General features: G+C 42.7%; 2 protein-coding genes across 3 annotated transcripts in view; both read left to right on the top strand.

Moving 5' to 3' along the window:
* Nucleotides 1-14,590: 14,590 nt before the first annotated feature.
* Nucleotides 14,591-57,886, top strand: DGKD (diacylglycerol kinase delta). Of its 2 annotated transcripts, XM_085315286.1 has the most exons (29): nt 14,591-14,698; nt 15,367-15,447; nt 31,962-32,066; nt 32,932-33,064; nt 34,195-34,301; nt 34,874-34,999; nt 36,102-36,204; nt 36,702-36,864; nt 38,888-38,996; nt 39,721-39,860; nt 40,575-40,659; nt 41,250-41,344; nt 41,445-41,544; nt 41,696-41,969; nt 43,799-43,963; nt 44,751-44,879; nt 46,007-46,103; nt 47,022-47,132; nt 47,941-48,037; nt 48,798-48,905; nt 49,490-49,603; nt 49,993-50,127; nt 53,021-53,172; nt 53,947-54,058; nt 54,225-54,317; nt 54,632-54,751; nt 55,094-55,211; nt 56,486-56,616; nt 57,760-57,886. In XM_085315286.1, exons 1-29 carry the CDS (start codon nt 14,606-14,608, stop codon nt 57,847-57,849), a joined length of 3,486 nt encoding a protein of 1,161 aa, XP_085171412.1. In that variant the 5' UTR covers nt 14,591-14,605; the 3' UTR covers nt 57,850-57,886. The 2 variants fall into 2 exon arrangements, with proteins under 2 accessions (XP_085171412.1, XP_085171413.1); XM_085315287.1 differs by lacking the exons at nt 53,947-54,058; nt 54,632-54,751; nt 55,094-55,211; nt 56,486-56,616; nt 57,760-57,886 and having other exon boundaries at nt 54,225-54,311.
* Nucleotides 57,887-66,177: 8,291 nt separating this feature from the next.
* Nucleotides 66,178-68,460, top strand: part of LOC146589987 (vitamin K-dependent protein C-like) — an 11,220-nt gene continuing 8,937 nt past the window's right edge. Inside the window, exons 1-2 of the mRNA XM_085315288.1 lie at nt 66,178-66,283; nt 67,587-67,747. Coding sequence (XP_085171414.1) covers nt 66,178-66,283; nt 67,587-67,747 — 267 coding nt within the window. The remainder of the gene's footprint in view (nt 66,284-67,586; nt 67,748-68,460) is intronic.

Genomic DNA, 68,460 nt, shown 5'->3' with positions numbered 1-68,460 from the left:
CTGTGACCCTCCTCCTCCCCACCCCAACCCGCCCCTCAGGGACTTGCTTGCAGTCTCCCCTAGCTGCTCCTGGATGTGCCAGCAGCTCCTGCCAGCTGCCCCTCAGGGATCTGCTAACAAGCTCTCTCCAACCCCTCCCCCCAGAATGCTGCTCGGGGATCTGCAGATCCCCCCCCACCTAGACATGCTCTGCAGGAACCACATTAACAAACTACTACTTAGTGGCCTGTGAACAGCTACACCCCAAATGCCCTTCATAGGGTGCCAATGATACCCCCCCCCCCAAACTGCTCATAAGAGGTTCTGACAGATCCCGGAAATGGAGCCTCCACCACTTGGCAGGTTTCTCCCCCAAACTGCCTTTCTGTGACCCAGTGGGAATCTTCCCAGATCGCTGTCTCCATAACGCAGTTATCCCCTCCTCACTGCCCTGCTGTTCGGGAGGGCCCCTGCATGGCCTCATCTCCCTGTTACTTGTGTCCTCCTCCATTATCACTTTCCTAAACCTCATTTCTTTGGTTCTTTTAGACATTGTACAAAACATTTGTCTCAGGTTCACAGCTCCTGTGCTCTGAAAGGTGCAGCCCTTGCTGTTATCCCCTGCAGTCCTTGTGTGCTTCCCTTGACATACTCTCTTTAATGGCTGCGTCCCCATTTTCTTCATTTCATCCCTTGCTGTTGTTCCTTTCTGAAGCCACATAGCGATGTTGTTTAGCCTTGTGCCTGGTCTAGCACTGGTCTGATGGCTGGTTAGTCTTTGTTCCCAGCTCCTATTTCTGCCCTACTTCACCTCCCTGGTTGGGTAGCAGGCCTTTCCACCCTGACTCCCTTGGCCTAGTCAGGCAGTACCCCTTTTGGGCTTGTTCTGGGCTGGTTATGCCATTGTGAGGGGCACTGACAGCATTCTGCTCCCCAGGAGGAACTGGAGTTCCTCTGTATTGTTACCGTAAGAGAAGATGTGAAGATTTCCCTTAGCCTGAGGCTAGGAACCACCCATAGGGAGTTGCCCTCTTCTGTACTATTTTTACTATAGCTGCTTGATTTTTCTTTGTAGCTGTTGAAATCCTCTATAACCCTTGGGTTGTTGTGTGACATGTCTTAGAAATAACAGCTAGTTGTTCTTCTGCCATCAACTTACTGTTGTCTCTGAGGCACAGGGAGACACAGTTGCTGCTGTGTGGATGCAGAAGGTTTGTTCAGTGCTGATGACTTCTAGCTCAGTAATGCTTATCTTGTATTTATAGCAAAGGAGAGAAAACGTCTCTCTGCATGATGCAGTGTCTTAAGCGTTATTCATAGTGGGTTTTTTCCTGCTGGCTAGTCTGCTTTACTTTCAAATATGTACACATCATCATTCTGCTGCTTGTGATCGTTTTGTTATGTTGGTCCCAGTACTAAAAGCCCCTCGAAAAAAAGTAGTCATGTATGAAAATTGTTTACTCACTTCATTACACATGGCGGATTTACTTCCTTCATCTGCTACGTGTTGCTGACCTTGTAATTTACTTTTTGAATTGAGACATTGAGGATCTTCGCTGTGTGGGTGAGGTGGTTCTTTTGGCTACAACAGGGAACAGCGAAGCCCTCCGAAGGAGTTAATGCTCACTGAATCGAGCACATCTCAGCCGTGCTGTAGCACCAGGTTACCTGATGTAATTGGTTCATCTGCTTTAAAAAAGAAGTCTTTTGAGGTCTCTTCCTGCTCACAAGTGCTAAATATCAGAAATGCTTCTGCAGGAGACTGGATGAACCTTGTGGTTTCTTAATACCATTTATGGCAGAGGTCCCATGTGAGTAAGAAGGAAGGATGCAGTAGTCTACTTTAATATCTATGTATTGTTGTCAGTGATGAGAGCAAGGACAAAGACTTTTTCAGTGATAGAATGGGAATTCTTGCTTAAAACAGGATGTTGGGATGCTAAGGTAAAAGGTGTACTGGATTTTACTTTTGTTTGAATGCGGTTGAACACATCCCTACATCTCTACTTAATCATTTGCTATGTTTTACATCATTTCCTGCGTCAGCATGGCTGGAAAAAGCTTAAACCAGCCATTTGTACTATGCGAACATAAACACGTTAAGAACAAGGATTATAAACAGATATTGTCCACTGCTATTAAGCCTCCTGTGTGTTAATCTGCAGAAGACCTTCAGCTAAACAGTGTCAAATTTTCCAAGTAAAACCAGGTATTACAGTATCAAGGACTGATTTGTTTTGTTACTGTTGACTTCTTTCTATTTCATCATCTTCTCTGCATGCTGCTGCATGTGTGCTTTTTCTTGCCCTTAAGGCAGGGAGCAAGACAACACTGCGGGTAATTATAGTTCTGATGAGGCATGGAGAAGCTTGCTTCCTCTATAAAGACAGACGTAGTTTTAAATTTAGCTATTGAATGACAGAGAGCAGACTACTCAAAGTTGTCAAAGCTGTTGGACAGGTCTGTCAGAGTGACAGTAAAGAGATGCAGGGAGGCTTTTACTTCACCTGAGGATGTAAATCTCTTCTAACCACATCTTTTGCTGCAGTTAGCTTGAAACCACGCCTGTAAGTACGGTTAAATCACTGTAGAGCTTACTGTCATCACAGCTTGAGTACAGTATCTGCTATAACCATGCAGTTCCTTTGAATTTACTTGTTTGTCGTGGTCAGTCTTGCACACTTTGAAGATAAGTTTTATTTCCTCTGATCTTGTCATCTGCTTTCCTAAGAAAAACTATGAAATAAAACTTCTTGCTTGCAAGACCATAAAACTTCAACTGACTTCTTTCTGAGCCACCAGTTGCCCAGCTGCATTTGACTGCAATGTGTTGGTAATACTGCGAGGCAAACAGAATTGTTTGAGGGTATAGATAAAGGAACGTCGACATGCAATGTCTGAAGGCAAATCACGGTTAACATCTGTTTAACTGGAAAATTCATCCCTTGTGAAGATGCAGGGGATAGGGGCAAGACAAGTTTCGGAAAAGTAAAATACTGTGTTTAGTGTACTTGTCTTTCTACCTTATTACTATTTTGTGAAAATTTTTCCTAAAAAACAAGTATTTTTAGCAGTCTCTTAGTGATTCTTATTCTAGGGAAAGAAGAAATCCTAGTATGACAGAAAAGCTGTTAGTGTCACTGCTGTTGTTGGAGTCTGAGCTGGGAAAGAAGTAAAAACTGCATATAGTGCTTGATCAGCTGTTTTGAGACCTGTCGGACTTGTACCAGTATCAAGATACTTGGAAAAATGCTTTTAGCCCCTTTTCTGGTCTCAGGCTGGCATTGGTGTAGCAAGAGAAACTCGTGGTCAACTAAGCTAAATTATTTTTGAACAGATGGGTAAAAGGGAGTTAGGAGGGAAGAAATGAAATAGAGAGGGATGAAGATGTGTGTGAGGAGGTAGCACACAAGGAGCCACGCTTGCAACTTCTGGGCAGTGTTTGGGACTCAGCTGGAATCAGCTGAGTGCTAATATCATCTTAATTGTGGCCTGGCTTGGATGAAGACACAGTAACATCAAAAGTGGGCTTGGGAGGCAAGGATGTGGAATGCAAAAGCCCTGCTTGTCATCCAGGCCTTGGCAGTAAAGCTCACTTCTTTCTGTGCACGTGGCCCTTCGTTCTAAGTGTCACATTATAAGCCTCAGAAGCCAGGAGACTGAATGGACTCGGCAGTCCTCTCGTTTCATTCATCGGATAGGTCTCATTTCCAGCATGCCGTTTTTGGCATGTTGAGATCTCGTTTTGTTTACCAGACAGGATTTCAGCAGTGTCCTTGGGTGGCATCAAGAGAGCTTTTTGTTTAGACTAATTCAGTCTCAAACTTCTGTTTACGTTTATGAGCAATTTTTCTGTAGTGTTTTGGTTTTTATAACCATTTGTCATTACCTTGAACTGTTTTAAGACAAACTTACAGTATGTATTCCAAGAGAATTGCAAACAGAGTGAACGGCTTTACAAGCTTTAACGTAACTCTGGGATACTGGAAGCTGTCTAGCTCCAGTAGCAGAGTGATGTCAGGTTACCTTATACTACGAAAACCAGGGATACATTAACAGGTACTAAGCTATATGCTGTGATGAATATATATATTTTTTTGGAATCTGAATGACCAAGTTTTCGATTTTCTTGCTGTGTAGCTGTCTGTGATGTTGCTGGACTTTTGCACTCTGGAAGGTTGTGGTTCTCTTCCTGATTAGTAGCTTTGAGATCTAGTAGACATCCTGAGGAGCCCAAACAAGAAAAAAACAAGTACTACCTGTTTTTCATTCACTTCTGAGCAAAAAAAAAAAAAAAAAAAAAAAGTTGTTTGTATAAGTCTGCTAACACTAGAAGCCTTGCTGCAGCCCTACTACCCATTCATCTGATACAGTAGTTAATACTGAGGTCTTTGAAGAAGATAAATAGGCTCTTTGAGGGTTAAAAAGTAACATAAGAAATACAAACTTGTTGCTTCTGTGGTGGTGTCCAGTGAGGTGATGGGGGGGCGGAAGTGGGATGTTTCTCCTCACCTTTGTGTGAGTTTCCCAAGCAGATTAAATTGATTGCTCCAACATATGGTAGGCAGCATGAGTGACTGCAGAAAGCTCATTTTATTTCTCCTTTTATACCTAATAAATAGAAGTGTTTATAGATAGAAAAGTGTTATTTTTATTTCTGGAGGGCAAATCTTTCAAGGCTTTCAGATGAGGTTAGAGTGAGGAAACTGAGCAATTTATTGGTTTGATATAAATACTGAAGCAAGAATTATGATAAGAAGTGATGCATTTCAGTAAAGAAGCAGTGTAGAAGAAATGTGCCACAAATGAGGAGGGAATTTTCAGGAATTTATGGTTTATTTCACATTCTGTCTGTGGTTTCCTCCACTAAGGCGTACTAAAATGACTATCTGTTTTTGTTGGGCTATCATCTAACAGAATGTTTAAAAGAGGAGCTTTTAGGAGCTTCACATATTGTAAAGTGTAGTGGCTCATGCTTTATCTAGGTAGAAACTAGGAACTCTTCACTTAAACCAGAGGGGGCTGTTCAGTTTGGATTCAATCAGAAAAGCTGCTCTTTCACAACATTTTGAGAACAGGTTTAAGACTATCAGCTTTCTTGGATTAACACCGCAATCAGACTAGTTCTTTCTCTGAGCACTGAGGAAAAGATGGGGTTTTAGCCTGTGTTAAATTGCAGTAAGAACGTTTCTGTTGCTTAACTCAAGTCTATGTTATATTTTACATGCTCTTTAAGACTCATCTGTTAAGACAAAATTTGGGAAGCCTCCCATTGCTGTATTACTATTGGTGTACTGTGAGTTTGCCTCGCTGCTGGAGATTTTTGGATGTTATGTGAAAGCAACAGCTGTTACTTCCTTTTGAAAAAAAACAAAACAAAACACAAAACCACACACACTTGTAGCTTTTCTCATTCCTTCTAACTATAGTTCAGGTTCCAGGAACTAAAGAGCTAACATTAAACCTTTGCATGTTTTGAGAAACATGGATTTACTTAGACCACATTGCCAAAAAGTACATTGTTGGGCTAGTAATTGTTCCTTCAAATAAAAATAGATATAAAATAAAATGAGTATTAAAGTATGCCTAAATGTACATTATTACTCTTCTCTTTCTCTCTCCCCCCTTCTGTCTCTTTCTCTATTTAATAAAACTAACTGAGATATTTAGAGCACTTCCACCTGGTCAAAACCTGTAGTTATAAAAAAAAAAAATCATTAATATTTTACTTTGGAAGAATACTGGATTATAAGTGAAAACTGTAAAATAGCTATCTGCAGATTACCATTTTAGAAAATCTAGTATGCCATTTAAGGCACTGCTTCTTTAGCTACAAATCCAATATTGTTGTTTCTAAAATAGTGGATATACCTACACATTTAAGAGAAAGCAGAAAAAACCATCTTTCTCGCAGTATGGGGCTCAGTATCTGTGCAGTTCCTGGGCTACATGTGGGCAATAAAGCAGCAATGCGGAAAAGGAGGACCAAAGCCTGCTGCCCTGCTTTCATCCAGAAAGGAGGTAGGTGACTCGCCTGGCCAGAAGACGAGTGCTGCTGAATTAGATAATTGATTAACTCTCTATTACTCCACTTAGTGGTATAGGAAATCTTACTGCCTCACAGTCTCGTTGCTAAATTAGAAAATTTTACATCTGATAGCTCTTTTGATGTTGCAGTTTGCTTTTCTGAAAAAGAAAGACTTTTTGGATTGCCTAAGAATCCGCGTAGAAACTAGGAACTCTTCATTAGAACAGAGGTCATTGTTCAGTTTGGATATCAATCGATACATTGTGTCAATCTCATTATAGTCGAGTCTTGCAAGTTACTTACTCCCAGAATCTAGTGCGGAGAGATGATACCATCTCAATTTCCCATAAAAGGAACTGAGGTATATAGCTATTGTCTGAAATGCACAAAATCACATAATGTATCCCCAACAGAGCTGGGAATGAGACAGGTGTTTCAAGCGCCAGGGAAACGTCTGGACCTCTGAGACAGCTGCCTTTACAGTTTCTTGAAAGACAGGAGCGTGGCTGATGCCACAGGAAGAGCACGTTACCTGCTTTTCAAGCTGATCTGTACTGAGGAAGGTCAGAGCGCTCTTTTAGAGCGTGCAGCTCTGTTGCTGAAATTTTATTAAAAAGCAGCGTTCTGGAAACTCATGCCAAGCCCTTCTGTTCTGGTTTGCTGGTTCTGCAGCTGAAAGTTAGCAGAACGGTGTTCCCCAGGCTGCACTAATTTCCCTTGTCGTTGCTGGTGCTGATCAAGATGTCCTGATGTGGTAAAAGGTATCTGCAGAACAGTAAAATAGGTATAATGGAAAACAAACTTAAAAACATTGGAGTTTCCTTTAAGAGCTATGCTAAATGTATGAGGAAAAAGCAACTTAAAAGCCTATGTTGTCTAGTACATAAATAAGGAAAATCTGATAACAATTGTTACAGATGAGATAAAAGAAATAAATCTTAAGATACCTTAGGTATTAATCAAATGGCTGAAGGCCAAAAGCTACTTTCTGCTCTCGATAGTGTAATCCCATTGGAATACCAGTTGAAGTAAAAGGATCAGGATTTCGCCCTGCATCTACCAGCTGCTACCAAATAAGGCTCCCTGCAGAATTCAGTAGCAGAGTTGATGGGAATCCAGACACAGTGGGGGGAAGCTGTGTTCTTCTCTGAGCTGTCTCGACACGAGGGCAGAGGATTCAGTTCGCCTCCTCGAGGTATAACTTTCACTTTCCTGTGTCCTGAGGTCTCCATACCAGGACTTTTTTGCTGGCTTTCCCATCCTGCTTGGCCAAGATCTCCATGACATTTAGCAGTATGGGAAGGATGGGGTCGTTACGATTCTGAGGATGAGATCCCCAGCTGTATTCTGGATGTACCTTCCTTTATTACGCTCTCTGTTCTTGTAATAGCACTGATTGCTCCTTCCCAGCCTGATACTGTTATTTCAGATGGCCCTGAAATGTCGTAATGGTAAGTGCCTGGCTCAGTAGAGCTGCCGGTGGAGTGGGTGGGTGGGCTTGGATGGACAAGGGTAATAATTTGGCTCTTTTGGGGTGAGGGAGATCATTATTTAAGTTCTGATGATACCTGCTATAGCATTACAGGGTTCCATGTTCAGTGCTGTGATTCAAAATAAAGTTATATTGCCAGCTTTTAGTGGCAGAGGCAGAGCGATTCTAAATTAATACTAGAGATTTTGCAGTGCTCCTCTGTAAGTGTGTTTGACAGACATATCTCAGATACCTCATAGGAGGTAATGTGTTTTGAATTTTTTTGTGTGAGATATTAATCTAATGCTCTAAGGAAAGGACATCGTTTTGTATGTAATTTAAGGTGGAAGAAAAAATAACAGTATATTTCTCATGCTTGTCCTTAAAAAAAGTTCATGTTTAGTTAGTACCCTATAAAATCTCTATTCCATTCTTAAAGTCTTCAGGTAACTTTAAAAGTGCTACTTTTTGGTTAGCTTTCTGGATGGATTTGAGCCCTTATCTTTTGGTCTTGTTCTAGGTTACTGGGATGATTTGAGCATCATGCTCGATTGCCATCTTTTGATAAATGTGTTTGGGAAGGCTGCCTGAAGCCTATGGAAAGCATACTGAGGGTTTAAGCAGTTACCATGCCAGGAGTTGTCCACCTACTAACTCATCCTAATTCAGCCTGTACTAGTGTATTTTTTTATCTTCTGTTGTAAGTAGCTGACCGGAGTATTCCTCTGTTTTAAGTGCTTTGCTTGGAGCTCTCTGACTGAGCTTGTTTTCCCAGGGAGCTGCATGCTGATATGCTGGTATGTTATATTTCCTTTCCTATATATCTTTCTGCATGCTTTCAGAGTAGTTTTCATACATTAATTTGTTCACTTTAGGTCTATGAGTGCTCATTTGTTTTAAAACAGAATCATTCACAATACTAGCATCTGAATAGTGTATTGACAAGATGCTCTTTCAATGACCTATTCTTCATTTACTTGCTGCAGTATTAAATAATGAGGAATGAACTTGTTTCAGCCTTTTGTTTATCTGTAGCAAGGCAGGTTCTAACTCAAGATTGATTTCAGGATTTTATTTGATAGAAACTCCTGTTTTTCACCACCAATTCAGGGAATAAATTTGCATTTCCTGTTTCAGTGACATCTCAGCTATGCTGTCTCCAGATTGCTGCACACTCTGCTGAATTCTGCTTGCCTGCATACTTATCGAGAGGCTGTGCTGAGAAGTGCCCAGATAGCTGGCAGAGCTCTCCTCTGGCCTCTCAACTGGGTACACAGAGTGCAAATAACGAAGCAGAGCTGGAGATTATAAGAGAGAGAGAGAATTGGGAAGATGACTGTTAGGGGAGACTTTGCAGACCTTCTCATGTAGTGGTCTAGAGGTCCATGCTGTAACGTGACATGGGTACTTCCCAGTTTATAACACGCTGATTATTATAATTTTGTTTTAATAGCCTGTGTATACTAGAAGCCTAGGCAATACCCCCTTTATCAGTGGAGAACTTGGCTTATGTTTTGGATCACTGATCTGCAGCCCTAGCTTCTATTTTGACATTTGATTCCTGAGACTGACCTCTGATTTTCTTTTCTTTTTTCCCCCTCTTTCTACAGTCCTTTTGTTGTAATGAGTTCACATAATGTCTTAGCCTTTTCATACCCTTTCAAAAGACTGAGAGAAAGAAAAAGACTGAGTTGCTGGATTTTTTCACTTTTCCAAGGCTCAAGTGTATGCAATGTAGAATTCCCAGTCAAGACTAAGACTAGCAAATGCCGTGTTCTCTCTTATATATCTGTATAGCTCTCCGTGCGTCCCATTCTCAGAATTGCTTTACTGATCCAGATTCCCCCCCTCTGAGCTTCCTGGAGTTGATTTCCAGGGTGTGGCCACTGTCTGGTGGAAGGATGTTGCTGTTGGATTAGCTTGTTAACCCCTAGCCTTTTGACCTGTCGTGTCTTATTCTACATGATTCGTTAGATTTATTCCCTTAGTTTCTTTATTTACTGTATTTCATTTGATTTGTAAATAATTATTAATTCTGTGTTTATGACCACAAAGAAGTTATATAGAACCAACTACTGAAACAGTTTTACCCACAACGAGGTACAGCACTCCTAATTTGTACCTGCCCTAGCTTGGCAACCTGACCATGTTTAAAGTGACTGCAGAGCTACTCATATCTTTTCGCAGCATCTCACCTGGAGTCAGGGACTAGATGAAGTTGCTTGATTCCTGGGGATCATCTGCCTGCCTTATAGAAATGCCTTAGCTGACATAACTAAAGATAGCTGATCAGTTTTGCATACAGTTGTCTTTTTGCTCTTTTTCTATGCATTTGGCTCTTTCTTTAGTTATTTATTTGTTGTTTGGCATCAACACCCTACTTAACATTTTATAGTACATAAAAATAAAAACAGTCTGTGCCCTGGAGTCTTTACATTCTAAAGACACATGGAATATAGAGAAATACAGATGTTGAGGACTTTAGTATCTGAGCTTCTTTAGTTGCTGTTTGGATAGTTTTGAATGAGTTTGCTTTTACATTTTTTGCAGTTATTTTCTATAGAACTTTGGAAGGAAGTGTCACTGGAGCAAAATTCTTGTCTCGGATATGCCAAACTGAATAACTACCCCTAAGAATATGTTACAAGCTGTAAAAGAGACTTTCTATATTGAACACAATTTGGAGCCTCCCTATGCCAAAGGACACTTGCCAGCCTGACAGCTGGGTACAGTTGATAGTTGCCTTTAGTCTGGCTAGCAGGAGCTTGTTTTCCAGATTAGGAATTTAGTTATCTGAAGAGTCCTAAAAGGTGGGACTACTACTGTGCTTCAGATAGTGAATATTGCTATGCACAAGAGAAAAAGGGAGCAGTTGAAATGTGATGGGATCATTCTTACCTTTTTACTTGAATCATTCGTGCTATCAGTAAGAAAGCAATTCGTCAGCACAGGCTGGTTCTGTCATCTCCTGATATGACTTACTGGATACTGGGACACCTCAGACATGTAATGCTATAAGAAATACTGCTATGTGTTGCTAGTTTTAGGGATGACTGCTCTTAATCGTTTGACTTTTTGTTCTTATGTGCTGGGACTGCACAGTGGGGAAGCACTGAAGCACTAGGCTCTCCCAGCTGAAGTCCTTGATGCAAGTCCTCTGAGCTGTTTGAAACCGTTCCCATTGAGATCAATGGCAAAACTCTTCCTTTTGTCACTTCGTGATTAGGCCTGACTCTTGCATCCATTTTGACACGAGAAATCTGAGAACAGGTTGTTTCTCCTCCTAAGTGGCAAAGTTTTAAATGGGGTTGAGCAATGGGGAAGGGAAAGTTGTGTATTGCTAGCTGTGAAATGATTTTTTTTCTGCAGGAAGTCACTTCTCTTCAGGGACAAAGATAAATAGTGAAATACTAAAAATTTCTCAGACGCTGCCTTTCGGCTGTCTAATCTTGTTCTTTGCGGTGATGTTAAGGCTTGTTTTGAATTTCCAGTTTGTTAGTAACCATTTTATGCTGTCTTGTAATATGATAAAATAGGTCACTGTTGAAGCAATCGGTGAATCGTTGTAGGATACTTTTCTTTTCGAAGTGCTGCAAGCCTATGGAGTGGTATGGCATGTCAAGCTGGATAGAAAATAGTGTGGATAATTCCATCATAAACAATAATGTTTATTTGAGATAGGATACACCTAATCAAACCTCATGGTATGTCAAATGTCGTGGGAAAAGGATTAGCTCTTCCTATAGGATCCACTATACAACACCAAAAAAGCAAATACAAGACGATTTCATTTTTGTCTTGAAGAATTGCATGGCTAATAATCCGGTCACAGGAGGTCTTGAATTAAAAATGCTACAGAGGCTGAGGAGAAGAAGCAACTATTCTGCTCCCCCCATTTATTTCATTCAGTGTCACTTTGCTGCCAGGTTGAGGTCCTTTCCCCAGTTAATTTTCCTCAGTTGCATTCCTCTGCAAGTAGCAAGTCCTTTGGCTGTAAAATTAAAATAGAGGAGGAGAAAGGCAGCAGCGATGTCTGAATCATTTTATAAAGTCATCTTGATCTTATCTCTAGTCCTTTCCGCCCAAACCCACCAAACTCTTTACTGAGCTGTGTGTCTATAAATAGCACAGCAGCTCTCGTGCAGAGATGGGCAGCTCTGAACCAGAGGCTTGTTTTCTCTGAGCACTGCGTGCACACGAGAGCACAAGAGCTCGCTTCTTACTGGCCTTTCATGTCCGAGTTATGTAGCTGTGAGGTTTTCTGTAGACAGAGACTGGCAAGTGACATAAACTGCTGCTTAGGGAGGGGCAAGGTGACCACTGGGTTGTTGCCTTTTGGTTTGAAAAAAGAGGGGAGGGGGGAAAAAAAAGAAAGTGCTGTTGGAAGGAGGAATGGAGGCATGCAGGTCCTGTGCAAAGGTGAGTGACCCCTGGTGAGGCGGAGGGAGCAGGCCGGCGCGCGGCTCCGCCGGGAGCGGAGCGTGGCAGGTGGGAGCTGTGGGAACCGAGGCAAAGCGGAGGCAGTGTTTCGCTGTGAGTTACTGTGCTGGTGGGCTGGGCAAGAGCTCGAGCAGCCGGAGCGCCGCTGCTGGAGCGTGGGGAGTGCGGGGCTCTGGCTGACCCCAGCTGAAGTCTGTCTTTGAATAAGCATAGCAACAGAGCTCTGAAACATCCTCCTGAAATGCTTTTGTGCAAGTTGCTATTTTTTGATCAGGCTCCTGGCTGACTTGGTATTTCTGGGCTTTGCATCCTGGGAGCCTTCCTCGGGATTTTTAATTCCTCGGTTCAGGGCTTTTCAGAATTCAGTAGCTAGTTTCTCTGTCTCACTTTTTAATTATATGTGTGTTTGTCCAAGGAATGCAGAGAGATCTCTCCATGTCTCTGTCTTCATCTGGAAAATCTCTTGCCACTTTCCCACTTCCTTCCCTTCGGGCTAAAGCGAACTGCAGAAACGCGTGATTTCTTTAGCAGAGCAATTCATAGGCTGCTGCTTTACCGGTATCTTAGATACACAGGTGCTGCAGCCTAAAGGACCTCATCAGATAGGCCGTATATATGCTCGTAGGACTCCACAGAGTTAGGCAGTACAGTTTGTTCCATTTGGCAGTTGGGAAATGGAGACATAGAGAGTGAAAATGACTTTTGGAGATCTTGGAAAAAGTCTGTGGAAGAGCGAATGCACGTTTCCTCGCCCTGCATGAGTGCCTTTAACCTTGGCCTAGCCTTGGGGGGTGGTTCAGCAGAGGATGCTGTTGGCTCAGTCTGGGAACTCCATCTTCCCTTACTGGGAAGCTTCAGGTTGAGATCAGAGCTGAGTTTCAGATCTTTGCATGGCAGCATATAGCACCAGCTCTAAATTACCTTGCAAACTTGTTTCTAAACATCTCTGAAGCATGTTTACCTTAGTCGAGGTAGCTCTATAACAGCTGCAGAGGCCTGCATCTTTCATTCAGGGCTCAACTTATGTGGGACCCCACCTTTTTCCACCTGATGTGTGAGTGCTAGCATCACTGTGGTGGTCCAGGCCCTGATATCCGTCAGGCCAGTTTGAAGATGGCTCAGTCGAGCAAGAGAGAGGCATGGGCTGTCAGACGGATGGTTCTTCTTATAGTCAGCACTTTTTTTCCAAGTGCTTTTTGAGGAAACTTTGAGCTTGGCAAGGAGTGGTGTGTGTGGAAAGTATCAAAATCTGCAGCTGTCTCAAAAAGGAAAGGCCCGCATTAGAAATATATATAGCATTTTAAAAGCAAGTTTAGTGCCCTGGAAAGGATTTCTAAAACAACCTAAAGCCTTTGGATCAGTAAGAGCATTTATTTCGTGCTCTGCAGTAGCCTGGCACTGTACATGTAATGCTGTGTTTCTGAATTAACTGATACTCATCAGTTGACCTGACTCTGTTCTGAACCTGAGCTGCACTGAAACCTCTGGTATGTTAAAGCTGTGTCATTTTCCTGGCATCAAGATACGGACTAACCTGTCTTACAAGATTGTCGGACTGTTTGTTTCCTGTGTTTTAACTGTGTGTTAAACATGGGGCTCCATCAGTGAGAAATGAGTTTCTAGAGACTACGTTTGTTGGGAGGAAAGTGGTTTTCTTGAAACACTGGGGCATCATATAACATCATTTGCTATTCTTAGCAATACGTTCAATCAGTAATTTGGGGCTGAAGCCTCAGCTCTGAATTCTCTGCTCTTTGTCCTTCTGAGCTGCAATTTTTTGAGATTATTCTGCTCTAGCTGTTGGTGTTCAGTCTCTGTCGTAAGCAAAGGTATTAATAAAATGTATTTGACAAAGCAGGATGAAGTGCATGTGGATTAAATATATACCCCTATCTATGCATAGTATGTGAGCGAGCATATAGGACCGCATAATGCTGGTGTGTCCGTCTAGTTCTAAAGCAGTTANAAAAAAAAAAAAAAAAAAAAAAAGGAAAAGAAAAAGAAAAAGAAAAGAAAAGGAAAAAAAAAAGAAAAAAAGGCAGTGTGTGTAGACAGTTTTGGCACTCCAGCCCTGGGAAATGGCAGCTAGCCAGAGAGTACTGAGGCAGGGCCAAGACTATCTGAAGAATACCAAATGCTGAAGTTGCATATAGTTCCTTCCTCGCTCTAGTTTCACTCTTCACCCTGTGTGCCTGGTGCTCACTAGTTTTGTGCCAGGTAGATACTGCTAATTTCACAAAGCAGAACTGGAGAGATAGGGCTGATGTACTGTGGTGTGTATGTGCTTCTAATCCAATGCTAATTAACTGAAAGGCATGATTACCTGCGACTGAAATCCGACCTCAGTGAGTTTAACTGTTATGCTTCCTGCATCATTGTTAAACTTTGAGAAGCTCATTCAAACAGTCATAAGTTATTATCTTCTTTTCATATCAGGATAGCAGTGGAGATGAGGATAAAACCCTACCCCAGTGTGGGTTATGTGTTGCGGTAGTTTAATCTTGATAAGCTAGCCTGCTTATTTGAATGAATTTGTTAAGTATTTCCAGCAGAGGGCACTCGGATTATAGTTCTCCAGCGCCAGTCTTTTTTGATGTACAGTGGGAGAGAGTAAAAGATGCCTGAAAACAGAATTCCTACTTCACCCTTCTCCCTTCCTTGTTTTGCAGACGATCATAAAAGAGGGGATGCTGATGAAACAGACCAGCTCCTTCCAGCGCTGGAAGAGACGCTATTTTAAGCTGCGTGGACGAACGCTCTACTATGCAAAAACTGCAAAGGTGAGGTCATGACAACGCATAGGAGCCGAAGGGAAAAACATCAGTATTGGGTCATTAGAGGCAGGATGGTCTCTGTGAGAAGGCAGAGCTCAGTCCAGAAAAAAGTAACTGCTCTGGAAGCTTTTGTCTTCAGGTTTTATCATGACTAGAGGTTCTCTGTGTTTTGCCTCACACTTTGAAATCCTTGTTCTTTGAGTAAAACATCATGTGGACCTGTGATACTAATTGTTCTGTCCTTTTTTTCCCTCCTCTCTAATTTGTTTTCTTAGGGAGTGGGCTCTGAATCAGTAGAAACTAAAATAGAAGGAGAAAGTATGAATGAAAAGAGGACATGGTGAGGAGAAGGCAAGGATTTATAAGTCAGAGCTACTCTACATCTAGGCTAGTGCCTTGATAGACAGTCCGCTAGATATTAGTCTGGCTCCTTTCACAAGAGCCAAGCCTACAAAATTATTTTTAAAAACTATCCCATAGTAAATGTAAAATCGTTGTGTTCCCCAACTGAAGACAGAGGTAAATTTGAGTACCAGTGTATGGAACTGAACTCTTGAGTCCTTCACGTTAGTGCTGAGCCTTGCTCCACAGACATACTGACGTGTCCCTTTAGGTCTGCTGCTTATACACTGGTTTCACTAGTTCATTAGAATTTTGATTTTTTTTCCTTCCAGTCCATTATTTTCGATGAGGTGGATCTGACAGATGCCAGCGTGGCAGAATCCAGCACTAAGAATGTCAACAACAGCTTCACGGTAGGATTTATTGCATGGTTTCCCACACTTCTTGTGTCTTTCTCGTAATTTCCTTCTCCTTAGCACGGTTTAAAAACATCTAAGCAATCTTCATTGCCTCTCTCACTTGAGAAAACCCATTTCAATGTGTTTATTGTAAAAGACATTTACAGTTGTGATTGAATACACAAAGACAGTGACAGTAACTAGTAGCAAGTCATGCATGCTTTGGTTTCTGGCAGGAGGAAATGAAATCAAAGAATTCTCCCATTTTGTCCTGCTGTAGGCTTGCTAAGGTCTTTGGAAGGACCAGCAAAGATGAAGCTTCCAGTTTTAATCTACAAGTATGAGGAGTGCAACATTTTGACCAAGCTTCCAAAAATCAGCAAAATCTTAAACATATGTTTCCCTAGAGCAATCATAACTGATCTCCATGCACATGGAAAACATGTTGTATTGCTATATGTGGTGCTAAAGCTTTGCCTTCAGGGGTGTTCTTACCTATAAGCTGGTAGAATTTGACAGAATCCATTTACGTAGTGGTAGAGAAAAAATTGTTCTGTTGAGGGAATTAGGAGTGATGTTTGTGACTATGGTGGAGGTCTGGCTACAAAAATTTAGTGTTCCCTTCAGGCCTTAAAATATGTGAACTTCTTTGTCTGATTTTATTTACATGTGGATGTGTGTGTGTTTGTATATGTACGCTGTTCTATATGTGGGGGTAAAGCAAAAGCAGTAACTGAAATGAGTTGCACAGAAGTAACTGTCAAATGGTTTATGGTATTTGTTAGATAAGGAAAATGTATTTAAATATTTGCAGTCTGGAGAGGTGGTGGTGTCACTCCTTCTTTTTCTCCAGTCTTAGTAACTGGGAGAAAAGGTGCTCATGTTCCTGGGGTACAGGTGTTCCCTAAACTCCATTTGGGGAGAAGCCCCATGTGCAGGAAAGCACTTGGAGCCTGGCTGTTTTTGGCCCCAGCACGCTACCGGTGCTGCAGCCAGGGTTGCACAAAATCTGCAACAAGTGGCTGTGCTGGGCAATGTCAAGTGTCAGTGTGAGCTCTGGACTTAACTAACAGCGGTAGCCTCTCTGCAGCTTCACAGAGTCAAGAGGAAGGGCAGAGGAGTGTGAGGAGAAAGGAGACAGTGTTGGTTTAAGGCCAGGTGAAGGAAGAAGCATTCCGGGGGAGAGGGGAAGCTGATCCTGCAGGAGTCAGCTGGTGACTAAGACTAAGCAGTGCGGCTTCTAGTGACCCACTGCTTTAAACAAGCAAATCTAGCAAAGGATATTTCCCTTGTGTAGCTATAGCTTTTGCTTAGCAGTATCTGGACAAAGTAGCTATGGCGCAAACCCTATGTCCAGGTTAAGCCTCGACGTTTTCTCTAAGTTTGAAAATACTCTCTGGATCAATACTTGGACAAGCAAGAGGCCCAACTGGTTCCAACAGTAAATACTGATATCAGTTATCAGTGTATGTGCATAGAGAGGAAGATTGTACAGTGATTTCTGCAAGGGATACATTTTCAAGAATATGAAGTTGTGATCCTGTCATTAATGTATTTTTATCTTGGATCTTGCTTCAGTTCTTACATATGGAAAATAAGACTGATTTTACATGTAAGCCAGTCTGAAGTATGACAGAAAAGTATTGTGGAAGTAAGTGTTATGTTTTGTTTATTGTTGTAGTTGAGAAATATCTAATCTTTGTCAGAGATGTTAGGTGCATGTTAGAGACAGGAGGAAATACTTAATCTGCTTGCTGCTCAGATTGGCCCATCTGAGCCCAGCAGTGAAGAGTTACTTCCATGATGATGATACCAGGTTCTGCCTCTCCCCAGCCTTCCCTAGGGGTAAAGAGTATAGGATAACTTTGACAGTCAAGTGGCAGATATCCAGCTAGCCCTGGCTCATAGCTGTATCATGGGTGCTCAGGTAAACTTCAGGAAGAATGTCTGTTCTCTCCTAATTTGTCTGTTCTGCCTGTTATGGCTCATAGAGGGGTTTGACTGTGGTTTACCATGAGCTATAAAAATACTTTGCAAATCAGAAGGTTGGCTAGTTTTGCTGCTGTTTGGTCTGCCACATCATTGCCGTCAGTGCTTTGCATTCCTTGCAGTCTTGCAGTTTTCTTTTGGTTTCCTTTGTGAGCACTGTGTTTTCCCCCTTATCTTCTCAGCTCAGTTCCTCTCTAAAAATCCAAGTTCTTTGATGCACTTTTTTTTCCGTGTTTCATATCAGTGGGATTCACTATTGAGTTTTCATCCTAAATCTGAAACATCAAATATTTGTTATTTGTAACAGATAGAGTTATTTTCATGTTTCAGATGTTCTTTTTTTTTCTTTCTGTGTTTTCTCATGTTAATTTTTGATGTAGGAAAGATTGGGTTTTTTTCAGAAGAAACTTCTCTACTGCATCTGTATTGTATACTGCAGGACAGAGATTTTAGACTTGGTTCAAGAGGTGGAACAAATTCACACTTAGTATTGTCATCCTCTGGATGGCTGTCCAGGTCACCTATCCTTTACAGTAATACAGTCTGCTTTAGGATATGCTTTTGCTTGTTGAAATCTCATCACTATGAGTAATTCCTTTTCAGTCCCCAGGAGTTTCCTTGGTCAGTTCTTGATTCTACTTTGCAACTCTGTGAGAACTGCATGAACACACCTCTTATGTGCTAACAAAGAGGTAGGGAACAAAAACACTAGAAAAAAGCACTTCAAAACAATGTGGATCCAAAGCAAAAAGGCAATTTGGGGTGATTAGACTGAGGAAAGTTGGGGAAAGGGCGGTGAGGAGAGGGAAGGGATTGTGCTGTGAGTGAAGAAAACTGAAAAAAAGTAAAAGAAGGTAACAAGAGAGGTAAGAACAGCTGCCCAGAGTGACAAGAAGCTCTAGCGTAAGAAGGCTGTAGAGTCGGGAAGAGAACCAAAAACTACAACAGCTAGCATAGCTGATCTTGCTTCTCGTTTGGGAGGGAGACATTTCTGAGAGAAAAACAGAACTTACTTTGATTTAAGGAGAGAGGAGAGGGAGCACCATTCTTTAATCACAGCAAATGAGCAGAGAAATAGAAGATGTGTTTTAATGTGCTCGTAATCATAGAGAAATCTAGAGAATAGAACATGGAATGCTTGTGTGACTAGGTTGGGATTAGAAGAGATAGGAATGAAGTTTAGTATTACAATAGAGGCAGGCTTTCAGTATACAGCAGTAGCACAAAGCCAACAAATGTCATGTTGCATATATAGAGGAATAGGGTTCAAAAATATGAATGCCAGTAAGTCAGAAGAAGCCTGACAGCTAATTGTTTGCTCTCAGCGGGTAGGAGGAGAGAAGAGTGTATTAAGACGCAGACCTCTTCGTCTCAAGAGTATGTAATATGGGTTCCTCTATTGTTTAGTGTCAGTCTTGCATAGGCTTCTTACGTGAGTGTATCCTGTTTGCACTGGGGATAGTCAGGACAATTTTTAGGACTGCTGCTCAAAGTTGAGGCATGCATTACCATAGGATGGGCTGGAAAAATGTGACTGGGGCATCTCTGAGCTTACAATGTTGTGCAGCTGCGTCCCATGAGAGGTATAAGGAAAAGCTTTATATTTAGCTGTTGTTCCTTTTAGGTCAGGCACTGTGGCTGCAGACTTATTTAGTGTTAACAGGAAGCCTTTAGGAACAAATCACAGCAGCTGAGTGATAGGCCTCTTTTCTCTCAGGAGAAACTGATTTGTAACGTTTGCTACTTCTATTACTTTTCTGCCATCTCTATCCTTCGAAGGCATCTGTCTACAAGGTTAATCTTCTTTAGAAGTCTGGGCTGTAAGTGATTTTTTTTTCCTCCCATGTAAAATCCCTTAGTATCTGTTTTACAGATCTCTCACCAGTGGATTTTCCTAGGGCTGCTGTCTTTCACAGGGCCTTTGAGGGGATCTGCTGTGCTGTAAACCAGATGATAACTACCTTAGTCATCTCAATTCTTGTACTTGAACCAGAGGAGTCTTCCTAATGGATTTTGTAAGGTATAGTCCCTTGTAGCTAGTACCTTCTGTGTACCAGGGGTAGTTTTGTTGTCTTTGTGTAATGTTGGCTAGAATGGTTATGGTGCTCTCCAGCCTCTAAAGAGCAGTTACCATTTCTCAGATTTGAGAATCAGTGTAGTGAATTATTTTGCATTGCCAGACTCACCTACTAGTTTATCCAGACCTTGGACACCACTTTTTTGTCCTAAGTGAGAACAAAGGTTACCAGCATTCTAGAACTTGTTCACTTACTGTGGAGACCTTCAGTAATTACCAGATCCAGCAGGGCTGGGAGTTACCGATTCCCTTACCTTTCTGTGGAGACAGGGCAGTTTCTGTCATCTGCAGTCCTAGTTTGGTTGGACATGCTGATGTAAAATTTCTGCATTGTTTGTATGGATTTCATTTTGTTTTGAGAGTGTAGTGTGAAGATTGGATGGTTTAAGCCCCAAATGGTACATAGCTCCCTCAGGTGATGTGGTATTGGATTGGTCCTCTGGTTGAGAAAGGATCCTTGGCATAGCTCTCTGCTGCAAAGTTAAATAACTTTTGTCTGAACTTTTCTTGTTCAGTATTTTACAGCTATTTTGGAGCGGGTAGCTGAAGCACTTCTCTAGGTGTTGAAGCAGATATTTGACCCATGATCTTGGCCAGTCTCCTCTGTATGGCCTAACATGAGCCAAGTGTAGCACTGGCAGCTGGGTCCACACTTGCGCTATGTGACAGTTCTGTAGATGAGCATTTTGCTTTGCTTAGATTTCGTTGCAGAGGTGTTGCTAGCTGGGGTTCTCTTCATCATGGTCGTTGGTCACAGTATGAGTTCAGGGTCATCTTTCTGTATACTAAGTGTAGGATAAGCAAAATAGTTTATGTATCCCAAAAGCACACTGGTCACTTCTGTGCCTGGTTTGGGAACCTGTAGAAAACTCATGATTTCCTGAGCTTCCCTCTAGTAGTAAGTCTTTCATAAATTTTTGGACCATATTAGTTATCTGGTCTGTCTTCACTTCAGCAATCTAGATCAGGACAGTGGTCTGGGGAGAAGATCTCCAAATTCTCTGGTGTCTCCACAAAGTGCTGACAAAAGTGATCCACATTTATCAATAAACCAGGGTGTGGAGAAAGTTCCTCTTTTTTTGCCTATTCTTTACCACTGAGCTGGACCAGCCCACTTGCATAGGTCTTCATACTGTGGGTGCACTGTAAAAAGGTGGTCTTCTGAGGGAGCCTAGAGCGTTCAGTACATAATGCCAGATGAGAATTCAACTACATGCTGCCCTACTACCCAGACACATTTTTCCTTAAAAGACAATGGTGAACTTTTTGCCTGGATTTTTGCCATCACTGTTTGCGTTCACTCCTTGTGAAACGCAACTCATCAGTTTTGCCTGGGTGAGATCAAAGCCTGACCTTACCTTCTGAGCAGATCCTTCCCAGCCATGCCCTCCAAAACCCCCACAGTATTTAAAAAGCAGAAGCTCTATGTTCACACTGGACATGTTGAGTCTTCCCAGTCAGACTTCAGCTCTGTCCTTGAACAGTTGTTCTTGGACAGTGTCATTTCTCAGTAACTTGAAGTTTTGTGGATGTGCCTGCCTGACATATTAGCTTGGCACATTAGAACAAACCCCCCAGGAGGATGACTTCCATTTTTTGCATCAGGAATTGTTTGGCCACTCTGGGTGCCACAGAGATCCCACAGGGCCTAGATCATGGTGGCAGGCCTGGCTTTTGGGGAGTACTTTTCCCCAAATGACTGCTTTATCTGTGTTGTAGACCTGAACAAGCCAACATGCCCACTGTCTCTTACAGAGCCCATGCTGAACTGGTGCAGCAGGGCACCTATTGCTCTGCTGGTCTGTTGCTCATGCAGGTGTTTGGCCACCGTAGCTGTTCGCTCAAGAGCCCTCGAAATGACTAGGGGTCAGCTCCTTAGGCGCACTTTTGTAAACCTTTGTCTGGCAAACAAATTCTTACTCCTCAGGCTGGTATGTTGGCTAAACATCTGTTCCTTCCAAAAATCTGCCAGCTGAATTAAGCCTGCTGCTTTCAATTTAATAGGCACAGCTGATGAAGTCCTTGCTAGTTCATTGACCCTGTCCTGACCTGTGCGGGATTTGTATACAGCTAAAGGGGGAAAAAAAGATCTGTGTTTTCTTTAATAATAATGAAGTACCTGCCATAAACAGGAGAGGACCCAGAAAGTCCATCTGCTCTTTCCGGGTGCAAAATCTGTTTCCATATGATTTTCACATGGCATTTTTGGAAATGTGTTCCAGTTATTTCTAATGAAGGGCAGAGTGGACTTTGACCCCCATTCACGTAACTTTTTACATGGATTTCTACATTCACTTCCTGTCCCATCTTATTCAGAACTTTGAGATTCTGTAGAAGAAAGTTCCTCTCTGAGGAGCTGTGAGTGGTTTGACTTCTTTCCAATACTTTTGTGAAAGTGAAGCTCAGTCACAGCGCATTATTAGGCTGCCAGTAGCCATGCTGTTATCCCTCCTCTGCAGTTAAAGTCTCTTCAGTGGAAGAGGTGGAGCTTGAACTCCTGTGCTCCTGTAAACCCTTTTCTATTGGGAAGTACCTCTCGGCTGTACTGCAGACAGGAAACAGCATATTATTACAGTCAGCGCCTGCCTCTCGACTTCACTGCCGGCAGAAGGAAATCTGTCCCAGCTCCTCCTCAAGCAGACAGCTAATCAGCTTGTGGCAAGTGGAACATAGCTCCGAAAAACTGACCACAGAGGGGAATAATCCTATTAATCGCGTGTCAGTCTGTTTAGTTTTTTTCTGAGGCAGTAGGCTGCTCTGGACACTAGTTTAGAGGAAGACTGAACACGAATGGTAAGAACAGAAATCTTAGTTTTCTAGACTGGGCATTGAGAAAAACAGCACCTGTTCCAGCAAAACAGATCATCAGGATACAGATTCTTTGCAGTAAGTGTGCTACAGGCTCTCATTGTTCAGGTGATAATCTCTGCTGATCTCCGTGGATTTGTGTAGATAAGTTCTACAGAACTGGAGTAAAGGGAGACATGCCTGCAGTGCTGTCAGAAGTGCTGCACCCATCAGTTAAGAAATATTATTTACTGACTGATGATTCACCCTAAGCAATGTCACAGGAGAGATGGAGGTTCAGATTAGAGAAATATTCCTCTCCTTCAGAGTACTTGCATGACTTGAGGCAATGATGGCTGCAGTAAATGGAGAAATATGGAATTGCTGGTGCTCCTAGATGACAGTGTGTTGCCGTCTCTGAGAGAGGGCATGCATGTCATTCTCCAGCCTGAGGTGTGACTACAAATTCTTTATTAGCATCTTATAATTTAGTACGGATTTCATTCAGGAGTAAAGATACCAGCCTCTGTCTTATGAAGTTGCTTGTGCCTGGGTGATTTTCTTCAGATGTTGTGCTTTTTCCATACTGTCCAAGGGCTTGCAAGTGCTGTGGAGAAATAGTGTGAATTTTAGTTTGGAGGTAGTTAACCTGTCCTGAAAACACAAGGCAAAGTGCTTAAACTCTAACAGAAGGTAAAAGTGCTGAGGGTGGTTGCTGATGGGAAGAGCATGTTGTTGATGGGTGCAAATTTATTTCACAATGAAATTAAAGTGCTTTGCCTTTTCTGTGGCTTTGTGTCAAGTCAGATCATTAGTGTTAGCTATTTTGATGTGAAAACAGGTCCTTTTTAGTAGGGAAGGCAACAAAGAGCTCTGAAGAGTGTGGCATTGACCGAGTAGACAGAACTGTTCAAGCTATATCTCAGACAGAAAGTCTACAGCATGTGTTTAGTTCAGTAAGCGTGGACTGTAAGGCTCTGTTGAGACAAGAGGAACCAGGATCAGGGGTTACTTGTGCCTGGTTTAAAATATAAGCTTCAGGAAAGAACATGTGACTTATTTTTATCAGGAGAAGGAATATAAGAACTTTTGTTACAGGCTGTTTGCGGAAAGTCAGGCTTGGACTTCGAGCTTGGGCTGATACGGGATCAGGGAAATCCGTGTGGCTTATACTTGCAAGGATTCCCCAAACAGCCCCATGTGGCCTCAGCCCTTCTAAAAAGATGCACCTGGAAAGTATCCATCGGGGAGGAATGGGCTTCCTAGTGAGGGACGGGATCTTCTGCGCGGGTGTGACAGAGCCAGGTGGTAGAAGTTGGCTCCGAGAATCAGGCAAAAGACCTTCCTAATTTCAGAATATACCTGGTTGTGCATGTAGGGGAGTCACCAAGCTTTCTAGGAAGAGATGGTTCCTCACCCCGTTCCCTTCTCTGCAGCCGCACTTGGATTGCCTAGTTAAGATCAGAAAAGATGGTCTCATGGAAGGAATGATTCTTCCCTCCTCTCACCTCCCTTTTAAAGTGTCCTCTCTAAAATGGATAAAATCACAGTGCCTGTTGGAAAGTCAGGCTCTGCTAGGGGGTGTTGCCTCTTCCACATCTCTGTGTGTACATGTTCAGAAATTGTGCAGTCTCTGCTAGTGTACGTACTGTGTCTGTTTATATTGGCAGCTGTCTGAATTTATTAGCAACTGAAAAGATGACTTGAGTCTAGAATTGCCATGTCCAGGATCTTGTTCCTCCTCCTCCCCCCCCTTCATTAAGTGCAGTTCGGTCCCCATTTCCTGTCAGAACCACTGCAATTTCAAAATACTTTGCTATTTTGGTAGTTTGTAATCCAGGCTTCAGTACAGTTTTTTTCTGCTTGAGAAAAGGCCCTTTGGTAAACAGACCATTCTGAGTCACTGTTAGTGAAAATAGTCATTTAAAATCCTTTCATGTCTAGGACTTTAGGACTCTTAATCCAGTCTCCTACAGGATCTGGTTGTCAATCTGCTCACACAAGAGAAGGCAAAGTCTGAGAGTACAAACGTGGAGGAAGAGTTAAAGTAGAAGAAGAGTCTGGATGAAGTTGTTCTGGGTAGAGAGAGCTGGTGATTGTTACTGTGTATTACAGAAAGACCCAAAATATGCTAGGAGTTTTGGAGCTACTGTAAGAAAAAAGTCAGGCTGAAATAGGTGAATTCTCCTATGGAGGCAGGGATAGGTAGGGTGGTGGAAAGTGAAGGTGACTATTTGTGAAGAGCTTTGTCTCCCTAGAGGGCAGTTTATTGGTTGGAAATTAGTGTCTGTTGCTGCCCTTGTGCGTGAACACTAGTGGCTTTTGTCTGCTAGTGTTTGTTCTTTGTAAGCTTCACACACTGTTCAGTGTTTAATCTGCCTTCCTTACCAGGTCTGCAAATTCCAGCATCTTTCTTCCGCTTCCAGGTAAGAACACAAAGGCAGAACAGAGAACACATTGAGTTTAATTATACATGGGAGTTTCTCTAAAGAAAGAAAAAGACTTCTTAGTCTTGCTAACAATAAGCTGTCAGTAATAGGTCATTTTCCTACTGCAGACAAGAGCTTTTATTGCTCAATTTAGTAATTTTTTAGCTGTTAGCCTTCCTGTGTGTGAGACCTCTGAGAGAGCAGCTCTGTCACTGGGGAAGGTTGACCCGCCCCTCTGTTCTTCATGGTTCTGCTTCTGTTTGAATGAGTAGGAAGGTTTTTCTGAAATATCCTTTACCCTCCCAGTTGTGCAGCTCTTTCTGAATAGTGTATGTAGTTCTGTTTGGGAATTCTTTTCCATTTGGGACTGCATCCTTTGGAAAACAGGTGGAGAAGGGATGCGTGTGTGCATCTGCTGTATGCAGCAAAGGGAGTGGTTAATGGATCTGTATTAAGATGCTTTGGTGCTTGGAATGGCCCTGCCTGTTCCCATTTGGTGTTCTCTCTGCCATACATCTTGAGTGATTAATACGCAGGGATTACCAGGATTGTCCGATTTCGTACCTGCTACCCGTAACAAAGACCGGTTACATACTCTGGGTTTTGACAGCTATTAACCAGATGCAGAAGTCCTAGAACCTCCCCTTGTCTGTGCTCTTCTTACCAATTGCCAAGAACAAGAATGTGACTTGTTTAGGAACAGAGTTTCCAGAGGCGTGTAGGAATGTGACCCTGGTAGGAGAGATGATCATTTTCCCAGGGAATGCTCTGTCTGGCCAGCTTTCCCACTGCAGCATCAGGGAAGATAGAGACTGGGAGAAAGCACAGATGGAGGATTGACATGAGCTGAACTTTAACTGTGGGCACAGTGTAGCAGCAGTAAGTGTTAATGTTAGTGCTCAGAGAAGATGCACTTTAGATAGGCGGACACCTAGCAAATGAGGTATGTATCAGCAAATAAATCCATCCAATAATGTAAAAATGGTCCTAGAAAGGACAAAACCACATGTCATACCTGTTTTTCTGTGGAACTGAGCTGTTCTGGATTATACAGATTGATATTTAAGGTAGAAGACAGGACACATGAAAGTCAGGGATTATATACCAGGTATAGCCAAAGGTTTGAGCATCTAGATTTTTTTGTGAAAATCTTGCTGTTGGTATTAAAAATGCACATGCATGCACACAAACACACACACACACAGGGGATTTGTCATGACTATGAGAGCATTAACCATTTATTTCATTTGATGGAGATGAGAATTTCCGCAAGTGGAAGATTACCATTTTAGCAGGAAAGAAAAAATCTTGCACTATAAAAATATACAGAAAACTGGTGCATTCCTCCACTCTTGTATGAAAATTTTCTTTCTCCTTCACTTTCAGGGAAACATGCAGGTTTTGACTAAAAACTGTTGGTGCAAATTGGGTGTATGTTGATATTTGCAAATGTTCTATGATACTGCTAGTTCTCAGGAGATCTAACTGATTTCAGCTGTGAGTTACCAGGACTCTGGTCCTGGCAAAACTGGATGAAGGCTGAGCTGCAAATCAGAAGAGGGATGTCGTCCATGGAGGAAAGCAAGACTCAGCTGTTTGCTGAGTCTAAGCATTGATGATTCTTAATGTTTTCTCTTTCTTCCAAACTTGAGTCCTGCTAAAATCAGGCCATCTTGCTGTCCCAGACTTTGCTGTCCTAATACTCAGCCCCAGATTTCAGAAGCTGACATCATTGATGCAGGCTTAAAATTTTAAGCGTAAAGGGACTGATTTGAGTCTGCAACTCAGACTTTTGTTTTCCTTTCTCTTCCCTTTCTCAAAGCCTTATTTTGTTTTCTTTTGATTTGGTAGATTTGCTGAGGGAGTAGCACTTGCTTAGTTGCAGTGCTCCCATTTAGGAGCATTTTGTCCTTTCTGAGTTTAGCATTCATGCATTTGAAACATACGGTGGCTTTGCTGAAATCTTGCTGATGAACACAGGTGAGGCATTTTTACCTTTGCTGTTGTATAGTTAACTGCCACTGTTGGTGGAACTGGAGCCAAAGCAGATAAATGTCTGGGTCCTCATTACATTCCCACCCAGTTTTCTGAGGTTTTGGTTTCATGGGAAACAAAGTGCTTGCTCCAATATACAAAAGTCAATATAGTAGTTAGCTACAGTTAGTGGATGTTTTCCCTGCCTCTGCCATATGTGATCAAACTGTAATTTTTGCCTGCATCAGAAACACCTTCTTATCCTGTTAACTCTTTTATTTTTTCTAGTTACAGTTCCTCGGTATTTTGAAGCCCCCAAATTCCTACTGTCCTTGTACGCAAATCATCAACTGGTTTAAATATTTCAGGATCTCTTGGAGGGCTTTAGGGCTAACACCTCTGAACATTATAGTATCTTTGAACAGGATGTGAGTAAAAGGAAGCTGTCAGAGTGAGCAGGTGTTCTCATACATACGATTTGGCTACTTAGAGAAATGTGTCACATCAGAAGAACTATATTTAGCAGAGTTTTGTGCCCCTCTCCACCCTCAGCCTTTCTTTAGCCGGCTCTGTGATTGGGCCAGTGTGATCTTAACTTGTTTTGCTGTCTCTTGTGGTCACTGAGCTCACCAGATCCGCTCTGATAACAAACAGTCTCACTGCCTGTTTGGCCAAACTGTCACTTTTTCGCTGAGAAATTTCTGGGCAGCCCAAAAATTCTGAAGGAGGAAATGAGCAGAGATGATAGCTTCATCTTTGATGGCAACAAGAGCAGAGAACGAGACTTACTCTCCTTCTGTTGGGTGGAGGAAGGTAGCTCGGTAGAGAAAAATGCCAAAAGGGTGAAGTATAGCAGTTTTCTTTTAAAAAGTTGGTCTAAGACAAGGAGTCTTTTTCCGGGCTGCCTTTCTAATCCAATTATTCACAGCTGTTCGTTGGGGAAGGACATCCAGGGACATCCAGTCCATTTTTAGAATGTGAAATTAGAAATTTTCCTTGGTTGGCTCTGTTGTTTGCCAGCTGGCTTGATTCTAAATGTCAGTAAATTTGGTGTTAGTTTTGGACAGGGGAGTATGTTGACCCGTTAGTAACAGTGTTTGTGTCTGAAGTGATACCAGTATTCAGAAGTGGGATTAGCAGCCTGGTAAGAGGGCATGTACCATACAGAGAAGAGCTAAAGGAGATGAAGCTATATTTCTGAGAAGGGCTGGGGATTATCATAGAATCATAGAGTGGTAAGGTTGGAAGGGACCTCTGGAGATCATCTAGTCCAGCCCTCAGCATAGCCCCGTATGGGGATTGAACCTGCGACCTTAGCATTAGCAGCACCGTGCTCTAACCAACTGAGCATCTGCACAGCTATTGTAGATAATTTAAAGTGAGCTGACTTGAAAATTTAGAGTTTCTTTGATAGACTTGAGATGGTTCCTTTGCACAGAGGGCATTTAAGAGTCTGCAAAAGAGCGTCCTGGCTTGTAGTTGTTTGTTGCTGTGATTCCCACAAAATATATTTCTAGGGTTACACATGCAGTGAGGAGTTCATAAGTTAAGCTGGGTGCAGATTTGAAATGTCTTTATACCTTCCTACCATTTCCATCCATCCTAATGGCTCTTCAGAATTGACTGGATAATTGGCAACTTTTTTTTTTTCTTCTTCTTTTTTTCCCCATGACTGTTGCACTCTTCTGCTGGGCAGTTTTAGGTCTCAGTAACGTCAGCCATATGCTGAGCTCTGACCTCAGCTGGGAGTGGGGCATCTGGGCATCCAGTTCCTACGGAGGGGCCAAATCTGAAGAACCGCACCTAGAATGCTCAGCAGCACATGGGATCCCAAAAGTATGCAAGTCTTTAATATTCCCTTTTTAGGAAGAACAAGCCCTTTTAATTTATATAATTGTTCATATCTAGATAAACTTCTGAACTGTTTCAGGGCAGGAGTACTCAAGAGTTCTGCCAATCCCCAAACAGGCCAGAAATGTATGACATTATAAATAAATCTTTTTTTTTTTTTTTTTTTAATACTCCTAGCAAGGCAACCCCCATTTTAGCTCAGAAGCAATCAGACTGTTGTTTTTGTGCTCTCCCTTTACATGAGAACAAGAGGTCACTGGATGACATTACTGCTTGGTAAATTTAGAACAAATAAAAGGAAATGCTACTTCACCTAGTGCGTCGTCATCCTGTGGAATATACTGTTCCAGGATGTTAGTCAAAAGCTGTAGCCGGAACACAAAAAATAGCTGGACGGTGATCATTTCAGGCCACGTTTTCCAAACGGGACAACGAAGCCTCATGTTCCAGAGCATCAGCTCCTCGCAGCTGCAGCCAAGAGCAAGCACCCAGAGCTCCTTGCCTAGGAAGGAGCAGGTTTCCAAGGGGAAGATTGCTGTGACTTCTTTTGGAAGTGACGAAAATGGCTTTTCTGGTGTGAGACAGCAGACTGACCGTCAGTCTGATCTAGACAGCTCAGAGCACATAATAGTCTTTCTGCCCTGGCTTTCACTGGCATTCACAGGTGGATGCTCTGTAGTTGTACCAGGCACCCTTCATTTTAGTTCCGTGACTCTTCTTTGGAGAATTTAACTATGAAAATATTTTTGATCTCTTTTTGTCCTCTGTCTTACAATCTTTCACTGTATTTGTTGAACGTAGGATTGTCCAGCATTGAAGTATAGGAATGTTTAAGATCATGCAGTAAGTCGCTTCAAAAGGAATTGTGATTTCTATACTGGATGGTCTCTCCAGTGATTCAAGAAGTTTGCAGCCTCCGAAATGAACTCATCAAAGGAGTGTCTAAATTTCTGTATTTCACGCCACTTTTATCACTTTTATATTTCATGTCTTCCAAGATGACTTAAGTGTGGTACTTTGCATTTTCCCTTTTTAGTGAAAAGGCAGAGAAAGAAGCAGCAGCACACCACTGAACAGGAGTGTCTTGAAATGGGATCCTGATGATAATGTGCACTGTTGTGTGCACTGTTGTAGATACGCTCTTGTAGCTGCATCTGCTCCTGGCTTTGCAGCAGGAAAAGCGGGGCTTTTCTGCACTGTCTGAACAGCTTGCTTGAGCTTGGTTTTACTTCCAGGGAAAAGGCTTCTTCCTCTTAGCAGGACATCAGAGATGCTGCTGGTTCATCTCTTAAACTTCACACTGATTTTAGCAGTCCTGTTCTGATACTCCATAAAAGGTTTCTCTGTAGAGTAGCCTTTCTTATCTAGCTAAATTTCTGATGAGAATACGTCTAACCTCCCATTTTTCCTTGTTCCTAAGCAAAAGGGAAGACTCTCCTGCTTTCCTTCTTTGTGAACAAATTTTATCAGAATTGGAATTAAAGGAAATGGCGGGGAGAGGGAAGGAGTCCTTCAAAGTTTTATTTTTACAAAATTCCAAATATTTATTTCTTTTTGTTTACAGCTGCTATAGATCAGATCGTTTAGCTCAAGATAGGATATTGCATACCGGAACAGATGGATGCTGCAATCTGTCCTATAAAAAGGAACATATTTTGAAAACTGAAGAATGTAAAATAAAACAGAACTTTGCAGGTGTATCTTTTTTGTTGCCATTACGTGTGCATTTCTTAGGGCATTCTGCGAGACACTAACATCAACAGGAAGTTTGATGTTTAACTTCAGAGGTGTTTATTTTTAATCTGTTTTATGAATCATAATGAGGGGTAAGTGGCAAACAGACTGGCAAGCGGTGGTTAGAGGGGTCACGTATTGATGCGTGTGGGGTTTTGGTGCTGATGAACAAAACATGGGACTATGGTGCTTCGATTACGTGCTGGCGAGAGCCGCGTGGGCCTTGTGAACCTGGTGCAGTCTTCGCTTGCTGTAATCTGTTGCTTCAGATGGTCCAGCAGAATTTGCTGGAAAAGCAGATGACAGAGATGGTTGTTATGCACAAAATTCAGAGGGGTGCAAAAGACTCTGGGCTGCAGGAAGTTGCTTGAGTTGACATAGAGGTTTTTCTTTTCCTTTTTTTTTTTTTCATGGTACTCAACCTTCATACAACTTTTCTTATATCGAGATCTTGCGAACACTTCCATATCGCTCAGATTAAAGTCAGTTGGATGGGAATCAGGACCAAGGTGTACACAAAGAGATAATGGTAGTAAGACAAGATAAAGAAACTCGCGTGTGGGCAAGAGAGGCTATTGTGTTAAGAAGAATAAATATTGATTTATAGTCCAATCTAGATCCCAGCTGGATGGACCGGCAGGTTAGCGGGGCAGCGCTGTGGACAGCGAACTCGGTCCTCTGAAGCCCGGGCGCTTTCTTTCCTCTCTACCGCCGCCGTCTGGCAGACCTAGCGCGCCTGGCTGGGAGACTGCGCAGAGGCTTGTCCGCCTTTCTGGGCAGAGCGGAGCTTCTGCCCCGAGCATAGCTGCCGCTTTTTTGTTAAAACCCTCAACTGTACAGTTAATTCAGGGCAGCTAACACGTGTAAGTTAGCTCAGTCAAAACATGTTGAAATAGGAGTTTTAATGGAAGGCAAACTAGCCACAACCCTGTGCTGCTAGTGGAGCATATGTTGGAATATCTTTTATGTAAAAAACTTAGAATAAGCATTCAGGAGACAAAAGCGTTAATATATGATAGTTTCTCTTCTAGACTGTTAATTTAGTTTTGATTTTTTTTTCTTTTTTCCTTGCTTATCATAGTTCTAAATGGTGGGGTTTTAATCTGCTGCAATGTGCGGTGAGAAGAATGACATGGGTCAGGGGACACAAGCCAGCGTGCAAAGAAAATAGTCCTTTTGGGTTATTCTTCTGATGAATCAGTCACTGATATGACGAAATGTCTCTTAATTCGTCTACTAGTTTTAGGATATTTCCCTCTTAAATATTTAGTGCTGTGCAGTCTAATTTGCCAAATACATTGTCTAATTTATTATTTGATAGAAATGGGTATATTATATTGTTAACAACATGTTTTAATGTTGCCAATTTAAGACATCATGAAATACTTCATGGTTCTGTGCTAGGTTTCTGTGTTGTGCTCTTATTTGGGTATTCAGAGACATTTCCTAACTCAGTTCAATGTAGGGAATGAGAGATAAAATCTCTGTGGTTCTATAAACTTAGCAAAGGAATTGAGTTAGGTTATGATAGAAAAAAAAATATCATTGAAAAGTGTAAATGACCTCTGTTGCAGCTCATTGCCTCTGACAGGAGCTTTGGTACACTAGAAAAGTAGTCACGTGTTCTCTCACCGTCTCTCACTGATGTGCCCGGAACACATGCTCTTAATTTTCTCTTCCCCCTTCAGATTATCACTCCATGTCGGAAGCTCATTCTTTGTGCTGATAATAGAAAAGAGATGGAAGACTGGATTGCAGCACTGAAGACTGTACAGAACCGTGAACACTTTGAGGTAATAAGAAGACTTGCTCTTTTGCACTATGTGCATCATCTCCTGAATTACAGCTTGGTTTATGAGATTGAGTTGGCTTCCAGTGAAGTTAATAGAAATCACTTCTATTGCCTGTAATAGGTGAGGCATTAGGCCTTCTGTAAAAAAACGTCTCAAATACACTGAAATTGTTCTCCAAAGAATGCTTGTTACTTTGTACACTGTCTCTGGGGTAACTTTGAAAACACTTTACAGAGTGTTTTACACTTCACAGTGTAAAGTGTACTCTTTTTACTACACGATTATCCTCCCTGTCCTAACTCATTTCACTTGGTATTCTGGTATTCTGCCTACTTCAGTGTTTTTGCGTGCTTCCCGTGTACCCTGCTCTCTGTGGCTGTACTCAGGCCAGCACTTTGACCTGGCACTGCCACCGGGAGAAGCTGTCATGCATTCTCCCCACTCTGATACTTGTCTCCCTCTTGTCCCCTCCCTTGTGCTGGCAGAAGCATTCCTGTGCTAGGGAATAAATCAGATTGCAGAACTGATCCTGCTGAAAACTAGTGAAACCAAAAAAGAGAAAGGGAAGGATGAGCTCCCCAGCAGGTAATTTTGTTTCCCTACACAGCTCCACGTACTTCTGGTGAGACAAGGATTGGAGATGGCACTGGAGCGGGGAAGGTGTGACTCCTTCTTTAAGCCAGCACAGGCTGCTTGAAGTATTTCTTGAGCTTCAGCTGCTGTGCATGAACTGCATATGGCCTATTCTTCCCTAGTAAAGAACATTCTGTTTCTGCCTTTTCTGACTGTTGTGTGAAAGTCTTAGTTTTAAGGAAAAAAGTCTTGTGCCTCTACTTTAGATTTTGCTCTAAAATATTTACTTTAGTCTACCCAGTACAGCATGGACCATTTCTCAGGGATGCATAACTGGTACGCCTGCTCACATGCTCGGCCAACATACTGCAATGTGTGTCGGGAGGCATTATCTGGAGTCACATCACATGGGCTCTCATGTGAAGGTAAGAGTGATTTTTTTTTTTTTTTTTTTTGGCTCCTGTTTTGGGAACATCATCTTTATAGCTCAGTGCCATGTTCCAGAGTTGATTTAAGAGGAATGTTATTAACAATCTGCAGAAAGATGTAGGAAAATGTAGCCTAAGAAACTTCAGAAAGCTAAAGGCTGTGTGTGAAACAAGATCTTTTTGAGATTCAATTTTGAATCCCTGTGTTACTGAACCCCTTTTGGCTTCACAGAGAATTTTCCTGTGGATCAGGTCCTTGGCATTTTGTAAAAAGATAATAGAATGGATGTTGTTCTCATGCTGGATTTGGGTTGGACCTGAAAGTGATGTGGTTGATACTTTTTTTTTCTTCCTGCATACCCAAACAATGCCATCCCATACTAAAATCATACTTCTAAAATGAAGAAGTGTCCATCTGAGGTATAGAAGACAAATAGCTGAAGGCATTACTGACCTCAACTGCTCAGCCTATTCATCTGTGTAGGTTACCTCCTATTTAGCAAGGCAAGAGCAGGAATGGACTCCCCAGTGCCAGCAAGTTCTCAAACTGGCATAAGCCAGTATCAGTTTCATCTTACATTAATGCTATGAATGGTGGTGACCAAGGATCTAGTACACATTTGCTTCTACCATCCCTGCTTCAAAGGCTGTAGCCTTGGAACATAGGAATATAAGAATGGAATGTAAGAATATTCCTTTTCATAAGAATATTCCTATTTATAAAAACCTCCCTGTTAAATGTTTGAATGTCAGGAGATTGTTCTTATTCAACTTTAGCATAGCAGACGTGCCTGCCTACACGGAGCTCATACTTAGAGTGTGAATGAGGCTACACTCACACTGGGTAAAAGGATGCAGGAGCATATGACTATATAAATCCTGTCAAATTTAACAAGGTGATAACTAAGCTGTATATAGGCAACTGGTAAAAGTGATGAGGCAAGATTTAATAGCTAGCTCAGCTTATTCAGTGTGCTTAGAGTTGATGGTTTTGGCAGTGCTAACAAGGGCAGTGAGTGCCGTGCTTTCTTTTGGAGCCAAATATGGTTGCTTGGGAACACTTCTGCACAGACTGCCACAGTGCATGTTCTGAGACAGGATTAATGTGTTCGTCTCTTCCTCTCTAGTGTGCAAGTTTAAAGCCCACAAGCGTTGTGCTGTGCGAGCAACCAATAACTGCAAATGGACAACTCTGGCCTCTATTGGGAAGGATATCATTGAGGATGAAGATGGGGTGAGCATTAACCTTAACTCTTCTAGCCTTATCTCAACGTGGAAGCACTGACACGTGCTCTGTAGAGCTTTCTGCATTGTACAAGCAGCAGATTCGGCCTTTATGAGTTAGTGAGGTGGGAAAGGCGTTTACTGTCAGAGAACGAGACTCTGTAAATAGTCCAGCCAGAGTACTGAGGCTTCCTTATTAACAAGGGAAACCTGCAGAGCAATGAACTGGGGGTTTTGAGCTTAAATAGTTTGAGACATAGGGAACCTAGTCTGAGTTTTTGCAAAAGAAAAATGAGTGAGTGCTTAGTACATTATCATAGCATATGGAATGTCTGATACAAGTCCATGTTCTGCTGCAGGCTTCCTCTGTAGCCTTGGGTAAGTCTCCTGGTCCCTTTGTGTTGCAGCTTGATGTAAAATGCGTAAGAGATACTTAGATGTTTTCTAGAAATTCTTTGCTGTTTTCAAACAGTGCACACGAAGACTTACATCTCTGTGTCTCAGTGCCACAGTACATCCTGTGCTCTCTGAGTTGCTCTCTGGAAAGTCCGCATTGGTTGTTTCCCTCTGTACCCTTTGCAGATCTCAATGCCACATCAATGGTTGGAAGGAAACCTGCCTGTGAGTGCCAAGTGCACTGTGTGTGATAAAACCTGCGGCAGCGTCCTACGTTTGCAAGACTGGCGCTGCCTCTGGTGCAAAGCCATGGTGAGTCAAATAAACATAGTCTTTTCAGTAAAAGGACAGTCTTTGATCAGCTCTGTGGTGTGTTCTTTTAATGACATTTACCTAAAATGAAATCTCTTACCATGGTGTCAGTAGCTGCCCTCAAGGGCTTTATGGTTCTTTCTCCAGATAATAAGCAGCCTGTGAAAGATAAGTATATATGTGTGTTTGTGCTGAGAAGTATCACTGTGATGCATAAGTAAGACCTGAAATAAATATCTGGCTTCTCTATAAGCTCATTTTCTTTTGATAGTGAGCTTTCATAGAAGAATCTAATCATATTAGATCTGAATCAATGCCTCAGGCATGGGAGATGTATTTTAAGGAGACATTATCTGTCGCTTCTACAAGTTCAAAAGATACTACAAAAGGACGATAAAGAATATTAAGCTATTTTAATAGTGGCCATTTACCTTCCCACTGCAGTGGTTTTCTCTTGCCTAATCACTTCAGTGGTACAGATCTGGCTATGTTTACAGTTCTCTATAAGTTTAATAAGGGAAGAATCACAGCATGGGAGTTTAAAATGTGGGGGAAAACAAAACCTCAAACCCCAGGCAGCCCAGTCTATTGCAATCTTCATGTACCAAGTGCCCAACTCTACTTTGTGTTTACTTTTTTGGGATTGCTTTATTACCTATTCCTTCTTTTTCTTACCTCTTGTGTCTCTCATGCTCTGGTTTTTGCTTTCTTACTCTCTTGAATTCTCAGCTTTTTGTTTTGTTCCTACTTTTGATCTTTCAAATTAGGCTATGATTTTGAAAGCAGAGGTGCCTGAAGGCTCTTAAAGCCACATAATCTGTTATCTAGTCCTCTCATCACTGAAAGTACTGGTCTCATAAACTCTTATGGCGTAAGAAGCATACGTTAACAGAAAGAGCAGAAGCAAATTAGTAAAAGACCCTTGTTAGGGCTTTCTTTAAAATAATTTTATTGATTGACACCTGTTTGGGTTCTCCCCCTTCCATTTTTCTTTTTAATAAAAAACTTGTCCTTCAGAACCTTTGAATGGGTGGGTTTCTGAGTTATACAACAGTGCCCAAAAGGATTTAACTGAATTTTTCTTTTATTTCTCTTCTTTCAGGTACACACAACGTGCAAAGAGTTGTTGCCAACCAAGTGCCCTCTTGGGCTGTGTAAAGTATCTGTTATCCCTCCTACTGCTCTCAACAGCATTGATTCGGATGGTAAGTATCATTTGTAAGTAGTGCTTTCTTTCTCTTCCTCACAGTCACAGTTCTTTCAGCTAACACTATTAAGGGCAGATTCTGTCAACTGAAAATTCTACTTTTGATGTTGCTGAAATTCCAAGTCAGAAGATCTTACTGAAGTATGACGATGGGCTGTCTGCTTTGCTTTTGCATTGAGTTTATTCCCCTGTAACATCAGCATTTGCTGAGCTGCAGCTGTTAAAATTTATCACAAACAGCTATATTGGAGAAGCAGTTTGGGAAGACTGGGGAAGCTGAAAATTTTGGCAAACTCCTAGGAGATATGTGTGACCTTTGGCAGCATGAGGTGTGGTTCATGCATTTGGCATTTACCCTGTGAGTGTCAGAAGCACAGGGAAAGTGTTAGCTTACTACTGTGTGTGGTGGTTATTCTTCTCTCACACCATCCTCACGGGCAGCCTCACATCTCTTGGTTTCTCTTCCCCAACCCCACCTCCCTTTGCCAAACTTAGGTTTCTGGAAAGCTACTTGCCCCCCTTCTTGCACAAGCCCTTTGTTGGTCTTTGTCAATTCAAAAAGTGGAGATAACCAGGGAGTAAAGTTTCTACGAAGATTCAAACAACTACTGAATCCAGCCCAGGTCTTTGACCTCATGAACGGAGGACCTCACCTTGGGTAAGCAGATAATTTGTAGAGGCATATGTTCCTTGTAAATAAGAGAAAAACATAAGTGATTTGATTATAAGCCTGTCTCAGCCTGTCCTCCAATGTAACAAGGAACCTATTCCTCAGAGAGAGATGGATACATGCAAAGTTTGGAGACATTTTCCGCTCTCTGTGTTTAGTGTTACTGATTAGCTGAAACCAAACTTGTTGAAAAAGGTTATTATTTCCATTCATCAGTAATAGCAGAACAGCCTGAGGGATTTTGAGTAAATTCCAGAAATGCTCCCCTGGAAGAAGACCAAGCATGGAAAGCTTGAATCCAGAGAAAAACTTGTCAACAAATAGACTTGTAGCACGCATCCTGATGTACTGTTAGAGTGCTACCTTGAGTTAAATCAAGTGACCAATCAAATATTGTAGGTAGCAAATGAATATTGTAAAAATGAGAAATCAGAAATAACTTACCTAGGAATTATATGAAAGGCTCTGGAAGGTTTTGTGACAATGTTGGAAAAACATCTCTCTTGAATGCTTTAGGTATAGTTGATTCTGTTTTGGGGACTAGAAATGGACTAGGTGACATTTAAAACTTTTTTTCCACAATTAATTGGAATACCTATGGATAAAATAATGACAGCTGTGGAATAAATTCCTTTACTGTATTTCTGCTACTCTGGTCTCTAGTTTGCTCCTTAAAGATTTCTGTGGCTGTTTTGCCACCTCAGATTTGAGTAACTTTCTCATGAAAGGATACTTCTTATAATAAGCGCCAGCATAAGTTGAATCTTCTTAATTTTTTAGATATGACTCAAATGTAAGACCAAGATCTACAGGTGTAGAGCCCTAGTTCTGGGAGTGCCGACTCCTTCACCAGTGACCATTAAGGTTTGCTGAAGTTACTTCTTGCCATAGTGCATTGCAAAATGCTGGCCTTTAAAACTGCAGCATGCTATCCAAACGATGTGTTTGGCTAATGAATAATTTACAGAAAACTTTAAATATTTTTCCTTTTGCCCTCCCCATTTGGACTGACTGTAGAGACGAATTTTGCTTTAAACTAGGCGAAGAGAAAGAATTACTTTCTCTCACTTTAGTAGTGAACACTTCTAAAGTAGCTCTTTCTGTTTGTTCGTTTTACAAAGTAAATGATGATACAGGGTAGAGGCTGCTTCTTAAGTTTGTCTTCTAAACTTGTGCCAGTCAAATTTTATCATAAGACGTCATTGTTTCTTTCCTGTGTCAACAATGCTTGAAGAAATGTGATTTTTGTATGTTACAGCAAATATTGTTTAGATAATAAAAAACCAAACATGAATAACCAAAATAAAAGCAGGCAGTAAGGAGCAGGTTTCAAACAGCTTTAAGAAGAGGTTACTTTTACATTCAGTATTCAGTAAAGAGTGAATAGAGGAAATCACACTTGTCTGGCTGGTGAGTTCTTTGCCTGCCTGCAGGTCAGACAAGGCGCCAGAGCACTGATTTATGCTGCCTTCCAAGAAGAGCCTCATGCTTGTGAGGTTTTGTATCCTCTTACAGTTGTCTGCTTACTGAATGTCTGCATAAAGTTCTCGCTATTCAAGTTTTGCTTTAATTGGTGTGGCTTTGTATGCGGCGCAGTGACATCAGAGCACTCCAAATGGTGACAAATAACTAGTGTTCAGCGGAACACAGCAAATCTGCAAAAAGGAATTGATTCAGTGGATGATCAGCCATCACATGCTTGTTTCCTCTTCTGTTCAGACAAAAGTGCCCTGCTTTAGAAGGGGCGTATGTCTGGGATATATTTCTATAGTGAACAGCCATTGTGATTTGCATAGCAGTATTTGTAATTCCTTATTTCTAATCATAAATTTGAATTCACGTGTAATCTGACATTAGCCTGTATTCACTGCAAAATCAGATCTTAGTTTAAGCAAATCTGCTATGTTTATAAACTAGATTAGAATTGTTTACCTTTCCTTTCTTAAAAAGCTGATTGTTCTTCTCTCTCTCTCTCTCTTTTTTTTTTTTTTTTCCTTTCACCTCTCTGTAGTTTACGCTTATTCCAGAAGTTTGACACTTTCCGGATTCTAGTTTGCGGTGGGGATGGAAGTGTTGGCTGGGTTCTCTCCGAAATTGATAGCCTCAATCTTCACAAGCAGGTACTGTCCAATGAGCTTGGCTGGATATAAGATTGAAGTAACGTAAACAGCAGAGTTTGAGGAGGACTCTGATCCTACAGATGTAGTTTGCCCAGGACTGAAGCTGCTGAAAGCTTACCAGTGATTTTCTGCAAGAAGCAGGACTGGACTGGTTATCTCTGTCTCCTGTGCTCTTCCACAACTCCCTCATAGGAGTCTCAGCAGGGACTTGCACTAGGAAAGGACCACAATTAGAAAGCCAGGATTCCACAAGGATGGTGCTCCTAATCTATTCCCTTAAATTCTCGTGTTGTTTTTCCTGAGTCCTGCAATAGCTAGAAACTTTATTGGAGTAAAGGTATCATACAGTGTTTAATTTGTTTCCATTTTGTCCTGGAGCTGGCTATGCTAACTTTACAGAAAAGACAACAGCTCCACCTGATGGCTAAATGATACATTGAAGTCATACCATCCCTAGAAAGAGTTATTTTTAGCAAGGTGCTCAAGGGGGTAGCTGCAATACATACACTCCTCACTCAGTGAACAACCGAAAAGCGGGGGGAACGTCTCTCTTGTGTGCTCTTCTGACTGTTTTCCCCATCCAGTTGCTTTCTTCTCATCCTGACACTAGTTAGGTTTCAATGGCTGGTCTTTGTAAGGAATCGATCATGTTACTTTTGGCTGTTTGCAGCTTGTGTTTTCCCATTTAAGCATGAATTTTGTTTTCCTTTTCTGTGTGATGCAGTGCCAGCTGGGTGTGCTGCCCCTGGGAACAGGAAATGACCTTGCTCGTGTGTTAGGCTGGGGATCTGCTTGTGATGATGACACCCAGCTCCCACAGATCCTGGAGAAGCTGGAGAGAGCCAGTACCAAAATGCTGGATAGGTGAATAACCATTACTAACATCCTTCCATGTTCAAGAATTGTTGAAAATTGTCTTCAAGGAGAATTAAGTGGTGCTTGATTCTGCCCACCTAACTGGACTTCTTACTAGATCAAGTTATTGTTTTTCTTTGATAATCCTCTGTCACCTTTTATCAACAAAAGGCAGTCTTGCATTCTCTGTCGCTTCTGCGAAATAGTAATGAATGAAGAGTTTGAATGAAACTGTCACTCTGATGTCCAGCATGTTCTCTTGTGCTCCAGAGTTCTTGTCAGTTGAGTTTGGCATTCTTACAGTTGTGATTTTTTTTTTTTCTTTTTAAGCTAAATTTTCTCATGATGAGTTTGAAGTAATTTATTTTGAGGATGGCTTAGAAAAGAGATATAGAAGAAGGAATGGGCATCTTTACCACTATTATTTTTATAGTCTGTATATCTTTATACATTTAAAATGTTTCTTGTCTTTAGAGCTACCTCTTGGCAACTGTCATGTTAGATCAAGTAATGTCCATAATATTTCTATGAGAGAAGGAAGGGGGACAAACAGAGAAGATCCTGGTGCTATAGGATGCTTGTTCATAGTGTCATTCCACCCTGTTCTGCAGTTTCCATACATCGCTAAAGTGTAGTTTGCTTTGCTTGAGATTTTATGTCCTTTGAATAAAGGAGGATGTCATCTGCCCTGTAGTAACAGCTGTGATGCCTCCCTTTCAACAGGTGGAGTATCATGGTGTATGAAACAAAACTCCCTCGCCAGGCCTCCACCTCTACAGTCACTGAAGATTTCAGTGAGGATTCAGAGGTACCTAGCAGGATGCAGAGGGCAGGGAACTGGGTGTACACCTTCAGAAAGGACAAGAAAAAGGCTGTGGTTGGGTTCAAATAGAATGTGCCTGAGCCATTATTTGGATGTGATAGGAGCTGCAAAGATCCTAGGACTTTAAGTCATTGAAGTGTTATAGAGAAGACTAGAAGTGAGATTACCAAGGCTGACAACTGTAAAGGGGATGAGAGGAAGATGCTTTTGAACAGGACAGAGAGGAAGATAGATGTAACAGGAAAGTGATTGAATTTTCTCTGCTAACATGACATCATTGTTGCTGAAACTGTGGAAAGCTGTGTAGTAGTCATAGGAACCCTAAAAGCCCAGTGTTTTAGATCTGTAGTTGATCAAACTCTAAGAGCTGAACTGGTGATGATTCCTAGGTTCAAAATTGGTTTCTTCATTAGATTCAGGTCTTCAGTGAGTAACTAAACCCTGAATCACAGAACTTTTCTAGACCAGAAAGAGTCTATAGAGTGATAGACTCTCCCTGGGCAGCCAAGGATACATAGCATATGTTGTAATCTGGGGAAGCAGCATTCCAGTGATTTGTTCCTGAATGTCACCAGGTGCAGAAGATTCTCTTCTATGAAGACTCTGTGGCTGCTCATTTGTCTAAAATTTTGACTTCTGACCAACACTCAGTGGTCATCTCCTCAGCTAAGTGAGTACTTACAGGAGAACCACTATAAATGAAAGCTACGTTGTGAAAGTCCTGAGACGGATCCTTGCATGACTTTGTTTTCCCTGCTGCCTTTGTCTAGGGTGCTTTGTGAGACAGTGAAGGATTTTGTGGCTCGAGTAGGCAAGGCCTATGAGAAAGCAACAGAAAGCTCGGAGGAATCAGAGGTCATGGCCAGGAAGGTAAATTGAAGAGATTGTATGTCTTTCTACATTTGAAGTGGAAAAACTGCTCTGTTTTCAGAGAACTAGGAGAGCAGCAGTTCAGCAAGCACTGAAAGAATGAACTACCCAGCTCCACTGTTAGTTTTATTCAACCTTCTTTGCTTTGTAGTGCTCTGTCCTGAAGGAGAAGCTGGACTCCCTGTTGAAGACACTGAATGATGAATCTCAAGCATCTTCATCTCTGCCAAACCCTCCTCCTACCATTGCAGAGGAAACAGAAGATGGTGATGGGTCAGGCAGTGCTTGTGATTCTTCTAGTGATCGGTCCGTGGGATCATCATGTACTGCACGGCCCCAGATATTTCGTCCCCGGGAACAGCTCATGTTGAGAGCCAACAGCCTGAAAAAAGCCATCCGTCAAATTATAGAGCATGCAGAAAAAGGTAACCTGTTAGAAGTCCTACTTGTGCTTTATCTCAGAAGGAACTAGGATTCTTTATAAAACAACAGCTTTCCTGAGTTAGAGGGAAGTTATTCAGTAAGCCTGGATATCTAGTTCAGTATCATCTCTGCCAAGCCCACCTGTCTGAAACATTGCTTCATGTCCGAGCCTGAAGTTCAAGGTATGTTCCCCCACATAGGGCTGGTTTAGGAAGTTACTACCCTCCTACACTCTGTTCATTTCTTTTTCCTGTCTGTCCCCACCCATACCACAATTGTGTCAGCACAACTGTTTGTGTGGCCTTGGTGTAAAACAGATCTGAAAATACTTTGGGAAGAAAGTATTTTAAGTATTTTAACTTGGATTGTTTCAGAAATCTCTTTATAGTGCAGCCCAACAAAACAGCGCAGTGGTGCAACTGAAAGGGCAATGAACTACAGCACAGAGGCGGGAGAAAGCAGGAACTTTTTAAACTAGCTTAGTTGCTGGGAAAATATTTATAATACTGCATTTTGATGCAAATCAGTTCTGTTCCTGCATTAACTTTCTAGGTAGGTGACCCCCTTTTCCACATCTTAGCCCTTCTTATCTCCCTCTAGCCACTCACACCCATCACTTAGTATTTAATTTCCTTCAAAAGGCATCAGTCTCCCACATGCTAGTCATTAACTCAGTGTGGTTTAACGTATATCAAAGGAATGATTTGACAGCATATTACTTGAGATAAAAGTGCTGAAGTCAGAGATGTGACATCAGTGCACACCCAAGTACGCACTATGAAGAACAATTATGTAATAAGACTGTTACTTGGATTTCCAGAACTGCAATATTGTGTGTCTTGAAGGTGAAGTTGTGAGATGATGTGAGCAGAGCTAATGGATTGTTGCTGATGAAGGAGAGGTCCTGACCTCACTGCTGGCCCCACTTTGCTGCTCCTTACCTTTTACTGGTTTTAGTGCTTGTTGGAGTCTGTCAGGAGCCTGATCGATTTGCGTAATTCAGCAAGAAGAGTTTAGTTTATGCTGGATCAGTGGTTGGATTGCTTTGTGGATACTTTTGATGAACTCCAGAGTCCTCATGAGGGTGGGGTCATCCCCCTTCAGTAACAGTGAGCTGGTAGATCAGCTCAGGGCTGCTCACAGAACTGTACTGTGTGAGGGGCTGCCAAGGGAGGAAGGCCTGTTTCTTACATGGAGATGAAGTTTTGATTTCTTTAGGTAACATGCTGACATTTGATTCTTGGGCTAACTCCAGTCACATTTCGAATGTATTTGTTTAAGTTCTCCAAATGACTTTTCTTCTTCCAAAGTATGTAATCTGACTCTTTCTTTTGTATTGTTTTTTATCAACTGCTTTTTTTCCCTCCTGATTATTTGTGTCTAAGTGCCCCTTTGCAAATGACTTATCCTTTGTCCCAGTACAGATCAAGCAAACAGAAATCCAGTTTAATTTATCCTTTAATGTCCATTTGATTAGAATTTCTGGCAATGCCTAAAGGCAAATAAATGGAAGGCCATCACCTGTAGCACAGTTCACGTGTCAGCCTAAGTACCACTAATATTAAAGTTGGGCACTTTTACTCAGAGCCTCACTGCTAAAGATGTCCGCAGAGAGAACTGGGGACTAAACCAGCCTCATTCCAAAAGTTCTCCAGAGCAGAGTGTAGCTGAGATAAATGGCATAGGAAAGCTTTTAGTTATTCCCATTCCCATTCGTTGTTATAAAGAGTCAGGGCCTTTAGAGTCCCATCCTATCTTTACTTACGTCAGTGGAAAATGTTTCTTGCTGCCAGAACTGTGAAGCACTAACCTGTTTTCCCTCTCGTTACAGCTGTGGATGAGCAGAATGCCCAGACCCAGGAGCAAGAGGGCTTCATCCTTAGTCTGTCAGCTTCTGAAGAGGGTAAGGAGCTGAGGAATGAGGACAAAATCTCCCTGCAGTCATCATCGCACAGCAGCAGCTATGGAGTGTCCAAAGGGAGGAGCCAGCGGAAAGGTACCGCTCTAGGGCTGCCACCATGCAGATCTCTCCAAACAGCGACTCTATTTGTGGTAGAAATGTGGGGGAGGTGTTACATGCATTAACTTCCAAGTTCTGTTTTTCTCTAATTTTTGGATGACTGTTTTTAGCTTTGAATATTATGTCCTACACGTTTTTGGGGCTCAAGCCTGTGCATCATACAGCCAGTTTTTCATATCTCTGACGGCTGATCTGTGATCTTAGCGTGTGGAACTTGAGATTCTGAGATTTTCTCATACTTTAGCCAGTAATCTGGGTTTCTTGGCTTTCAGTGCTTTGACAAGGATGGTCTTGAGTATTTTTCTTGTCATCGTGACATTTCCCTGTAAGCTCCTTGCCATCCGTTGCAGATAACAGAGAAGGAAAGACAGTTTGCTTTAATAACTGTGTTAAGTGAGTAATTTGTTAAGAGATCCCTGATCACTGCAAGTGTATTTGGAACTTAGCTGAGTATGAACTGGGAGCCAAATAGCCTGTCTGCTGTGCTGCTGACACCAGCTTTTTCTCATCTCCATTTCTAGTATTTGTATATGACATTTCTGTGCCTCCAATTTGTGAGCTTTTCTGACTGCACTGGTTGCACATATGCCACATCTCTAACTCTTAATGACTGCTTCTGTCAGCTCTTTGTTTTATAGTGGCTAGAGTGTTTTGTTGTTGAGTGATTCCTAACCCAGTCTTGCTGCTTGGGTTGTGCTGTTATGTGCTGGTCTGAGTCGCACGCTATGTTTGTCAATAGCAATGTTTGTGTTGTATTTTACAGTGTCCAAGTCTCCTTGCGAAAGACTAATAAACAAAGGAAGTTTGTCGCTGGGCAGCTCTGCATCTCTTCCTCCCCAGACAGGAAACCGGGACAACTTGCCAATGCTGAACACAAAGATCCTCTACCCAAGTGAGTGTAACACCCACCATTTCCCCGTCAAGCAGCCAACTGGACTATGGGTGACAACAGCAGTCAAGTCCTCAAGTCTCTGTACAAAGACATGATCTGGTTCTGTCTGATGTCCTTTTGTGCAGGGTCCGATTGGAAAGAAATCGCTTGAAAGATAACTTTTCACTAGGACTGAACAGTGGAGACTTGGAGGGAATGGTAGTAGTTTCCAAGCTGTAGCTGAGACCTAGACACAGATTTTTATTAATGCAGGGCAGTGACAGAATTTAGATATCAATTACAAGAAGATACTGAGCTCAAAGTAACCTTGAGAAGCCTGATAGGATGCTGGGCTGCTGAGAGAGGTTTCTGAAGAGCGGCAGCAGCAGTCCGTTTGTGTGAAGGCTGAGGTCACTTGGGCTGCATGAACGTGGAAGAGTTCCCATTTCATGCATTGTCCTTAGAGGCCTTTCCCTGTCAGTGTGGTGCTGTCCATCCCCCTCTTCCCCACCCTCCCATGTTACTTATTTAAATTGTTCCTTACAGGAACAAGTGGTTTCCTACTTCTCTGAAGAAGTTAATGTTTGTGGGCTGCCAGCTAATAATCTAAGAAGCAGAAGGCAATAATTCTTGAGCAGCATGGAGTACAACTTTACACCCGCTCCTCTCCTCTGTTGCTTGGTGAACTAAGAGCGTTGCATGATCTCAGCCTGAAACAGAATAGCTATGGTAGGGAATGCAGTCCTGTTTCCCAGCCACAGGTGTCTGTACAACTGAGCCACTGGCCTTAGGTGATATCCTGTCACTCAGAAACCCTGCAGGAAACCCCAGTAACTTTTCCTTGTTGAGGGTGCTAAGACTTCTGGAGTGGAAGAAAGCACTTACTGCTTGATTCCTTTCCAATAAATAAATAAATAAGGATATTTTTCCTTTCAATATAATTAAAAATAAAGATTTTATTGATTTTATTTCAAATTAGGATCTGACCTCCTTTAAGAGTCAGCCCTAAGACTGACATTTGGCATTTATTTTTGGTTGTTGATTTGGACAGTGAAAGACGGGGTAATGCCTCCTTGTCTCTGAGATTGAAATTACCTGTTTTCTGCTATCTGTTATCACACTCTTTCCCATTGTCACTTTTCCCACAGATATCCGTGCTGGCATGTCTGGGTCTTTGCCTGGGAGCTCTGTCATCAGCCGGTTATTGATTCATGCTGATCCCTTTAACTCTGAGCCTGAAAATCTGTGAGTATGAGCAGGGTGCTGAAGGGAGTGATTGTTTCCAAATGAACCTCAGCATCAGTATGTTGTGCTGCGAAGCGGATTTGTTTGGAGAGCTAGATAAGGGACTGCAGCAGCCCAGAGATACATAAATGAATTCTCCTACACTGGGTGCCAGTGAGGATCAGATTATATAGTTAAACATACAGTGAGGCGTCTGATTCATTGTAGAGGATTTTTAGGCTTTTGGTGGCAGAATGAAATCCAGGTCAGTCTTCTCCATACACTTAGAGATAACTCCAGTTTCCAGTTAGTGGGTGATAGCTTGTGGCACAATCAGCAACCTGCAGCACAAAAGGTAAAGAAAGCTCATGGGCAGACCACAGAAGGGGAGATGGTTGGAAAATACGATGTAAACTCTTTCTCAAAACATTTGTGTCAAACTGTTTAACAGTGAAAACTCGGTGATACTGACTGAAGTGATTTTTATGGGGTTTAGTGCTACTGACATGAGTAGTTAACATTTTTGAGCTGATTTGTCAGGTTCTCTCTAGGTAGCATGTTACATACACATTGCAAATATTTTGTGAGACCTTTTTCATAACCCCAGTGACCAGAAAGATAGCTTTCTGTAAACTAAGTCTAGGCTTCAGGAAATATTTCTGTGGCAACGGGAGAATTCCTCTACAAATCTTGTAGCTGTGAAGTGTTAGGGACAGAGGCCACAAGCCAGGCATCTCTGCTGAATAGATACTTCTTTTAAAGTGCTCCTTGCAGGCTTTAGCTAGTTGTCAGCTGTGCTTCTTTGATCTTGTTGGCATTCAGCCTTTTTGTTCAAGTTTTTCTGCAAGGTAATTACAGGGTGGCCAAAGGGGGCATGTGAGGTGTATACTAAGCGGTATGTAAACTTAGGAACGGGAGTCTGTTCTTTTTGTTTGGCAGTGAATGTTACACAGAGAAATGTGTCATGAATAATTACTTTGGAATTGGATTGGATGCGAAGATTTCTTTGGACTTCAACAACAAACGTGATGAGCATCCAGAGAAATGCAGGTGGGTTTATGGCTTTGGCTTGCTTGACTGCTGTCAGAAATGACTGAAACCAGTTTACCTTTTTGTGCTGTTTTGAAGCTGATTGTGTGAAATTGTGCTGGACAGACATATCATCAATCTTGTCTCTATAATCGTCCTTCAGGGAGGCTTGAAATCATGATGAGGATAAATTCTCTCATGATGAAATAAATTCTGATTTACTGATTCAGTATGCTGTGTGGAGAGTGTAAGAGCTTTAATAGCTACACCAGTGTGGATTCAGTATGTTGGTTCTATTTGCTTCATGATCTCACTCAGGTTTTTCTCTTGTGCCTGCTATTTAGCTACAAGAGAATCACATCTCAACTCTCTGAATGCCACGGAAGCTGATTTCATCCTTAATCCTAACTTATTATGAACCACCACATCAGTCACATAGTTTTTGGCCCTTTGAATAGCTGGGCAACTGCAGGATCCTTTGTATAGCCTGGGTCGAAAACTTCGCTGTACTTCTGCAAGTATTTCAAAATACAGTTGATGTTCTGGTGTGTGAGACTGATCAGTTCTGTGCTGGGGGAATCTGGATGTTTGTTAGTCAGTTGCCCTCAATTCCTATCTGACTTTTGTCCCGAGGGAAAATAATAGTTCTTTAGTACAAGGGATGACCATTTTGAGGGTTTGCTCCTTTTGGAAGGAAAGAAACTTTGTGTTGTAGGATTTAGGGACATACCTTTTCAAATGCTTTTTACCATGAGAAAGGTAAGTGCTTCCTGTGAGAAAGTAATTGCTTTATGCTGACTTTTTCTCTTGTTTTGTTTTGTCTCCTTAGAAGTCGTACTAAAAATATGATGTGGTACGGAGTATTAGGGACGAAGGAGCTGCTACACAGAACATATAAAAACCTGGAGCAGAAAGTCTTACTGGAGGTGAGAAATTTTAGCATGCCATTTTGTTGCTAAAAGTGGGATACCTAACTGCATTTCCTTCGGACACTTTGTCCTTGACCTGGTGATACTATTTTCTCACGTGAGGGTGTTTCCCTTGCCTGCAATATTATATCTCACCCTGAGCTAGCTAAAAGTGATGACTTCTGGTGCTGGAAGATGCTTGCGTTCTCAAAACATAAAGGAAGCTTCATTCTGTTAGAAAATATTAGCTATCTCAAACTCAGCATTCAGCATAGACAAGATTCTTATCTATGGTGTCTCATGAGAACTCAACATTTTAGACAGTAGGTGCAGTGGAAAGCTATTATTTTAACTACACTATAATGTGAATCAAACTGGAAAGGAAATATTCTTGTGTGGACAACCTACAGCATAAGCAGGCAGTTTGTGGGAGGAGACCCTTGTCACAGCAGATTGCACAGGTATTTCAGAAGTTTTATTTCTCTCTTCGAAGGAATAAAGCAAAAGGTGTTGCTGAACCTCTCACATGTGCCCTGTCGTTTTTTGGAGAAAGAAACAAGAGTATCTCTCTAAAACCCACCTTTACCAGAGATAAGATGGTTCATGAGATATGAATGGATGTATTCTTCTACTCTTTTACACCAAGAATAAACTGTAGATACCTGAATTAATATATTCACTAAATGGTGCAGGCTGTTTCTTGTTCTTAGAGCAAGTGCTGTGGCTGGAGAGACTCTCTCCTGCTGTGCTGAGAGTATTGTTGTCTTGTTTTGAACAGTGTGATGGGAGACCCATCCCTTTACCCAGTCTTCAGGGAATTGCTGTACTCAACATTCCCAGCTACGCAGGAGGCACAAACTTCTGGGGGGGTACCAAGGAAGATGATGTAAGTATTCTATAAAGCAATCCAGGAGTCATAGTCCCTAAGAGCTGTGCTTGGAAGAAGAGGGTTGGGGGCATGTCTGCATGCAATATCTCTGTGAAATGGATAGGATACTGAAAAGCCAGTCTTCAGCAGCTTCGTACCATGCAATCTGTAGTGATTCAGAAAGAAACCAGATGCTGTCCTGGGCATTTGGACCTCCAAGAAGTGCTTTAGATTGGCTTTCTGTCCCCAGAAAGCCTGAGAATAAAGCTCGTTGAAGGCAAAGGGAGTTAGATCCAGTCAAAAACATTTTCTTATTTGTCATGAAAGAATAAGTTCCTGCTTTCATGAGAATAAATATTCCCTTGTAGCCTCCAGGCTTTTTATTTGGATCATACTTTAGTTGCCATTGGAAGCACAGTGGGAATATCGAGGCTCCTTTTTCCCAGGTCGCTGAAAATCTTCACCTTCTAGCCTCTTTGTTAATTTTATGCAGAACGAATAGCACAAACGAAAGCTGAGGACCAAATCTCCACCCATAGGCATGAAAGGATACCTCTCTAAGAGCTGTATGTGAACTGAATTCTCTCTCTTGTATCTGGCAGACATTTACAGCTCCCTCTTTTGATGACAAGATTTTGGAGGTGGTAGCAGTGTTTGGTAGCATGCAGATGGCAGTGTCACGAGTGATAAACCTGCAGCATCACCGGATTGCACAGGTATCAGCTACTTTTGTGAGCCCTCCTTGCCTCCCCCATCTCCAGCTTGTGACATTTTTACTGGTTTCAGTTAGTAAAGCCCTCCGGTGTGCTCTCTTGTCCATGAAAGAGCATCCATCAGGGCTGAAAATGAGCACGTTCAGAAGCTCTTTGGGCATGGAATTGTTTGCTAGTGTTCACTGTCTTGAGAGTTAGTCCACAGCAACTTAAGTACAGATTGGGCCAGAAACTCATTAGCTGGTCCCTGCCATACGAAGATGAAGCCTACCCTGCCACTTAGGCACTTGTGGCTCTAGTACCAGGGGAAGTGCTTTGGTAAAAAAGAGAATAGCTCATGGGTTTGGAAAACCAACATTTTAGAGCTTCTCTAATGCAATCATTTCTTGCAGTGTCGGACTGTGAAGATAGCAATCCTGGGAGAAGAGGGGGTTCCTGTACAAGTGGATGGAGAAGCCTGGATCCAACCTCCAGGTTATATTTGGATTGTTCACAAGAACAGGGCACAAACACTGACACGAGACAGGGTAAGAGCAGCCTTAGATGCACTGTATGGTATACACAGGTGTTTTGTTATCATATATTCCCAGACAGTGTGGCAATGGCTGGATCTAGGTTACATGAAAGCTTATCTTTATGGAGGTAAAGAGTATATATTGCTGCACACCTCAAAACTTTTTGGAAAGAACATGATTAAATATGCCTTCACTGCTTGGGAAATAATAAAATTAAGATTGCTTTTGCGAGCTTACTTAGCTTCCTTTTCTAGGTGCTTTGTGATGCAGTGTTTCTTAACACGCTTGCATGCTGTTTTTCCCACAGGATGCCTGCCTTGCTGAGCACTACAGTTTGTCCAGATTCAGCTATTCAGTGCTTTAATTTCTCCTCATTGTTCAGTATGTGGCTTATACCTCATAGACCAAGCAAAGCAGTATCTCATGCCCTATTCAGCAGTGTGTTTCTGTCTGTTCTCATAACTTTCAAATGTACCAACACATAAGGAAGTGTTTTTGCCATTTTACTGTATTACTAAATGACAGGAAGCCAAAGGAAAGGATAGATGCCTTGCTGTGGCACAGACAGGCTTTATGGTTTCTCCTAATGCTGTACTCCTAACTGAATCAGCAGTTTGGCCAATAGCAATTCTTAATACTTTACAGCGTAACACTCCTTTATCCAGCCTCCAGAGCACACTGAAGTCCTACTGCCAAGGACTCACCTCCCATAAAACAGAAACAGAGAGAACAACAGAGAGGGGGGAAAAAAGGGAAAATAGCCTGATAGATTTAGACATAAGGCACGTTCCCTGGCAGGAAGTAGGAAATACAGTGGTATGAAAAAGCAAAGACTGGGGTTTACAAAGCCTTTGTCATGGTAGGACAAGGAAATACCCAAGACCCCATCATCTGGGGAAAGAACAGAGGGTATTGGTGTGTATGTTAAGCGGAAGAGGAGACAGGAATAATGAGCAGTCTTTCACATAGGAAAAAAAAATAGAGGGACAGAGAGTTGTTGCATTGTCATATTGCATCCTGGGGAGGTGACTGAAGGAGATGGCCCAGAGAGCCAGCATCAGTGGAACAGAGATCCTGCTGTGAACGTGGAGGGAGAAAAGAAGAGGCAGCCTGCCTGTGGGTACAAGTGGGAAGGGCAGAGGGACGCACAAGAGTTAGATATGGAAATCTGGGAGATGCAAAAGTCCCTAGTGAGTGCGCTGTGTGTACTGGGCCAGCCGAAGCTATGGCTGTGATTGTGCCTCTCTGCTCCTCTTTGCCTGCAAACCCTGTTCTGCAGGCAGGACATTACAAGGGAGGAGCAGGTTCCATTTTGGAGAGCAGCATTCAGCTGTCTTCAACACAGGCTTATCCTCATCTTTCCTGCTGTCCTTTTTAGTCATTACAGGACACACTTTCCTTTTCAGAACCAGTCTGTCCTATGCTGGAAATGAAGTGGGATCCTCTTTTTGAGCATGTGACCCTGTATCTTCTGTAACATTCTTCTGAAGTGGTTTTGAATATTTAGTTTCCTTAATTTAAGTTGGAAAAAACTCCAAATTCGCTCAAGTGGCTTCATCCGGACTACTAAAGGGTCATCAGCAAGGTTGAAATTGGTGGATAGCTTGTACAAAGCTGACAGTCGGTTTTTGTGCAGCAACAGGGGAAGTGATCTGCTTTACCACAGGGCTTCAGAAGACTTTTTCAGACTCAGAAGAATGATGTGTCCCCAGAACCCTGGGTTTTCCCCTGGGCAGTGCTGTTCTAGTATTCACTGGCTCTTCTGCTCCACTGCCCTTTGTCCTGCGCTCCTTACCTCGTCTATACTCATCTCATTTGACTTCCAGGCCACTACCATTCCTGCTCTCCCCATCACAACCAATCACCCTTCCTTTTACGGTGCACTGAGCATCGGTTTTTCCACAAACGCTCCACACACTTACTCATTGTCCTCATCATCTTCTCTGAATTCCTTTTCCTATTTCAGTTTCCCTCTCCCATAGCCGCTTCTCTTGTCTAGACTTCCCTCGTCACATTTCTTGCTCTCGTTGATCCTTCTCTCCTTGCCCTGAGGCTTTGTGTTTCTGTTCTCATTCTCACCATATCTAGTTTTGATCCTTATTGCATTCATCTGTGTCACTTCTTCGTGTACCACTTACTGATGCCAGCAGGAATATCAGTAAGGGTGCTGGTGGGGCAGGTCCCAGCTCTGAGTTTGGATGCTAGTCTGACCAAATTCTGGAGAAGGCCTCCTGGATAAGGAGAAATCTTGAACATTTTTAATTTCCAGCTCTGAAGATGTCGTGCAGAGAAGAGATGTGCAGTAATACAGTCTTCATTGTCCCCACCTTCCCCAAAAACTTGTAATATGCCAAAATGGCTGGATTTTTATGGAGTAACAAAAGGCATTTCTTGGACAAATGTCAGATTTAAGAGTTTTGGGGGTTAGGTTTAGCTCAGTTGGTTAGAGCGTGGTGCTAATAATGCCAAGGTCGCAGGTTAGATCCCTGTACAGGCCACTCGTCTGATGGTTAGACTAGATGATCTCCAGAGGTCCTTTCCAACCTTAGCAATTCTGTGATTCTATGATTTTGCTCCAAAGTGTAGACGTGCTACTGCTAGTCAAAGAAAAGGCTGTTGCCAATAATGAATTTGTGGATTTAGCTAGTCTGGCTCTTAGAAGTGGCCTAACCACTTTGACTAAAATTCGGCTTAAGCAAAAATTAATTCAAGGCAAGCATGTGGCATTGAAAGCTTCAGCCCAAGTGGCCGAAGTTAGCAGTTACAAGCAGCTGAACAGCCAGGTCTTGCAATGGGAAGTGTTGATACCCAGAGCCCTTCATGCTCTACAGGCGTAGGCACTTACGGCGTTATTTTTTCTAGGGGATTTACAAGGTATCTTAGAGTTTGCTTACTATGTTTTTAGGCATTTGAGAGCACCCTGAAATCCTGGGAGGACAAACAGAAGTGTGAGTTGTCCCGACCCTCCTCTTTCTCTCTGCAACCAGAGATCATGTCTGAAGAAGAGTCCACCCAGATCAACCGGTTTGGCCAGGCTGCAGGTGCTCTGATCCACAGGTGGGACTCAATTTCCTTTTTGTGGACAGAGCCCTCCTTTGATGCCTCAAGTTCTTGTCCTCCTCCCTGTTACTGGTGAAGTTTCTGCTGAGTCTTATCTACTGCAGTGTTGGTCACTGGAAGCAGCATTCTTTTGCTGTGCACTATCCCAGCTGCATGAAGACTGAAGTCAAACAAAATTTTTGGGTCATTCTGAACTAAAAGTAATAATTCTATGAGCAAATGTGGATCCTTTAATCTCTAAAGAACCTAATAGCTTTTAATATCAGTAATTTTTGTCAGGAGTGAAACAAAGTTCTCACTGGGAACTCAGATAACAAGTTAGGGATTTTTAACCGTGATGCCCAGCAGAGATTTCTGAAATCACTGTATGCTCGTCTACTCATCCTTTATTTGGGCATCTTGTTTCATGGTCTGGACCATAAGAGGAAATGTCCAGATTCACATCGAGGAAGCATTCATTAAACTGATGTGTGTGTAGCTGCCTTTCAGATTGCAGTGGTCATACTAAAGTTTCTAGGTCAAATTTTAAATGACCCCAAATCATGTGCAGAACTGAACATGCACCTGGAGTTGTACATGTGAGGTCTGCCCTGCTTTGCCTATGCATGCTCACTGTAGCAGGCAGAATTGGCCTGCTTTGCTGAAGGCTGTGCTCCTCCCATGCCGTATCCCTGCTCTTGTCACTCAGATGGGTATTAAGAGGAGATACACAGACAGAAAAGATCTCCCACCTTGAGCATATGCTGATGCAACCTGTAATTTTCTCTTTAGCATTCGGGAAATAGCACAATCCTATCAGGACATGGAACAGGAGCTTGCCCATGCTGTCAATGCCAGCTCCAAGTCTATGGACAAAGTCTACGCTAAATCCAAGTCTACAGAGGTACTTCACTCACTTGACATTTCCCATTTTGTTCTTGTGCCATAGCTCTTGGTTCTCCTTTCTGATTGACCAGAAGTAGGCCTTGCTTCTGTAAGACTTCTTCCTTTTTACTGCTCAGACCTCTGCATTTCCAGGCTTTATTTATGCATATGTTGCTTCCCCACAGGGTCTGAACTGCAGCCTTGTTGTAGAGATGGTGAATAATGTCAAAGCCCTGCATAATGAGACAGAGCTGCTGCTGGCAGGCAAGATGGCGCTGGTAAGAAGAACAAAGTAGGAGTAAAGCAGCCTCTTGCTTCCTCTCTTCTTCTACTGTGGCCTTGGCAAGCAACATCTTGCTGGTCTTGATCTTCTTTGTCTTCATAACAAGTCAATTTAAATGTTAATCTTCCAGGAATTAGGATGGTTAGGATGATGTTTAACCTGGTAATGTCTGGGCAGAGTGCCTGTCATGCACTTCCTTTTTAAAAGGAGGAGCTGCTTTGCTAGCTAGGAATTTCCAGGCAAAGGCCTGACTGTGTGTTCCACCATGCATCTTTTAACGCTGCTTTGTTTCCATTTCTGCAATTCCAGCAATTAGATCCTCCACAGAAGGAGCAGCTACAAGCAGCCCTAGCAGACATGGACCTCCAGCTGAGGAAGCTGGCAGACATCCCTTGGCTGTGGCAGCTCATGGAGCCCTGTGATGAGGAGGTGAGGAGGGACAAAGCTGTATTTCCCTAGCTGTTCTCTTTTTCACTAGTTGGCTATGAGTGTTTCACATCCTGTGAGTGTGCAGCAGATGTGAGAAAAATTTGTTAAGAAGGAAACTCGACTCCCTGGGGCTAAAGAAAGTAATTTCCTGCTAAGGTCCCTTGACTGACATGAAATCAACTTTCTCTCTCTATTTCCTTCCCCATCTTGATCAGAAAGAATATAGGATCTTTTTTCCTCTCTTACAAGATCATGGAGCTGAATTAGACAGTACTTTTTGCTCTTGGACTGTCACAGTGAATTTATGATTAGTGGCACGGTTTTTCCCTTGTGTTCCTACAGAACCAGATGCTGGATTATTCTAAACGCAGCCGCAGTGGCAAATTTCGGCTGGTGACCAAGTTTAAAAAGGAGAAGAACAACAAAAATAAGGAGGCTCATAGTATCATGGGATTGCCGGGTACCAAGTCTACTCATTCATGGTGTCTCTCGTCATCACACCAGTGTGGTCACACCACCACCCGTTCTCTTTCTGTCTGTCTGTTTCCTCTGGTGTTCTGTCAGTCTTCTCTGTCCCTTGCATCTACCTTTTCTCAGAGGTCTAGTCTGTCTTCTTCATAGGGCAAAGTAGCTTATTGCTCTGTTTTGTCTGAGTAATGATCCCCAGTACTAAGCAGATATTCCTAAGCAGAAACAGGAGGCAGCCTCTGAAGAATCCCATTTATATCTGGACATTTTCTGGAATATTTTAGGGGTGCTGAGTGAAGTGAATTTGAGGATTTCAACGTTTTAGACATCAAAATGACTGTGGAGCCCAAGTCCGCATAACTCCAATCTTTTCACTGCTTACTCTCTGTGATATGGTTAATGACATTTTTCTCATTGATTCACCCTCAGGCTTTAATCAAGTTTCATGTCTAATTGGCTGGGGATCAGCATCACCACAGGTGCACCCTGACCTTTAATCCTACTGGTCAGTAGATAAAAAAAAAATGGCCATGAATCAACAAATTGCCAGTGATATCAAGACATTCTCTCTCCAGTTGGGTTAGTTGATTTTTGGTTTATATTCTATTTATGAAGCCTTTCTACTTCTAAAATTCAGAAGTACTGGCTGTTCTGTGGGCTCCTGGGTCCTGTCCTCTGCCATGGAATTGCGGGTACGGTCTCTCCTGTCTTGACACATTGACGCTCACTTATTGCCTCCAAGAACTTGGGAACTTTATTTTTCTCTTATTTAGAGGCTATGCAGGAAGCTGGCACTCTTCCTCTCTCCCTAAAGCTTCCCTTAGACTTTAGGAGGAGAGGTTGCTATTTTGCTTACTGAGCACAGGTGTTTGTACATAATAGCAAACTAGCCCATGCTTGGTTCATAGTGATGTATTTTATAACTCTGTTTTGTAAGCAGAGGAATATCAGAGAATTTACTGTTAGACCTGGGGGTAAACTTTACAAAGCATGTATCCAAGCCCATCAAAACAAACATACTTACTCCCAGATTCACTGCAACTAGCCTCTGTTTAAGAGAATAACTCTAATCATAATCTGCCCTTCCTCCTTTGTTTGAAGTTGTAGGACGTGTTATCAGTCCTTGCCCTTGCCTTGATTTGAGGTTGTGGTACTGCTTGCCCTCCTTCTCTGGCACTGAGTGCTGATGGTGTTCTCATCTGTCTCGCTCTCTGGCTTCTGGGATTCTGGGTACTCAATGCACTCCTGCTTTTCCGTCTCTAACAGTTCACCTATGGGGAACGGAGGAGGTTGCGGCCTGGCTTGAGCATCTCAGTCTTTGTGAGTATAAGGATATCTTCATCCGGCATGACGTCCGGGGCTCTGAGCTCCTGCACCTCGAACGGAGGGACCTCAAGGTACTTTCATGATCAGCTCATCAGAAATAGCCAGCTGTGTCTGCATGACCTTCTGTGCTGAATGTGCTTGGAAATGGTCTGCCACTGTTCATTCTACATGCCTTGGCAAGATGAGTGGGTTCATTGCAGCCTCATTTTATTTTCTCACCATTTCATGTCACCTAATGTTTAATAGCAAGGAGGTAGAATAGCTAGTTCAGAGACTGACTCTCAGCTTAGCCGCAGGTTCCTGTACTTGTAATACAGTCCAGCACACAGACTGTAGCTAGTGCTCCTGAGAGGCTCCAACTTGAATGATGGAATGGAAGTTTTCAACTTCTCAGCTCCTGTACCATCTTTGGAGAAATGCAGTGTGCATCTTGTGTTGTAGTCATTGGACAAAAAGATCATTGCACTTCTTTGTTACAAGAAAAAACGGTCATGGTCTTAGATGAGGCCGTCAGATGGAGAGAATCTTTTGAAATAGTAACCATATAGCTCAGCTTTTCATCGCCTCATCAGGAGATGCTCTCTCTGCAGAGGAAGGTTAAAAATGGTGGTTCTTTGCATGTACAAGAACTTATGGTCATTCTGGTGATTTGCACGTAGTAGAAAGAGAAATATTTGGTCTCAGTGCGTGGCATTCATTGAATGACCCTTGGATCTTCATTTGTGACTTAGACCAGCTTCCTGTTCTGCATTTCACTGTAATCTGTGTAGCTGATTCCTCTGCATGCTATCCAGCTACAGCGTGTGTTTTGTTGCATGGTACCCAAGTGTTCACGTTCATTGATGTGACCAATGACAGACTGTGTTCTGCATGTGTTTGGCTACCAGCTTCAGTCCCTGTGATCTTTGTTCTTTCTGTTCTTGTGCTTTGGCCTTTACCAGTCAGAGCAATTTGCGTTTCTGGCTGACGGTCTGCAGTTGTTCCTTGCCATTACTTTGTACTTCCTCCTCATGTGACTGTTCATTGCTCTGTCATACTCTGATAGATTTTTGATACATGGTTTGAGGTTCCATATATAACCATCAGATTTATTATCTTTCTGATTGGTTCCTCTTCTCTTTGTAACTAGGTGACTAGTTTGTAACTACTGCTTGGTGACTTGGAAATTATTTTCCCCCCTTTCTCCTAAGGTAAGATTTTCTATTTTCTTGCAGGATCTGGGTGTGACCAAAGTGGGTCACATGAAGCGGATACTGCACGGGATCAAGGAGCTGAGCCGGAATACTCCTGCCAGCGAGGTTTAGCCTCTGTTTTCACAGCCTGTGTCTACCATTCCCCCTAACTGCACAGCAGTCACAGTCTGCTCACAGAGCAGATGTGCCCACAATTGTGTCTACTGAACAGCCAAACTAGCTGTTCAGAGTTCATATCAACTAAGCGTGGTGCTACCTTTTTTTCCTGTGGGGTACAGCTGCATCCAGTGAGAGGCACCTTCTCTGCACACCCATGGAGCCTCCTGGAGAACTCACTTGTTTGAAGAACCACGTCCTTGTGTGTGGGAAGTTCTGGTTCCAGTGACAGTGCAGGACTCCTGAGAATTGCAACACAGCTACCTTTACTGGATAATTTCATCACAGTAAAATTATTCAGTGCAAAAGATATATTGGCCAGTCTTAGTTCGGGAGCATCTGGCAGTCTTTTCAGACCCCAAACTTTCCCACTCATCTGTGTGTCACGCCTGTATCTTAGAGCATTTAAATGGGACAAAGATTGTCCTTGTGTCTTACCGTAATCCTCTCCTTAATGCACCTGTGATTGCATGTGATTGCATCAGAAATTCAAAGCCAGTGCAGACCTCCTCTTGCCGTTGAATACCCAGTGGTTCTCACTCACTTATGCCTTGCAACAAACAATGCATGTGGTTAAAATAGCCTTTTGCACCAGCATGCCGTCTTCCGCTGGGCCTGGCTCTCCCCTCTTTCAGCCAGTGGCAATGGTACAACCTCTAGGTTTTCAGGCATTACAAACAATTGTTCAGAAATTCTTGATGATAAGAAAGGACAAAATTCTGGAGAGCCAAAAGGTTACAGGAAATCAGCTCTGACATTCCCCCTTTTGAATTCATCTTCAGGAGACCACGTGAAAGGGAGAGGAACATTACCTAGCTGTTTGGGCCATACAAGAAGTGTAAAGTAATGAAATGAGATACAGAACAACTCTCTCTGCCTTGATGGAGGGATGCAGCATGACTGGCAATGGCCAGGAGTGGCTTACTGTCCGTTTTGTGCCGTCATCATGGACATAGACAACAGGGCTGTTGCTGTGCTTCAACTTGTAGTGCATAAAATTACTTTTGGGACAAATGATACAATCTGTCCATGTTACTGCATCTTTTCACCTGTATTGGTTCTTGCTGCTTTTCTCTCTTGCCCTTCTTTCTCTTGCTGCCTTGCTCCTTTACTCCAAGGTGGATGCCAAAAAATCAGGGTGCCTCAGTCATCCTGGGTTGGACTCCATGAGAGACATCAAGCTCTTGGGGAATGTCAGGGCTTCTGCAAGAGCACTGAGGGAAGGAGGATTGTTAGAGCAAATGAGCATCATGATGAAAACTGGTGTATGTTGGTAAATAGCTTTTGGTGCCACCAACAGTGGAGTGTGGAAAAATCAGTGCCTCCGAATCAGAGTTCCTAGATGGCCTTCAAATTTCCACTGTATTGCCTGACTCGAGTTGGGTGACTGTTAAAGCCCAAAGACCAGCAAATACATAATTACGTTGCCATATTTATCATTGCAGAGGGAGTTCAAGAGCTTTCAGTGCTGTAAAACTTGGAGAGACAGCAGGAGTGTTTAATTACTTTGTAGTTTTGTATGTATTTATTTTTTTATGACTGTTATACAGTGGCATTTGTCTGGCTGCACATGCAGACAAAGAAATGGCCGTGTATACAGTGGCATAGAAGTTAGTTTCTTGAAGACATCTTTTTTCTCTTTTATTTGAAAGGATTTTACCAAGTTGACATCAGCTCTGTAGTATAAAAACAGTCAAGGTATTTTGTGTAAAAACTTCTCTGCTTTTGAAGATTATGGGGGCTTGTTTCATCCTTGGCAAACTCTCTTGCATCCTTGAAGATTCCTCCAAGGATTATTCTGGTTCTCCCTATCTGTTTTTAACTAGTTGCCATTCATTTATGCCTGTCTTCTTAGCCTAACAACTGTCAGGGTTTGCTCATGAGAAGTTGACAGAAGACTAATGTGTTTGATTTGTCTAGCAAATATTCTGGTATAAATACTGTGGGGAGTGAGCAAGAAAAATGTTCAGCTTTGCCCCAAGTTTGTTCCTTCTTATCTATACCTTAGCGACTGCTTTTGTAGCCGTATTTGTTTTTCTTTACCAGTGCAGACCCCCCTCTCTGTGTTGGGTTCGTGGAGGATTAAGCAAGTAAGAATCATAGACAGAGAGTATTTTCCCATATATTTGTTGAGATGCTGATCAGCGTCTGCTTGAGAATGAGGAGAAACCTCTGCTAAGGAGAGCTCCAGGCCATAGCCACCCTCGCTGGGGACAAGGAGCTGCTTCCTGACTGAGGAGCGTGTGCGGGTAGGGTGCACGTGTGTGTCCACCCGGCAGCATGAGGCTGGGGACAGCTCTGGAGAAGGGGCGAGATCGGTGTGTGATCCTTTACACTGCAAAGGAAACACCGTTCTTGCTGCGATGCTTCTCCCAGGAACCTCATGACTAAACGTGCAAAACCAATATGCACTTACCTTGCTTGCTTATTCCTGAGGAATTTAATTCTTGCCTTGTTAGAAACAGCTCCTCTCTTGGAGCTCTTCTGACTCCAGGGGGCAGGGGAATCCAAAGAGCTCTTACATTCAGATGTTCCTTAATCCATGCCATATCTGAGGACTGAAGGTCATTAGCCATCTGCTATAGGTGATGATTTCTGCACAGATCAATCTTTGTTTCTTTTATGATCTGCCTTGTTGCTGTGTTCAGATCCTTTCTTCTGTGTGTGCACATTTTATCAAAACATTCATAGCCAGTATATCTATCACTTACCGAAGGCGAGAGGGGAAAGTTCTACCCTCTTTTAAGAGCTAGAAAGTGGGATCTATATTTAACCTGAGTGCCTTTGAATCTATGAAGGTTTATAGCTTAAAGGGTCATAGCTCTGTGTGTCTCACTGGAAAGAATACAGATTTCTGTTGCACAGATTTTATTTTTGTCAAATGTCAGAGCTATCTGCAAAGTAGGGAGCCAGGTTAAGCTTCTGGCTACGTTACTCTGGGTTGCACTTCTGATAGCTCGTTGTGGGAGAGACGCAAGAAAACTAATTGGACAGTAAAAAGTCTTTTGCTGCTTTGCCAAAAAAATGGAGACTCTCCTGCAGTCTCAGGTAAGACACCAGCTTGAGAGAAGCTAGAACTGCACACATTGTGTACGTGTTTGGTCTTTCAAAATACGCTACTCCTGTGAAGGCCTAGGGCCACCTTCTGTTTAATCACCCTTGGCAGCGATTTGGAAGAAGCGGGGCAGATTTCTGCAGTGAGCTGGGCGTACAGTTTCCTCTGCTAGGAATAGTTTTCAGTATGTTATCCTCCACTCTGGCCCTACTCTGGAAATTCGCCTTTAATGGCAGATTGCGGGCAGTAGCTTACCCCGTGTTAGGCTGGTTTGGTTCGGCGGGGTGGCACGTGCTGGAGGCAAGAGGGAGGCTGGCTGCGGCCCGGGCCGGCCCCCCACAGCGGAGGGGAGCTGTGCCGCTCAGCGCGCAACGTCGTGCCGGGCCGCGGGGGAGCCGGGTGCCGCGCAGCCCCAGCCCTGCCGAGGCCTCCAGCACCCCTCCGGGAACTGCTTCTGCAGCCAAGTCGTACGGAAAGCTCTGCTCCTTGTTTTAGTATTATTTAAAGCTGTGCATACTATCTATGTGATTTTGGAAAAAAGGACTGTTTACACTAAATATTTTGTATCTTAAGATGTGTGTACTGTAAAAAGAAAAAAGGAAAGGATGAAAAATGATGTTTTTCTACAGCTGTCAGCAGCAACTGCATGTCTGTATCGTCGTCCACCAACTGTTGTTCCTCAGGGGTGTCCCCGCCATTCCTGTGATCCTGTCAAAAGCATAGGGAAGCATTTGAATCCCTGTACAGTCTTGGGAAGAAGGTTTTGTGCCTTAAAAATGGGACCTGCTTCCCTCCTATTTATTATGTTAATTTATACAGTGATTACCATGGAAATGTCTCTTGTATTTTTTGTACATAGTTTACTGTTAATTGTTGTAAATACATTTTTCTTGTATATAAAGTAAACATGTTTCTGAGCTTCCAGTAAAGATTCCCTGTCACTGATTTCATTGTGTGAGCAGGCTGCAGTGCCCAGCTGGGGGGAACCAGCCAATAAACCTGTGCTGTGATAAAATGGCTTCATCTGAGTTGCATCAGAAGTTCAGAGCCGTGACTTAGAAAGGGCTTTGTTGAGGAAGTGAAATGGTAAACACAGCTGCAGATTAATTTTGGAGTACTTCGCATTGGTTTAATTAGCTTGGAATAGAAAATATCGTATCGTTCATTTTTTTTTATTAGCTGTATCTCTGCAGGAAATGAGATGCTTTGCCAGTGACGGTTTTACTGCTGCTCATTCTGGTGATAGCTCTGCTGTCTGCAGACTACAGGCAGATGGGAAGAAGATGCCCCTCAGAAATTTAGCAGGGTATTTGTTAGTTCTGCTTTCTCCTTATGGGCAATTCCCACGTGCCCGTCGACCTCTTGTCAGGCTGTGTGGTGTGACGGTATCTTCTAGTTGCAGTGGTGCCGTGCTCTGCAGTGAAAGGAGCTGCTGTTTCTCTGCTGCTGTTTGATTGCATGGGCCTCTGTGCTTTCGAATTTGTTGAAGATAATACATACAGCAACTGGAAGAAGTGAAAGCGTGTTTACAAAAACATGGGAGAAATGGATTTTCCAATGAGATAGAAGTCGACTGCTGTAATACGACACCTGCAGACTTGAAACTGAAAGATTGGGAGATGTTTGGCTGAGCAGGCTGCAGATCGGGTTGTGATCAGAACTGGTAGAAGTCTTCATCAAAATGTTAGTTACCTTATCTTAATAACGAGGAGGAAAGAAAAATTACCTCTGCTCACTCACACCCACAGTGCAATAAGTAGCGCTACTAAAAACTAGCAAAGAAAGAAACAGCAGGAAGAAGATCTGTTTACTCCTCTGATGCAGGTAACAAGTTAAATTTTGGTCTTTATTCATTCAGGTGGCAAAAGCCAGTAGCAAGAAGCTCTTTGCCCCACTCAGTATCTCATTGCTGGGATATCAGAGCTACTGCTCAGTGCTGCAGTCTTGCTCTGATCCATCTAATGGGACTCGCAGGGGTGAAGAGGTTGGAAGGGAGGTGGACCGCAAAGGCTGTCAAGCAGCAATGAGGGGGCCTTTGTGTCTTGTTTGTTAATGTGTCTGCTGAGTGTGTCTGCTGCTTTTCATCTTCTGTGCTGGGGGGTGGTCTTGTGCGGTTTGTTTTTAATCCAGCATAAAACATCAGGAGAGTCGAGCAGCCGAGGGGAGCCGCTCCTATGGGATGTGCAGCACTGGAAATGAACAGGTTGAGGAGGAACTTTGTCATCCCCCCTGTAAGGCAGCGTCAGAGTCAGAAGGCAAATTCCCTGCACCATGGTGGCGTGCCCTTCCGGGACGCATAGCCGTGCAGCCACCAGCAGGGCCGTGGGCAGCTGGGGAGGTGCGGTTCCCCTGTGGGCAGAGCAAGGAGTTTCTGAGGCCGTGAAAAGTGAGACTGTGTCTTAATAATATCTGTCTTAATAATATCTGTCTTAATAATATCTGTCTTAATAATATCTGTCTTAATAATAGCTCAAAAATACATTGCAGTTCTCTAGCGACTTCTGCCTGAAGAGTTCAACCATTTGGCTGACCTCTCAAATGCCCTTTAAGGTAGTAAGTCTTAACAAGAAAAGAACAAGTGGATGAATTTGCACATGACCTAAATGATGTAGCACTTTGTTGGCTTCGGGGTAAAATACCCCTCTGTGTGGCTCGTGGCTTTCCTCAGGGAGCAGGGAAGGGGACGGCTTTGTATAAACAAGTAGGTCTGCACTGCCTGACAAGAGGAGTTGAAGTTTTTAATTTAATTTCTGGAAAAATACATTTGAAATTATGATTTAGATTTGGAAGAGTTTGAGAGGAATGATTCAGCACTGCTGGCTATGAAGCTAAAGGCTGAGAGCACTTTTGAGATGTTTCCAGAAGGCTTCCTGTAGGAAGAGGAAGAAGACAAAGCTTTTAGCTTTTTTATATGCAGGGGAAGTGAGAAAAATAAACCACAATCCGGTATGCTCTTTGCAGGGCAGGTTGTAAGGAGAGATATTTTTAAGCTGTGAAATTTGAAAGCTCTGTGATCCTCCTTTTACTTTACAGAGATGCTTTCCTTTGATTATCAGTGCCTCTTCCTAATACCGTGCAAATCACAACTCTTTACAGTGTTCATTAAAATGGGTTGGAGCCTCCTCTCTCTTGCCGATCTCATGAACTTTCTCAGTTTGCTCCTCTTTACCTTCCTCTTCCATCCTCAGAAAAAATTTTTAATAAAGGTGAACTTAGAAAGTGGTGAGCCCAACAGTGTAATGATTTAGATTAATTCTGTTCCCTGGCATGCAAGATTTGGTAGATCTTTGCACAGATCTGCAAGTATCGTGGCATATCTTTTCTTGAATCCCCTGCTCCTGGAGTCATACATTTATGTGAGAACACAAATGTTGGCTTTTTAGTGCATATTTCTGCACTGTGATAGCAAGAGAAACAAGGAATTTAGCGGTCCCCAAAATGCAAGGACTGATGAAGAACTCGGTTGCTTCTTCCTGAATATTAGTGTAGTTTTTCAAAAGACACCACGGCTTCTTAGGAGGCTGACCCGTTGGTTCGTAACCATTTCAGGCTGGCCATTGATGTGCTTGTCCTGAATTTCCAACCTACACCCAGGCCCAGGAACAAAAGTGTATTCAAAGACAAGTGGTAGCATAGCACTATTTCTAGACAACAAAGCCAGCTACAAATATTTTATGTTTAATAGGTGAAAGAAATGATAACACACTTGTTTCTTTTTAAATTTCCTAGTTTGCAATTGCTGTCTTTGAACCCGTTTCATAAGCTTTTCTTTATTTTCAGCAAAAATATGCTATTCATTAATCCTACCTGAAAGTTTGCTATTGAATGGCTGAATTGAGGGAAAAGAGTGTGTCAGTAAAGCTTCACAGTACACACACATGCATTCCCCAACTGTAATTTTATTTTAGATGCTGCTGCTCTTTTACACAAGTCCAGAATGGCTAAATTTTGAAACATAAACTTTGTGTGTAAGGAAAACTTGTTTTTGTGAAAGTCCACAGCCAAGCTGGTAAGGAGGGAAAAATAAAAGTTCCACACAACAGAGCTCTCCTCAGCAGTGCCACTGAATCTGAGCTGAGATCCCTTTCCTGGTGCCAGGGCAGTGCTCTTTCCAGTGAGGAACCCCAGTGGATGCACTGTTGCCCAGGTAACTTGCTTGGAGTCAGGCACTGTACAGCTCACAGATATGCTGCTATAAGAGCTGCCTTCAAAGAAGGGGAACACACTGATTTGTGCCATTTCTGAGGTATGGAAATTTCTGAAACATTGCATTTTTTCCCTCTAAAATTTTTATTATTCCAAATTCATATTGAACATCTTGGGTTAATGTGATCTAGTTCAGAACATCAGAAGCTGCAGTGCATTGGTACAGGCTCCTTGCCCTGCCTCTTCACCCGAGGTGCTAATGGGGGTGCCAGGATACCAACCATTGCACACGTGCATGGAGGGGGGCCTAGTTGCCTTGGTTGTTTTGTTGTGGAAACTTTAAGGAAAAAGTATGGTGGGAGGACTATTAAAAATAGCAAGTTGCACTCCTTTGGGGGTGACTGAGTGCTGTGAGAAGGTGGTGGGGTCTCAGAGACCTCAGCACTGATGTATTATACTTACACACCTTTTACAGGTGTGTAAGTATACTTAAAAGTATAACCATTACTATTTGTTAGAGAATCAAAAGCAAAAAAGCAGATCTGGAAAACGGCAGAGTGGATGCCTCCGCTGTTTCGCTTTTCTCCTACATGCAAGTGATTGTCAGGCTCCCCCTGCACACTGTTTGCTTAATGACTAAAAGGAAAGCGCTTCATGTCACTCCAGAGAGTAAATATCTGAAGTTACGGATTAACTAACTTCCAGCAGAGCTCATGGTGGAAGAACAGATCACACTGACTCACAGTGAATAAAGCAGTAAGTGCTTCAAAAGTATTGTATCCTTCAGGATTTCAAAGTGCAAATGTAATTAATGATGCATAAAGCTTGTCAAAGATGTCTAGGGTTAAGGGGAGGTGTTGGGGCAGACAAGAAATGTTCTGGCAGAGCTGCTGTTGTGATAAAGGGAACTGGCAGACCAGGCTGGAGAGTCTCTAATGAGCAGCTGCTTTGGAGCTAAAATCAGGGAGAAAGTCAAGGCACATCAGCATTCAGCCAGGGAGCTGCTCTGTGGGAAAAAATCAGTGAAGGAACTAGCTGACCTGTGTTAATAGAAACTTTCTCCCAGCAGGGTGTTCACTTTCATGCCTGCCTTTTCTTCCTTAGGTGATTCCTGCTGCAGTATGTGGAAGCTCGTCACTGTAGGGGTGCTGCTGGCAGCCTGCTCTTCACAAGTGTATGGTGCCTCAAGTAAGTTGCTCATTTTAGAGATATCCTTCACCCTCTTTCAGTTACTGCCATTGCATTTGTTTTGTTGTCAGTGACAGTGTGTGGCTGGATCATTCCCGTTAGAGATTGAATTCTTCACTCGAAGAGGTTCCCAGGCAGGGTGGCGAGCCACCATGGCTGCCTGGACCTTGCCTTTTTGAGCACTGTGAGCTGTCTGAGCAAGAGTATCGTGAAGCAGTGGCTCAGGCTTGCTCCTGCAACACAGAGCACTGACAGCTTCTGTTTTTTAGAGCAAGCTCTCTCAGTGTGCTGGAGAAGGCCTACTGCACTGCTAACAGCATTCTTCGGGAGGATCATCACCAGTTTTTAGCGGGCTCTACAAGTGTTCCAGCCAAAAAAGCAAGCAAGCCCTGAGCTGAAATGAATTGCTGTCTGAAATGTCACATGCAGAGAAATATGTTTCTGAGCAATTGTAGCCTTCCTGAGAACACAGCTGGAAACAGAGTCCGAGGAGCCTGCCTTTGCAGCTCACCTGCCTTGGCTGTTGGGTCCTTCCCTCTCTCTAACCGTAAACCCTGCTCTTGATGCCAGACCCTGCAATACACAGATCTTCATGGCTTTTGGCAAGGGGCAGTCAGCAGGTCCAGGTGATGTGCCTGGCAGTGAGCAGCTCTGAGGGACAGTGGGTGCTCTGCAGAGCTCATTGGCAGCCCCTTGGCAGGAGTGAACCTCAGACCCATTGCTGGAGCAGACCCACACACAGACAGGTGCCACGAAGCAGTAATACCTTTAACACTACTTACCAATTCCAAGGTGCCATGCTGGGCACAGGGCAGGAGTGTGCATTAGGAGTCTTGTAGTACCTATTTAGGGAGAAATGCACATGGACATGGCATAGAGCCCCTAGCCTTTGGGATACTGTGCTGTGGCAATTGTATAGAGCCCAGAGGATTTTATTAGCAACAATTCAAATTGCCATTGTAAAGCCAATCACTACCTACTTTTCAAATTCTTTTATTCCGTCTGTATCAACTGTGACTTCTCTGTGGTGCCCCTGGAGCAGGCCAGGCTTTCCACCCAGTATTTTCAGTTCATTGACTGATTGTCACACTTTGCATGACTGAGGAGGCTCTGAAACATCTCACACCTCATTTCAGCAGTACTCCTCTTGGGGCTTGGCATTGCTGAAAAACAGGCAGCAAGTTACTCAAGGTGATACTGTGCTCACTCAGAGAAAGGTCCAACAGCATCACACACACAGCATCAGCCTGTGCACAGCACTTCCAAGGATTCCCTGCTTGTGCTCTTATGTTTTTGCTTCCAGTATTTTACAGCGACAGAGATGCAAACCAAGTCCTGAAAATCCAGAAGCGGGCAAACTCTTTTTTGGAAGAGCTCAAGCCAGGCTCTGTGGAACGTGAGTGCAATGAAGAACAGTGTGACTTTGAGGAGGCCAGTGAGATATTTGAAACCAGAGAAGCAACAGTAAGTTGTTTTTGTAAGGATTAAAGTGACACTTAACCAATTGTTTGTTTTCTTAAAGTGTTGCTCTCCTGGGCATAGGAGAGCTCGCTATCAGCACTGAGTGTGCATCACTCCTGATTCCTAAGGTATAGGCATGTTTTTGAAAGTCATTATGTTAGAAAGATTAAGTTACCGCTTGTTCTTTGAGCCATAGCACTCGATTGCTCATGCATGCCCTACCTGACTCAACCATGAGATTCAGGTCCAAGCCAGATAATCCCAATCCCTGCTTGACCCCATTGGCTATTCTTGCTACCACAGAGTTTTTCAGTCCTTGCCTCTTGTCTGTTCCCCAACTCTGACTGCCTTTCAGTGCATCTCCCCAGTCTCCTACCTGTGCCTGACAAACATTTCTGCACCTTACTAGCTCTTCTCTCCTTCTCCAAACATCACCTTTTCAATCAGATGCTACATTTATCTTTCAAATCACTGGTTCCTGCACCTTTCCACCTTTGGCTGACATGTTAGCTTGGGCTTTTTCTTAGTGCCTTATTATTGCATTAAATACAGCAGGCTTGCTGCATAGGACTAACCCATCTTTGCTGTCCCTCAGACCGAGACTTCTTTCACTGCCTTCACAATCCCCATGTTTTGCCTAACTCTAAATAAATGTAACTGCACTTGACAATACAGGTGATTTACCTGGTAAAGTGTCAAGGAAACAGGGAGTCTGA

This window comes from Rhea americana, unplaced genomic scaffold (assembly GCF_003343005.1).
Source record: "Rhea americana isolate MKP2758 unplaced genomic scaffold, rheAme1 scaffold_426, whole genome shotgun sequence".
Classification (NCBI taxonomy): Eukaryota; Metazoa; Chordata; class Aves; order Rheiformes; family Rheidae; genus Rhea; species Rhea americana.
Note: the sequence above shows the minus strand (reverse complement) of the source record. Positions and strands in the feature narration are given on the sequence as shown.

Coding starts and splice junctions, on each gene's coding strand:
- DGKD (XM_085315286.1), top strand. CDS start 14,606: ATGCTGATGAAACAGACCAGCTCCTTCCAGCGCTGGAAGAGACGCTAT. Junction 48,038..48,797: donor AGCAGAAAGTCTTACTGGAG/GTGAGAAATTTT, acceptor TGTTTTGAACAG/TGTGATGGGAGACCCATCCC. Junction 49,604..49,992: donor AGCATCACCGGATTGCACAG/GTATCAGCTACT, acceptor CATTTCTTGCAG/TGTCGGACTGTGAAGATAGC.